The sequence below is a fragment of the Aythya marila genome, assembly GCF_965140915.1.
Source record: "Aythya marila genome assembly, chromosome: 9".
In the NCBI taxonomy this organism is placed as follows: domain Eukaryota; kingdom Metazoa; phylum Chordata; class Aves; order Anseriformes; family Anatidae; genus Aythya; species Aythya marila.
The window spans coordinates 21474868-21543993 of NC_139050.1; the positions used below are offsets into that span (position 1 = coordinate 21474868).

A 69126-nucleotide genomic window follows, 5' to 3' on the forward strand; every position below is an offset into this window, starting at 1 on the left:
AGGCCAGTCAAAACAAGGCAGCCGGGGCTTAAGCTGTTCAGTGACGGAACAGCTTACCGAAGTGAGCACTGACCTTCACCCGAGCACTCGCTCCAGTACAAGGACTAACGTGAACACAGCAGACAGGAGCCTGCTGTGATGTTCTGACGTGCTCTGGCTCTGCTGGGCATCCCTTGCACCTCTCCCGGGAAGCCTCAGCCTCCGAGGCTGCTGCTGATGGAGCTGCAGGAGGACGGGGCACTGCGGGTCTGCGGCAGAAGCCCACCCTGAGCCACCACAGCCTGACAAAAGGCGCTGTCAGGAGCTGGAGGGTGGAAAGGAAAAGCGATTCAGAATGAAGAAGAGAAAGCTTTTCAAGAACTTCACATCAACCACTTCTGAAGAGCTTGTAAGAAATAACCCTGCTTGCCAAGAGTGTATCTGTGAAAGGTACCAGCACCTCCTCCGCTTGTGATATTTCTTTGTCTCTCACAGGAGGAAAATAATGAAGCACAATTACTGTAGAAAGCAATCAGATAATGCTTGTTTCTAATTACTGCTGGCAGGGAAGCCTCATTGTGTTTGAATTTTAGCGAAGCAAATGTTAGGTGGTGAGGTTGCCCCTAACACCACACAAACCTTCCGTACCTCTTCCCTGAAAAGCTGCAATTTCAGCGAACGTCACGTGCAATGCTGAGCGTGTACATGAAATAATTAGCCAGCAGGCTGTACCTAGCTGTGCCCTTCCACTTCCTCTCCCCAGCTCATTCTTCGAAAGCCTCCTGGGACTGCATGGTCACGGCTTGCCTGGCACCAGGCAGGCACCAGAAGCAGCAGGAAAAAAAAATAAATAAAATTGAAGTGACCCCGTCAGAATGTTTTTAGCAAATTTGAAACAGGAGAGTGGTTTCATACCGGATGGGCTTGCTGCGACGGGGCTGTTTTGAGCCAGAGCAAGCAATAGAGCTAGCTGCAGCAGTATTGTACATTTTGTTTTCACCACTTTGCGATAAAGTGCCCTCTATCTACTTTTAGCACACGAAAAAAACGAACTTGTTATCCAGAGGGAGGGGAAAAAAAAAAAAAAGAAAAAAAAAAAAAAAAAAAAAAAGGAAGGCCATGAGCTGCTCGCATTTTGGTGTTTCGGTGCAGTGCCGAAGTGACGTCGGCAGCAGGAAGCGGTGCTGCGAGCCGCGGCGGCGGCGGGCGATGCCGCGTGGCTGGGCGGTGTATCTCGCCTCGCCGCCCGCCTTCACCCACTGCCCACCGGCAGCTCCAGCAGCGGCCACATCTGCCGCTCGTGTCCTGCCCCTGAGCACGGTGTATGGTGGCCTTGCTGCTGCTCGGGAGCCAGGTGAGTGCCGGCTGGCACGGGGCCAGTAGGGTGGGCGTGAGGTTTTTTTCAGGGAAGAGGCCCCGTGCTGTCAGGAGGTTGGGCGAGGCGGCACCGCATGGGTTTGGGATGGGCAGGTTGCTCGCAGCCGCCCTCAGCTCTAAAATCAACAGCACATACACACACGCAGCCTCACCCAGCTGCCTGTCTGAGTCCTGCACCGAGCCTGGCAGTGCTTGGCTACCGGGAGAACCTAAGGATTTGGGAACAAGTGTCTTCTGAAACAGCTTTTTGGTCAACGTTGATGCGAAGTAGAAGTAAGTGCTGGTCCTTCGCATAAGAATCTGCCTGGGGAGATACCAATACGGATGGGAAGACTCAAAGCAAGTACCAGCCCTTCTTGTACGAGCTCCCAAATGTTCAGTGTGCTCAGCTGGAAGTCACAGCCTCCATGTCAGGAGCTGCCTCCGACCAAACACCGTGCTCACGTTGTTCATCAGCCCGTGCTGTGTGCTCACTGCTGAGGAACCTGCTCTGCTTCGCCTTTGCGTTCCTGCTGGAAGGGTGGCAGAGGGTAAACCAGGGAAATTTGGCACTCTGCATCTGCTTTCATTTAAAGATTTAATGACTGACACCTTTAAGGCTGTATGCATCTGACTGCTCTGTTAGTGTTCTTTATATATATATATGTATATTTGTTTCATAGTTTTCAAAAATCTACAGTGGGACACTGATTGCCAGCTGAAAGAGTGCAAAAATCTGGTGAAGTGCAAAAATTTTGAACGTTTTTCCTTTAACATTTCACGCATTATAACAGGACCTGATGAATTAGCTAGGTAAACGGGCGTTGCTGCACACTTAGGCAAATACCAGGCAGTTCAGCACATTGATCCCGCCGCTCAGGTAAACACCTGTGTCCATTAGTTCCGTGAAACAGACAGCGGCTTGCTGAAGACAGCTCGCTCTGTGCTGTAGTATCTTGTTGTTGGCATCTTTGCCAGGCACGCTCTGATTTCCAGTGCTCTGGCCTTCCCAGAGGTACGGGCAGAGCTGAAGGGAGGTGAGCACACAACCCTCGGACTGCCCTGCTGGGTGAGTACAAACAGCAGTGCCTGCATGCACTCTGCTGGGGGGTTGCAGGCAGGCTTTGGTTTTTCCTTTCATTGCTTTTTGCACTTGTTCTTCCTTTTTCAGTTTTCATCCTGTGACAACGACTGTGTTTAGATCTCTTTTACTTGGGCTGTACAAAACGACTGGGACTTTCTGTCTCTCAAAAAGAAAAGAGGAATAGAGAGTCATGTTACTGTTTTTACTGGAGTGCTTGAGCAAACGGATTGCTTGAGCAAACTCGATTCTGTGGGTCTGAAACTGGAAGCAGGGCACTGGCGAGCTGGGGCTGCTGTGTGCTTTATCTTGTACTGAACTCTGGAATGGCAGCGCACTGCATTGAGCCTCTTTGCGTGTGTGCTTGCCAAAGAATAAAATAACTTCTTTGTGACCAGCTTTATGCTTCCTGATAGATATTGAGTATAACTGAGAGAAAATAACATGTGTTTACAGTGTGCCATATGTTGGGGTGGCATCTGCCCCAGCCTGGGTGTTGCTCCCTGGGGTTTCGGAGCAGCGGGTGCTTTGCAGCGCGGGAGCCAGGACGTGCCTGCTCCTCTCCTGCTCTCAGAGGTTTTCTGGTTAGCCTGGAGCCACTGCATTTGCCTGTGCTGGCTGTGCTGCTTGGCCTGCTGTGACGCTGCCCTTGGCTTGCTGCTGCACTGGGGCCACGCTTAGGGTCACCCTCATGGCCCCCATCCAGCTCCGAATTCTTGATGCAGCCAGGCTTGGGGCTCATGTATGGGTTGCGTTGCGCTGTGGCCAAGAGAGCTCTGGCCTTGCTGCTGAGCTGCCTGGCCCCAGCGTGGCTTTCAGGAGGTGCTCGCTAAATGTGTGTGCTCAGGAGCAAGGTCTGCGAGCTGCCTCCAGCTCAGCACCTCTTCCCCTCTGCCATTACAGCGCACCCTGCACTGAGTCACCCCACGATTGGGGTGAGTCAGCCCCAGGGCTGCTGGGGACACCCCATACAATAGCCCTGGCCGTGGATCTCCGTCCCCAGGAAGGTGGAGGTGAGGTGATTCACTGCGTTAGGGCAGCTTTCCAACAAGAAAAGGTTGAACGGGAAAGTTTTAGAACAGGGCTGGGGTAGGAAGGGAAGCAAAGGGCAAGGGAAAAGCAGCTTGCGAGGTGCTGCGGGAGAAGTGAGCGGCGGGGCAGCCCTGAGCACGGGTTCCGAGAGCTGGAGATGGGAAGTGACATCTGCCTCGTCTGTCTGGCCTCGCCACCACATCTGGCTGCAGTTTGCCCAGATATTTCCGAGCACACATGCTGGGATACGCCATCCTGGTCGTCTGGTCTGACCTGCTGTGAAAGGCAAGCCATGGGATTTGGAGTCTCCTCGAGCCTTCGGGAGGAAAAACTCCAGCCTTTACTAGAGGTATTTTCAGCCATGGTGATTCTCCTTCAGCTTCTGATGAACAGCTCCGCTGGCTGGATTTATTTTTTTGGCCTCTGACATTCGTGTCCTGTCCTAACAACATCCTGAGGGCTCATCTGACGTCCAGGACCAGGTTTTCACTTCACAAGAATTACTCCAATAGCATAAGCAAAGCTCTGAGGATGCAGCAAAGCAGCATATTGCGAAACTATGCAAAAAGCCTGATCTGTGTGATAATCAAAAATTCAAGTGAGGAGCTAATTTGGAGCATCTTAATATTGGGTGTGAATGAAGCCAGAGTTTAAATAAAAATATTCAGAGACACTAAACTAATGCTGCAAGGAGCTACAGGCATATGGTAATCCCGACAAAGGAGGATTTCTAAATGTAGAGCATAACTGAAAGGCACAAAGCGAGCACCAAGCAAAAGGAGAAACATTTTTTCTCCATATTAAAACAGGCATCTATAGGAAGATAAATACGCTACAGGGATTTTTGGAGTGCCTTGTCTGTGCAGGACCATACGCAGGCAGGACAGCAATACAGAGAAGATGGCCTTTACCAGAGGTAACGAGGAAAAGAAATTCATTAGGAACAGTGTGCAACCTAGGGAAAGAAGCAAATGATGGCTCAGAAGATGAGAATTTTGCATGTAATTAATTAAAGCAGAGGAAAAAAGAAAATAACTTGGGGAAATTTGGAGCAGTTCTGGGGCCGGAGGCAGGAGAGCAGCGCGGGGTGTGCACGCTGGGTCACGGAGGCTTTCTCGTGGCTATGCAAGAAAAGAGATTTTAACGTGATAAAACCAACTTACATTACGCAATGACCAGCACACTTCCTACCCCGCTTTGAAACCTACTTTACAAATAAAACATTGGTGGGAACGGAAAGAAAAAGAAAGAAAGAAACTAGCAGGAAAGGAAAAGAAACAAGCAGGAACTTCAACCGGAGACGTGTTGGTTTTAACAAAGCAGGGAAAAACGACCCGTGGAGCTGGCACATAATGACGCCAGGTGTGGAACAGACCGAGAACTGGGACTAAAACTGGACCAAATGCTTGCAGCAATTCCCCTTACAGCACGCCCGGCTGGCCCCGAGCTGGGCACAGCGCTGGGTGCAGTGCAGCTGCCCCGTGCAGAGGCTGCAGGGGAAGGAAGGTTGAGGACGAGAGCCAGGGCACGGGTGGGAAAGGGAGAAAGGGGAGGAAGGGCTGGCTGCGAGGTGGGAGCTGCTGCTGGTGAGGAAAGAGGCTGGTGAGAAGTGAAAGGGGAAGGAGGAGCCCTTTGGGGTGGGCGAGTGGTGCTGTGCCCTACACAGAGCTCGGGGCTAAGGGCAGCCCAGCAAGGGCCTTGGGGTGTTTCTTCTGCTCTGAGATGGGCTTAAACCAGCCCCAGGGGTCAGTGCTGAGGGTGCGAAGAGGTAAGAGCTCTGGGGACACCCTGATGCTGTGAGCGGGGCACTTGTGGTGCCGGCTGAGTCACAGGAATGAGGTTTTGACGTTGCAAGAAGAAGCCCACAAAAGCGCATACCGCTGCCTGTCACAGGGCAGACTCGCTCCTGTCGTGGCTTGGTGCTGCAGATCCACTTTCCACGAGACAAAGGTCTCTTCTCGGGAGGTTGAATGGCCGCTCTGAGCCACTGGCGAGCTCGGGGCCAGCAGAACAGGCTCGCCTTTATCCCGGCAAGTACAGCGAGTGTAAGTGTGCCGCGACAGAGAGCCGAGGGAATCCCAGCTGCTGGTACACTGCTAGGTCTGTCCGGTGCTGCTCCCAGGCAGCAGCAACAAAAGGGATGCTGCAGCGAATGCTCTGCAGGGAGAGAGTTCGTACAGGGGGAGGAAACTGGATCCTGCTGCTGAAAAAAGGAGAGAGCAAGGCTCTGTGGGTGAAGAACGAGGCAGAGAGGTGCTGTGCCTTGCCTAGCTTGGCTATCGATACAGAGGGTGACAGGGGGATGACAGGGGAAGCTGCAGCTGGAGAGGGCACTAGGGGTCACCCCTCTCTTACCTCTGTCGTCTGCATTTACTTGTGAAGGAAGATAACGAATGTGATAGAAACCAAAGCCTTTTTTTTTTTTTTTTTTTTTTTTTTTTTTTTTGTGGCTAGACAGCTTGCATCTCATTTCATCCTTTTCTGCTCCAGCCCGCCTGCCTTCTGCCTGGCTGTGCCGTAAAACAAGCCGCCCTGCAGGCTGGAGGCTGCAGCCATGGGGGGAGGCTCTGGAAGCCGGGGGGCTGCATCAAAATCCCCCCTGCGCTGTTCCCGCTGCCGGGTCGGGCAGAGCCACACCACGGCCCTGCGAGCACGGCCAGGCTGGCTGCTGGGGTGAAAGGCAGCCTTGTAGTCAGCACAGTAACTCCTGACACGTTTCGCTCTGCCAGGCCAACAACCCGGCCGTCTCTCCCTCCTTCCCCCCCCCAGATAAGGATCCCCGGCTTCTCACAAAGCTGCCTCTGTGTCTGCGGCAGGAGGAGGATCGGGTGCTGGGTTGTGAAGGGAAATGCAAATCCTCTTCTCCGAGTCTTTTTTTTTTTTTTGCTTTTGTGTCTGGAAGTAACCATCGGTGTGGGCTGGGTGTATTGTCTGCGGCTGGGAATCGGGCTCTGTGAGGCGCCTGGGGAGAACGAGGATTTTTTACATTTGGAGATGATTTGCCAGGTGCTCAGGCACGCCAGACCCGATGCACAGGTTGCACCCCAACAACCTGCCCTTTACCTACAGCTATATTTTGTAGTTGATTTTACAAAACACGGCCCGCTTTGTCCGCGGAGAATTACGGTGTGATAGATGGTGGCATTTCGTGGTGCTCGGTATCACAGAAGTCAGAAATCCATGTGAACTCAGAGCCTGAACGGGCAAATGACCGAAGGAAAAAGCTGCTGGGGGCTGTGGAAGTGCCACGATAGCAGCTTCGGGCTCGGAAAGCCCCTTGCATGCAAATCCCTGGGGACAGGAAGAGCACTGGAGACGCTTCCCCGTAATCGTGCCCTGTTTGCACGCTCACTAAGTGTGCCAACTCCCTCCTACCCATCAGCAACAATCCCTTTGGGTAGGCTCACCCTGCTGAACGTGGCCCCAGGGACACGCTCTCCTCCGAAGGTGGGGGAGTTCTCCCTATTTTCGGGCTTTACGTAACGCCCGGCTTATATAAGCCTTTGTCTGGAAGCTAAATGGGTGGAGCGTACCCCGCTTGGATTTGTCGCTAAAGAAACACTCGTTACTTAACTCTTACCCAAGTGCTCATTACACACTTTAAGAACAGTCGAGCTGGTTCCCTTCTCGTTGCCAATAATACTGCACCTCCTTGACAACCTGTGGTGGGTGAATGATAACGCGGGGAATTCACCCGTGTAACCGGCCGCAGCTCAGGACCCACGAGGAGCCAGGCCATGGATGCAGGCAGGGGCAAACCTGCATCCCCCAAGCCCTGGCCACGGGCTGCATCCTGCTTTTTCTCACTGCCTCCTGCCAGCACAGCTCGTGGTGTGTGTAGGGGAGGAAGGTGGGTCCCGTGGTGCTGCGTGGGAGCAGGGCGGCAGGAGGAGCTGCGCCCGGCCGGGCTGTTTTCGGATGGACTTGTTGAGCTCCCCGGAGCCTGTCATTCATGCTGCCGCGTGGCTTTAAATAGCAAGGCAGCGTGCGTCGTAGCTCACCACCATACCATACGGAGCTGATCTGCGCTCGCTTTCACTCCCTCCTGCCTCCAGACGCCGTGCCGCACACGCTGACGTGCCCGGCGTTCCCCCGCGCACACCGGGAGCGCTGCGCACCACAGCTCCGGCTTCCCAGCCCGGCCACGCCGTGCCCGTGGCTGCGTGGTGCACCCCGGGACCCCCACAGCAAGTTTCCGACTTCTTTTTTTTCCCTTTACCAATTTCATTCACGCTTCCCCCTTGAGAGAAAAAAAAAAAATTACCCAAACAGCACCAGCTTTGTTTGTGTTTCCATGGGAATTCTGCGAGAGGGGGAGGCTGTGAAAGGAAACTGAAATATCCCGGCCAAGCCTGATCATGTTGGGATGCTGAGCAGCCTCTGAGCCATCTCAGAGCAGCTAAAGCCCAGGGCTCCTGCTGTCCCCTGGTTGTCCCCTGCCACGGCCAGCACTGCAGTGTCAGAAAATGCGACTACAACTCCCAGGAGGCACCGTGGCAAGGCCGGCTGCCAGGGCTGAGTGCTCCAACTTCCTCCCCTGCCTCTTCCTCCAAAAGTTAGGATAAGAGCTGTTTTCCCTGGAGGATGGGGGAGGAGAAGAAAAAAGGACTTGGCTGTTTTCTGCTCCGTCCCGCAGCACCTCGTGGGGACACGCTGCTGTCCTTTGGGTGCACTGCTGTGAAATGGCCACTGAAAAACACAGTTTGAGTTCCCGGTTCGGCTCCTAGCGAGGCACAGTAACCCTGGTGTCCCGAAGGACTGCAGCACACATGAGGAGGCGAGCTGGCAGAGGGGAGCAGGGTGCCCCTGGCTGGCACGTGGCCCTGAGCCCTGAGTTCCTGCCCAGCTGAGCTCAGGGCCACGAGAAGGCAGACACCCGTGGCACGGCACCGGCACCAGCATCCCCCATGCTTGGTGCCTGCGAGCTCTGTGCAGCTGCGGAGGAAATGCAGGGAGGAAAAAGGCTCCTCCAGGTGGTTGGCAGCCAAGAAGGACGGGCGGAAGAGTGCTTGGCTCAAGCAACTGATGGCTTTTTCCTTTGTTTGGGTGTTTTCGCCGGCTTTGACACTTTGCTGAACCAAGAAAGTGTCGGCTGCTGTGAGCGGCTCCAGCTGAAGCGCGGCCGCTCGGCTACCCTGGGCTTTGTAACACCATAAATAACCCGGCTCTGGGGACCGTACTGGTATAGCTGTGGTCATTTCACTCGGGGAAAGCACCTGGTGAGAAGAACGAGGCAGGTGAATGCCTGTATTGGGGAGGTGTCTGTGTTCACCGAGTCACAGCAGTCCCAGGCAGGGCTACTCCGAAATGGCTGAGGAGCGGGGCACCCTCCTGTGTGCCAGTCCCTAGGGAAAAACTGCTATAGGATGAAGGGGAGACTGCATTTCCAGGTGCAAGAATATGGCCTGGGAGGCTTGAAGAAGCGGATGGCTTCTGTCTCCTGTCGCAAGCTTGCTCCCCCCTGCTCTGGGACCGGTGTTTGGCATTTTCCTAGCCTGGCGCTGCTGTCCCGCTGCTCTCCCCTCCCCTCGTTGGCCACCACGGTTGGTTGTGGTGCCAAGCAGTGAGTGAGGCTGGGGATGAGGGCCTTGTCTGAAAAAATAAATAGGAATAATCCCCGTTCCTGTTCCTGGGCAGTCTTTCAGCTGGAGGGTTGGGTTTGGTGGGCTCTAAGTGGTCCTTGAAAGCCTTTCTACAGATGTCTCTGCCTTACACATCCCCACTTCGGGCCAACTCGTTAGGCACAACAAGGAAAAAAATTAAAGAGAAGGACAGACATGAATAAAATGCAGGAAAAAAATTAAAGAAAAGGTTGCCAACACTGTCACCTTCGTTTTCCAGGACCCAGCTGCATCGCTCCCTGTGTGACCTGGCACCGGCAGCTCACGGTAGATGTGCAAAGCTGGCATCCCCTGTGACGGCAGCCAGCGTCCTCAGAGAGCTGCGGGGAAGTTTCTGGAGACCGAAAATCAGGTGGGAACAGAGTCCAAAGAAACCCCAGCCTCGCCTGTTCTGCGGTCGCCTGATGCCTTCGTTTCTTTGGGGTCTTTTAGGAGGCCCCCACCAAGGATGCGCTCCTGGCTCAGGGAAGGCGCTGGGAAGAGCAGCAAGGCGCTGCCGGGCGCAGCTCTCCTGTCCGAGGGGTGGCTGTGGGCAGGGGGCTGCTGCGTGCTGGTGCCAGGGACGGAGGAATTTTGGTGTGGAGGTGCCAAAAGGCGCACGGAGAGGGGCTGCTGTCTGCTGCTGGTCCTGCCGTGCTCACAGCGGCTGCCAGAGCAAACCTAACAGCATCGAAATTAAATGTGCATTAACTGAGCTGCCGTTTATGGATTTGCAAGGCTCGACCAGCATGCAGCCGGCCAGCTGCAGCCATGCCGGGTGCCCAAAGGAGGGCAGGCAGGCTCTGGGCTGGCGGCAGGTAGCTGCCCTCACACACAGCTCTCTGCAGGAGCTGCATCCAGCCCTGCCTGGGCTCAGCACCCTGGCAGCAGATGAGCCATCCTGCGGTGCTCTCAGGCACCCAGCTCAGATCTCAGAGTGTGATTGTAGCCAAGGGCACGCTGTTTGCAGAAAGAGCCACAGCAAACCCTGTCTGGGCAGACGGAGCAGATGTGGGGTGGGAGGGCTTGGAAATGGTGCTGGGGAACGTGGGAACGCTTCAATATCGCCCTGCCAGGGCACTGCCTGCAGCTGCAGTTGGGTTATTCATCCGCCTGGGTGCGAGGGGCACAGCTCAGTTCCTTGCTACTTCAATGAAACAAATCCTTTAAGGAAGAAAAGCATCACAACCGTGCTGGAGCCTTGCCGTAGGGACAGAAGTGGGAGCGCTGAGTTCCCTGGAAGAAGCCCCCGAGATGCCCCCCGTGCAGCTGCAGGGCTGGGAGCCAGGATTTGGGCAGCGTGTGGGGCTGCCCAGCGTACGGAGGGTTTCTGCTGCTCCGCGTGTCAGCTCGGTGCTTCTGTGAGCACAGAGATTTGCTCTCTCTTCCTACAAAATCAGTGTTTCTGTAATTACAGAGGGCTTTGTGGCTGGGAGCAGCGTGAGGAATTCAGCCCCAATGTGCACACATTTTTTGCTTGCTCCCCACACCAAACCCATTTTCTTGGCCCCCTTGACGAGCCCCCTTCCCCTGCCCAAACTGGCTGCGAAAGGGGAAGAAGGAAGGCGAGCTTTGCATCCCCGTGCTGGGGGGGAATGCCCAAGCAGCCCCCCTTCCCAATTAAGCTCTCCTTTTAATTATCCCCCCCCATGACAAGGGGTCTCCCCGCCCCGAGGTGCCCGCAGCCCCCGGCGCTGTCCCGGCGCACGGGGAGTGGTTTCCCCGCAAGTGGCCGCTATAGGCTGGGGCTGGGGCTGGGGCTGGGGCTCGCCTCGCCCCGCCCGGGGGGAGCCGGCCGTGGATTTGGGGCTGCTGGCTTTGGGGTTTTGAGGCTGCTGGGTTTGTTTTTTTTTGGGGCTGCAGCGCGGCCCCTCTCCGGGACGGGCCCCGAGTCGGGACTGGGCACCATGAGGCCACCGCTCCCCCGGGGGCACGAGGTTGGTGGGGACCGGGGGGGGACAATGAGGGGGGTTAGAGGGAGTGTTAAGGGGTAAAGGGGGTAAAGGGAGAAGGGGGTTAAGGGGTAGGGGGGGTAAAGCCGGGGGGCGCCGCCCGTGGGGGTCTCCCCGCGGCTGCAAACTTCGCTCCCGGGGCTTAGAGGGGGCTTGGTGCCGGGGGGGGGGTTGCAGCGGGGGGCGGTGGGGACACGGGGCGAGACAGGGATCGGGACACGGGTCGGGACACGGGTGGGGACACGGGTGGGGACACCGTGGCTGTGCGCTCGCTTCCAGCTCCGGTGCGTGCCCGCATCGCCGCGCTCCCCCCCGGCTCGGGGCGCATCTGGAGCCGCGAAACGCCTCGGAGCGGGCCCGGGACACGGCCGAGGCCGGTCACGGCCCCCACCCCGCGGTCACGAGTGGGTTTTGGGGCCGTCGGGGCTCGTCCCGGCCGCGGTCGGGCAGCCCGAGGCCGGGGCTGGCGCCCACCGCATCGGGGGAGCCACCGCGCCCTGCTCCCGGGCAGCCCGCAGGGGGGACGCCGATTCAAGGGGTTTTAGGCTCAAAAATCCCCCTTTCCCCACCCCGTGCAGCCGGAGGCGTTTGGTAGCTTGTGCCCACGAGGGTGGCTCGCAGGTGACCGGGTCGTTCATCCCCGGGGATGTCCAGCCCGTCCCAAAGCTGGCAGCTCCCCGGCAGCCTCCCCATCGCCCCGCAGCGCGCTTCCCCTCTGCCCAGGGTCAGCTCACGTAGGAAGGGCTGAAAGGTCTCGCTAAACCACCCCTGTGCACGTTTAATTGCAGCCATCCTCCTTTAGGGCTATTGAGTTGGTGTCAAGGTTCAGGTCTGGAAAAAAAAAAACCACCCCAGGGACTTCTCCTGGGCTCCCCGGTGCTGTTGGGGCTGCGAGGAGCCCCAGTGCCCAGCCTCGGGGGCAGGGGGACACGGGCAGCTCTCGTGGCTGGGGAAGAGTTTCCCAGGCTCAGAGCCGCCACTGTAAGCTGCTGAGGAGACGGTTTTACGTATAAATAAATGGAGAACAAATTCCTAAGGCTGAGGTAGGTGATCTCTGCTGGTGAATTCACTCTGTTGTGGAGCGGCCTGAAATCACATGCCTCAGCTGGAAATTTTTACTACTTTTGCAAACAGCAAATTGTAAAGGCTTGTGTCAACTTGACTTTGTTATCCCCTGTAATTTATGAGGTGCTCTTTAGACTGCAGGTGTGTCTGCAGGAGAGGAAGGATCTGGTGTTTTACAGTGGGTCTGTTCTCAGGACGTGATTTGAGAAATGTCTGCCTTGAAAAACTCCGCAAAGAAGTGCGGTTGTGCCCCTTTATTTGCTAAGCATGGACCGAACTTGGTTTTTTCCACTTACTCTTTCTCTGGTAATTGATTTAAAGCAAGCCAGCAAACCTTCAGGGGAAGAAATACCAGGGGAAATACACTCGCTGCCAGTACGGCCACAAATTGTATTCCCGGGAAGTGGAACGGCAGAGAAAATGCCAGTCACTGATGCTCACGCAGCCTCCTGGGTCAGGCTCCTCCAGCTCTGCCCAGCCAGCAGGCTGCAGGCAGGTGGCTTTCCAACTCCTCATCAGCACAGCTGTTCTGAAGCAAGCCATTTAAAAGAAAAGGTTGGTTTTAAAAACTGGTTAGAGTGGGAACCGGCATTGTACCGGGGACCTACATCAGTCCCCGGGAAGCAATCTGAGCTTCTCGGGGTGTTGGTTTCCTGGAGTGCCTTGTGGCAGGGGTTACCTGCTGCCTGTCGAGGCTTCTGCAGAGCGAGGAGGGCAGGAGCCAGCCCTTCACGCCATTTCCTCCTATTGTCTGACAACCCGTGGTGTGTGTTCAACTTGCTCTCGCCTGTCCTGAGCTGTGAAAACTCCTGCAGAGACAGAAAGAGACGCGGTCACGGCTGGGGCTGATGGCAGCCGCAGTTTCATTCTTTTCCCCTTCCCTTCCCCAAGCCTTGCCTGACCTTTTTGCTGAAAAGCAGGCTGTTTGGGTATTTTGGGGGGGGTGTTCAGGTGCTGTTTGCTGTGCTGTCCCTGTGGTTGGTGGGATGTGCGAGGGGCTGGCACGCAGCCCGGCGGCTCTGTGTGCGCCCAGCTGCCGGGGGGCACAAGCTGGCCCCGCCGAGCTGCAGGGTGGAGATGCACGCAGACAGAAATCACGTCCTTATATAATTTTTATGAATTATCTTACATATCTGCGCGTCGTTTGTTTTTAACTGCTACGTGGTTGGGCACCTCTGCCCTGCTGCTTGCTGCCAGGGCCCCGTGGGTGGCTGCCAGATGCCCGTACCCGCTCCCCGCGTGCGGGCACCCTGGAAAGCAGAGGGAGTGGGGGAAAAAGGCTCCGTTTCCCAGCTTGTCTCTCCAAAACACGCACCGTGCTGCGCCTGTGTCTCCCACCCACTCGAGCCATGGTGTCCAGGTGGTGGGAGGCAGCCCATGCCCTTGCGGTAGGGCACACGTGCCCAGCCCCTGCCTCCCAGGGGAGCAAGGAGGAGGGAAACGCATGGGTCTGCAGATCATACATTTTTTTTTATATGTATATTTGTGCCTTCAGGATTCAGAGTTTTGTTTCCACATGATAATAAGCTAATTGTTAGGGTCCTGGCGGGGAGATGAGCGTCACCTCCAAGGATAAAAGCGTGCGGTGCACATCCAGCTCTGGCCCATACGAGTCTGAGTTGGTGCTGATGAGGCAAAACTTCCTACAAAGAGGTGGGGAGGAGAGGGAGTCATTGACCCAAGGACCTGCTGCTGCTGTGACACCAAGCGTGCCGTGCCCATCCAGCGTGAAAACGCAGCGTGCAGCCAGGATTTATTGCCAGAAAGGGGTGCAGGTGTTTAATATCGAGATAAGATTGCTATCTCGGGGTGGCTATCGAGTTGTGCGCTGGCTGTGTTGCCAAGAAAATGTATCAAAGAGTGGGGCTGGATGGGAACACCGCGGGTCACAGACCCAGCAGCACCTCCCAGGTGCACGTCCCATGGCTGCATGGAGCCGCGTCGGGCACGTGCAGCGTTCACACCTCGCTGCTCTCCTCCTGATCTCCTCCTTCCTGCAGCCTTTCTTCCTCAGAGCTCTCCCTTTATGCTCCAGAAACACAGCGCTGACCCGGTCGAGCCCCAGCAAATAAAATTGTGCCTTCCTCTGCTAGGATCTGCCAGCAAGGTAGCCGGTTTGCTTTAGTTATCCTTGTGTAAGGGTAGCGTCTCTTCCGCCTCCTCCTTCCCTTCTTTTTGGCAGAGGAGGTGTGGATAAAATAAGAAATTGTCCGCAGCCATAAGGAGCTGACTATCTAGGGAGAAAGCATGCAACAAAAAGGAGATGTGAACAGAGCTGGGGTGGGCAGCTCGCGGAAGAGAAGGGCGTCTGCCCCTCCGTGTGCCACCCTGAGCAGGCTGCGGGTTGGTACGGAAAGCGTCTGCGAGAGGAGGTGCAGAGCGGGGAGCTGGAGAAGATGAAAAACCTCCTTGCTATCTGCAGGTTTACCCAACAGAAAGAGGCTTTTTCCTGGGGCGTGGAGGCCTGTTTGTGTGGTGCTGACAGCCCTGAATATTCCCGGAGCAGGGAGCTACTCTTCCTGTTCCCACCTTTGGTGGTGGGACACAAACCGAGCTGTGATTTCCTTGGCTGCGTTTTCCCCGAGCCAGCTGCGAGGGGGCCCGATTCCTGCCTTATCTTTTTACTTCCACCAGTGCAAAGTGAGGTGGGGGCTTTTTGGGGTGGAATGGGACCGATATGCTGCTGGAGCTTTCCCTGGGCTCCCCTGGGACCGGTGCTGCCCCTGGGGGATCCGGCACAGCGGCACCGCGTTTCTCCCGGCCGAGCCTCACGGTGCGGAGGCACAAAAGGCAGTACCAGGCAGACAATATCCCACAGATCAGCGCCGTGACGTGCTCTGTCCAAGTCCGTGCAAGTGGATGATTCACATCCAGTTGTTTCTGCCTACCCCGTGCTGTAGAAGCCTACTTTCCGGCGCTTCTCATACCGCTGGCGTGTCCCCAGGCTTCCCGTGCCTCCGGCTGCGTGGCTCACGGGTACACAGCAGTGACTTGGCACGGGGCCGCTTCCCAGAGCTCTGCCTGGCGAAATGGGCAGATTGCTTTTTAATTAGGAAGTCTTGCTTCTGATTGTTCCCCCAGCCAGGACAAGCCCTCTTGCAGACATCCATCGGCCCCTCGCAGCAGCAGCATCACCGCGTGCCGGGCTGATGCTGGCTGGCAGCCTCCAGGGATACCCATGGTAAAATTAAACCAGCAGCACTAACTAACTGCTGGGAACTTGGGGCGAGCTGGCCGTGGCAGTGGGTTGTCACCGCGCTAACTGGCAGCCTGGCTGCTGTCTTTCATTATCTTTTCAAGTTCTCTTCATACAAACTTTGAGCGTGACATAGAAAGGTAAAATAAATGGATAGTTGGGGTCTGCGCTGTCTCTTTATTCAAGTGAAACGTGCTCGTAGGACGTGCTTGGCTCTTTGGCACGCAGGATGTGCAGCTTGGTATTTCCTGGGTGCTGCCCAGCTCTCGCAGCGAGCCCAGCCTGCACCCCAGTGCAGCCGAAGGGCTGCAGAAGCGATCTGGAGAGCAGGCATGGCGTGGGCTTTGCAGAAAGAATATTTTGGTCTCATTCCTCTTTTTCTCAATGCCTATTTCTGTAGTCCCAATGAGATGTTCTGAAGTGTGTTTTTCCATGACAGAAGTTTCCTGCAGACGGACTTGTTGCAGGGGTCCCACCCAGCTGTAAGCCTCAGCAGCGCAGAGCGGCGGATGAGTCACGGTGCCTCTTGAATTTCTGTGGTTAGACCTGATCCCACGAGGTTTTGGCAGCAGTTGTGGCAAACGAGCCATTTTGTTCCCTGGCACAAAGAGCCAGCGAGATAGGAGCTGCTGTCTGAGTCCTGCTGGGCTTGGGTTTTTTTCACCCCTGAAAAAAAAAACACACACTATTGCTTTTCTTTCTGCCAAACAGCCTGTTTTGTGTGCAGGAGGAATACAACTGTCTGCAGAAACCTTCTGAAGCAATGCTGCTCTGGGAGGCAGCGAGGAAAAACCCGAGTTAAAATAACACCGAACCCGTGGCTCACTGTGCTGCCTGGCTCGGGCTGAGCTCCTGCATCCTAACCTTGGTGCTCTGACATCCCCCAGGATGGTTGGAGCAGCGCTGTCCTGCTCCACGAGGGGATGAAGGTCTGGGGCAGCTCAGGGACAGGGGACAGGGAGGAGCTGGGGCTGGGTGGGAGCTCGGCCCTCAGCAGCATCTCCCGGTGAGCGCTGCTGCTCCGTCTCGGGGGAGGAATTTTTTTGTTCCTATTTCATTCTAAGGAAGCTGTCAGGGCTGTCAATATGTGTAAATGAGCTGCTTTGCATAAATTTGCAGATGTTTAGTTGTATTTAAGCAAGAAACAGAGGAGAGCTGCTCTGCTCCTGCTGTTCTGTTTCTGCGAGTTGCTTCTTTTAAGGAACAAAAGATTGTTCCTTAAAATCTGTGGAATTCGCCTGTTTCTGATCTTGGTTCAACAGGTCCTGGCCCAAAAGTACATCGAGTTCCCTGTGTCCTGCGTGCTGGTACCACCCTGTGTGGGGTCTGGACATCTCCCAGGGATGGGTGGCTTTGTGAAGCCCCCTGCGAAGTCCGGCTGCTGCCCCTGCCCTCGGGGCTCAGCTCGCTGTCTCCTACAGCTCCCTCCGGGATTTCCCCGCCAACCTTCTTCTTCTTGTGAACTCCCAAGTTCTCAAATATTTGTTTTAGCTGTCCAGGGCGAGGGGAAATGCCGTTCTTGGGAGGCGTTAGCGTGAGCCCAGGCCTGCACATGGAGCTGTTGATGCACGGGAGGAGACGTGCGGCTGGGGAAGGGAGGCCGAGCGCTGACGTTTCCCCTGTGCCGGTGCTCGAGGCTGGCTGTGGCTTTTGGCAAGCAGCTGCTTGGGAAATGCAAACCAGGAGCAGGAGTGCCTCCATCACTGCCTCCCCGGCACCTGGCCTTGTGGGGTGTCTGGGCACGTGGTGCTGGGCTGGCATTGGGAGCTGAGGCTGCTGAGCTCTGTAGCTTCAGGGGTAATGAATGAAAGTCACTGAGGCTGGGGGCCTCAGCTTGCTCTCGGATCTGGCAGTCATGGTGCCTACAGCTTCTTCAAAAGCTTTGCTCCAAAATGCCCTGCGAGCCATGCTGCTGCTGGGGGTACCTGGTGCTGTGATGCCCGTGGAAACCTCTCGTTACTTTGGGCAAGCCACTGGAAGGGTCAAAAAAAAAAACCAACTCCCCAAACAAGCACCTTTGTGTACTTGTGTGTGCAATTTTCACTGCACCAAGCCCCAAGCTCAGGCTGCTGCGTTCTGCCCGGGTTTGGCTCGTCGCAGAGGAGCTGTGCGAAGGGCTCTGCGTGCTCGCATTTATCAGCGGTGACCCGAGCCTGCCCGGGGATGGGGGGCCGGCTCCGAGCCCCCGAAATTCCCCATGGAAACGCGCTCTGGCAGGTGGTGGTTGCTGGGCAAGGAGGCAACCAGAATAGCCGTGAGGGCTGTATGGGACGTCAGCCGCGGGGATGTAAACGTTTAGGTAATGCGAGTATGTCCTGCATGCGCGTGGCGTGCCCGGCTATATATATCGGAGCGGCAGAAATGCTCAGCGGCCCGGCTGCAGCTGTCCTCACCTCTGCTTATTGTCACTCCGAGAGGCCTCTGCGTGATGCTGCCGCCCTGGCAAGCGCCTCGGTGTCAGGATTTTTGTAAAGCTGTTCTGGTCCCGTCCTCGTGCCAGGAGCCAGCGCTCTGCATCCTTTGCCCTCCCGGTTCCGCTCTCCGGAGCAGGTATTTTATCTTCGCCCCTTTTCTCCCAGCCTGGCCGCCCTGGGAAGGAGCTGCACACTGATCCCCTCGCCCCAACCCTGTGCTGCTGGGCTTGGGGTGACAGGGACAGACCCCATGGGATGGGGCACACCTGATGGCCGGCTTCCCACGGAGGTGGCACTGCCTGAGGTGGGGCTGGGTGGGAGCCCCCGGACATGGCACAGGACACCCGTGCCCATCACCGCCAGCAAAAGTTGACCCAGCGGGACTGAAAGCCCCAGCGTGGCCCCAATGGTGAGACCAGAGGTTGCGAAACTCGCTGCGGGTTTGGGGTTGGGGTACGTGGGGTGGTGCATCAGCGTGAGCTCATCAGCTCCTGCTCCTCTGCGAGCGCTGCCCTCTCCCTTTCATGTCGCCGTGCAGCAAAGCAAATAAAAACCAGTCCTTGGGAAGGGCCGGACGCTTAGGCTGGTCCTGGGTGTGGGGAAAACTGCCGCGCAGAGGGGTTTGGGACTGCAGCAGAGGGTTAGTCACCCCGGGGATGACCACTGCCTTACCTCACTGCTGCCCTTGACCTCCCCCTGCTCTCCTGTTGCCTTTCCCCCAGCACAAGCGCCGTGGGTGCTGCAGGAGGCAGCTCGGGGCTCTCAGCCCAGGCAGCAGGGATTTATGCAGGTGCCCGTGCTCCTGATGGGCCCTCCAAACATCCCGCTCCTGCTGCCAGCCCTGCAGGTCCCCGTCACCCTGTAGTTCCTTTGTCAGGCTCGGGACTTGGCAGAAACCCTCGTGGAGAAGGCCGGCGGAGATCAATAACTCGCAGGCAGACGGCTGGGCTGCAGGCATCGAACGGGAAATGCAGACTGGCTCCTGCCTCCAGAGGGGCTGCTGGTAAACGTCGGGGCTCTGCCTGCCGAGAGGAATTGGTTTGGAAGCGGTGTTTGGAAATATTTGGGGTTTTATCAGGAATGAGCCGGAGATACGTGGTGTGGGTTGGGACCGTGCCCAAACACGCTGCTTGCTGTCGATTCCGATCCCCAGCTGAGTCCTTCTGCAGCTCCAGGAGATCTTCCCAGCAGTGCCTCAGCTCCTGTTCGGGGCTTGTCTGTGTGAGCCCAGTGGCTGGTGCTGGAGGGACCCCGAGGCCGGGGTCTGGCACCTGCCAGGGAACTGGGACAGGAGGGAAGGAACCAGCGGGATGGGGCTGGGCTGCGGCGCTGGGGTTGTGCTGGGGCTGCCGGCCAGCCTGGCTCCTCCTGGCACTATTTCACCATTAGAGCTAATTTTAGCTTTAAAATGCGAGAAATTGGGAAATGTTTACGTGGAAAACCTTTCACCACCAGGCAGGAGCTGCTGAGGGCATGGTGCGCAGGATTTCCTTGGCATCCAGCCTGGGCTCTGAGTGCCCGCACGGCACCCGGGCTCGTGGCAGGAAATGTGTGGCTCGAGTCCTTTTCCCTCATTTCCATGCCCTATGTCAGCCCAGGGCCGTCTCCCCGTTGTTCCCTTGTTGGCTCATTCTCCCCAGAGCTTTCCTTTACCCCTGTTTGCTCTGGGTTTTCCCCCAGCTTCGTGCTGCAGCCTCGGGCCGTGGGGATGCTGCAGGGCCTCCCCTCGGAGCTGCTCCGTACCAGCCTCTGCTCCATCTGTCCTGCTGGCAGCAGCCTGCTGCACGTTTGCAGCCCGCTGGCGTGTTTTTTCCAAGGTCTTTTCCTTCTTGGGTAAAGTCCCCATCCTGACACCGACATTGCACAGGTCAAGTGCTCTAACCCGGCACCGTACCTCCCCGCTGGCTGCCAGGCACTGCCTCTTGGCATGCCCCTCTGCTGCTGCGTCACACGGATGGTTCCTGACCCCCTGACACCCTCGGGCTTCCTTTTACTCCTTTTTTTTTTTTCCTTAACAAACTGCTGCCCGTTTTCTAGCCCGGCCAGCAGCAGCCAAACACGTGCATAGCCCTTGTTTCCAGGGCACCTCATCCTGTTTCTCCACCCTTCTGCAATTTTCTGCTATTCTTTGGGTTCCCTCTCTGCCCTTCGTACGATTACAGCCTCAAAGCTGGCAGGACTGGCAAATTTTAGATGTGGTTTCTCCAGCCCATCAGCAGCACAGGACGGACAGCGCTGGTTGCTGCAGCCCAGAACAGCTCTGCAGGACCCGGAGCTTTGCACCCTTCCTGTGCTGCCCTCCATGCCCAGGGGTGCCCTGTGCCACCGCCTCTGCTCCTGGGCTTTGGGCTGGGCTGCAGGCAAGTGGCATTTTTCCTCTCGAGCCCGTAACCTGGCTGTGATCCCCACGGGAGAGCCTTGCTGCTGGGGCTGACTCAGCTCCAACTGCGCTTGGACTCTGCTCTAACCCAGGGCTTATCTGACCAGCTGCGAAAACAGCCTCAGCTTAATAAAAAAAAAAATAATAATAATAATAATAAAAATCCTGAAGTTATGCAGCCCTGCTGTGGTCTTTAGCAAATAGCCACTTCACACGCTGGTTAATTGTTTACACATTAACTCCGTGGGTCAATTAATGCGGTGAGAGGAGCCCGGCCGTGCCTGGCACAGCGGGGAGGGAGGGGGAGCACCCGGCCACGTGGGCACGGCACCCACAAAGTGCTTGGGATGCTCTCCTCCTCAGGAGCACGCGTTAAGTTTCCTCAAAGCAAATTCTTTTTGTGATAATAATGTCAAATATGATCCGTTTCCAAAGGTGAGTGCAGGTGGGAGAGGTGTGAAGCAAGGCGCTGCCTGACTTGCCCTCGCCCTACAGCTAGGCACGGCCCCGCAGCCTGTGGGATGAATCCCTGCAGCACGGTCTGTCTGTGTTCGAGCCTGCATGCAGGCTTCTTCCACACAACAAGAACTTTCCTGAGCATAAATGAGTGCCCTTGACCTCGTACTGGCTTCTGCAAAGCGCTGCCACTCTGTCCCATCCATGTATTTTCAGCATCGCTGTCAGGCTGTGCCATTTATTGCTGAGCAGAGCAAAGTCCAAGGGGACTTTTTGTCACTTGGGTGCCCAGGAGCTGGAGCTTGGCCTCGTGCCGGGACCGGCAGCCAGGTCTGCAGCTCCACAGCCAGCTGCAGAGCCTGCAGGAGGAGGAGGAGGAGGAGGAAGAAGCTGCTTTGCAAATACTCACAAGCACTGCAAGCTGGCCCCAGCGTTAGTGGGCATGCTTCACGCAGGCTGTTGAGCCTCCTGAGCTGAAGAAGCTGTCAGAAAGCACGAGATGCCACAAAGATGCCAGGGGCAAGCACATAAGGTGCCTAGGGATAGAGGAAATCTGAATAATGTGAGGAGTTTGTATCAGCAGCTCAATCTCAGGAGGACAACACTTGACAAAAATTTGATTTTCTGAGTGAGCTTCCCCTCTGTGCAACTGGAAACGCAGCGTTGTGGGAATTGGGCCTGGGATGTGGCCAGACGTGAACGTGGTTTGTGCTTCTCCCCGTGTGTCGTTGTTATTAGAGATGGCTGAAACATGCAGGGGAGGTGGTGCTGAAAATTCCTCGCTTTCAGCCTGAAGTCAGCATGGGAAAGTTCTTGTCACCTCCAACCACCCCCTGCAGGTTTCTGTAGTGGGAACGGGAAATATTGTGGATTTTTCACTTTAAAATAGAAGTGAAGTGTCTGTATCCATGGTCAGTGGCACTGGAGGAAATATTTGTTGGTAGCCCAAAGATGCCTTTGCTTTTTGGCTGTGGGGCTGGGGGTGTGCAGTGGGTGGGCAGGACGCAGTGCCATGATCAGGGTGATGCTGACAGCCCTGCCCCTTCCTCCTCCCCAGCCCCCCGTGGCTCCGGCTCGTGGCGCTCTGAGATGTCCGTGAGGCCCGAAAACCATGCAGCTACTTCGGCGCTGAAGAGGATCGCCGCAGACATGAGCAACATCATCGAGAGCCTGGACACCCGGGAGCTCCACTTCGAGGGGGAGGAGGTGGACTCGGAGGTGCTGAACGACCCGAAAGGTGCTGGTGAGTTCCCAATTGTGTGGGTTTGGTATCGGAGCATCTCCGCGGTGCTGGCCGTGGGCTGCCCTCCGTCGGGGCGCTGTGCTAACGCTCTGTGCTCCTTGCAGCCTGCATCCCCTTCTCTGCCATCTACCACACCTGCGGATTCAAGGAGCCGGGCACGCAGACCTACCTGACGGGATGCCCTGTGCGGGTGCGCGTGTTGGAGGTGGAGCGCTTCACCTCCACGAAGAAGGTCAGAACTTAACCAAAAGTCTTTTTCCATGAGGCATTTCCGTGGGGCTGTACTGAAATGCTGTTTGTAGCTTAATTTTTGTGTGCGCTCGCTCAGGAGGGAAGGTTTCCCGTCTGTTTTAAAACCTAACAAGTGGTGAGACACAGTGATGCTTAGCTAAAACTTAACGAGGTCTCTTCAGACAGGCAGCTGCAGGAGGGGGACTGCATTGTGTCATTTGCCCGCGCAGGTGCCAAGCCCCAACGTGTACACCATCGAGCTGACCCACGGGGAGTTCACATGGCAGGTGAAAAGGAAGTTCAAGCACTTCCAGGAGTTTCACAGGGAGCTGCTGCGGTACAAAGCCTTCGTGCGCATCCCCATCCCTACCAGGAGGTGAGTACAAAAGAAAATGCCATTTTCTTTCTCCCAGTAGGATATTGGTGAGGCTTCATGAGACCCATTTGCTCTGCTGCAAGGGAAAGAGTGCAGAGGTTCGTGGTTAACAGCCGTAACCTCATGGTGCAAGCATCTTTTGATGACTTGGGCTCCAGCTCGTTGGCTTTTGAGCTGAATTTTTCTTGAAATTGAGGATGGGTTATGTTAATGCTGGTGGAGATTGTTGGCAGGATGTGGCTTTCTGCTGGCTTCGGATGGACACAGCAGGCATGGAGGCCCCCAGCATGGGGTGGTCAGCCCTGCATGGGCTAACCCTGGTGCTCAGGGAGGCATAAGGAGAGCTGTGGGGAGAGGTGTGGGTCAGCAAGAGCCTCCTGTTGCAGGGAAATGTGGGAGAGGAGGCAGGGGAAGCGAGAACTATGAGGGGTTGTGGGCTGGGGGAACACCACATGCTAAAAAGAGGGTTTAGGTTCCCTTTGCTAAGCAGGGCAAAAGAGGACCCTGAAAAATCAAACTCTGATTTTTCTGTGTTAGGTTTTCATTTGTGGGCCACTTGGAGCACGCTGCTGCCTTTAGCGAAACCACACTTCCTTTTTTTGCTTTCTTGACCACTCATCTCTTCATTTTTTTTGAGAGTTGCCTGGGAAAAATAAAAGCTTTGCACGGGAAGGGTTGTGTACTGTGGTGTGCGTGCAGATGCAGCACTTGGACTCGACACTGGGGCTTGTTCTTCCTTGCAGCCACACGGTGAGACGACAATCCATCAAACGGGGAGAGCCAAGGCAGATGCCGAGCCTGCCGCACACGGCGGAGAGCACGGTGCGCGAGGAGCACTTCTCCAGCCGCAGGGTAAGTGCCCACTACCCAATAAAAACACTTTTATTACCATAGAAGACTTTATTTTGACAAGCTTAGGCCTTGAGAAGCCCAGCTTTGACCCCAAATCCTCCTCCATGCCACGAGGAGGAGGATGCTCCCAGGGTTAACATGGGCGAAGGCTCCTCCACAGTTGAGGAACACCACGATGCCCACAGCGCTGGTTCCCCCGCTCCCAGCTGCTCCAATTTAAAGATAGAAGAGGCAGCTCATAGAGTCGGGTTGCATGGATGGAGGCAGCCCCTCCACCATCAAAATCCGAGTGATTTCAGTCCTGTCCCCCCCTGAAAGAGGAGATGCCGCTCAGGCTCTCGACGCTGAAATGGGTAATTTTAGCCGAGGCACACGTGTTCCGTGTAACTCCATCAGATGTTAACAGATGGGCCCCTCAGTGACGAGGGTGGATATCTTCCTACCTCCTCACTGCAGCTTCACCGCTTGCAGAGGCGAGCCTGCAGAAACGTGTTCCTTCACCCTGTGCTTATCGTTCCCTTTCCTGCTGGCGGCTCCCCCCTGGGCTTTCTGCCACTGCCATCTCCAGCCCCGAGAGGTTTTGTCTCGTGGCTGTGTGGTGCAGATAACCCTCCCTGTGCGCTGGCATCGCTGTTGGGCAGGAAGTTTTAGGAGAGAGACGCTGGTTGAAAAGAGGAAGAAAAAGGTTTTCTAGATTTTCTTTTTCATTTTTTATTTATCGTGCTTTTCCCTTTCGCCAAGGGCACGCACATCGCTCTGGCACGCCTGGGAAGGTCGCGTGCTGTGATGCTGGTGCTGTGAAGCTTGGAAACCCCACTGGTGTTTCCTTCTGGTTGGTTTCATGCCCCACAGGACTCTGCCCGGCTTCCCAGGCCCATGCAGCATAACCTCTTCTTTGTCCAGCTCCCATGAGGTCTCTCTCCTGTGATGGTTTCTCCTCTCCCCCACGTCATCCCATTTGGTTAAATAAGTGCTCTCGGTTGCAGCCGAGGCTGTGTTTTCCCATGAAGCTAATCCCTGCGGGCCAGAAACACCAGGGACTGTTTTTGTGTTCAAAATTGCTCTGAAACTTGGGCTCAGTCGAGAAAATTGACCTCTGAAATTGCTGTGCAAAGCAGCAGGTCAGCTGGTGGAAGGTATGAGCCCGTGTCTGCGAACAATAAACAACCTGTAATCAAGTTGTTTATGCTGCTGAGCCCTGATCTTCAGTGAGCACACGGTAATGCATTTATTTATCTATTCAAGCTGAAAAGTGGGTCTGATTTCCTGATAGCTTCCTGATGCCAGACAGTTGGATTCTTTTATCTCAAAAATTCCTGCATTCCACCTAATGCTTCAATGTTTGAATTGCAGAAGCAGCTGGAAGACTACTTGACAAAGATCCTGAAAATGCCAATGTACAGGAACTACCACGGAACAGTAAGTAGAAATTAGTTTCCTTCAATGGCAACACAATATTCTCCTTCTTTTCAAATGTAGCTGGTTGAAAGAACACCTGCAGCTTTATCAGAAACACTCCACAGCCATTGTGCAAGTGTTTTGGCTTGGCTGATTTCTGCCACGTGCATGCAATATGATGAAAACCAGAGGAAAAGAGTGAAAAGGTGACTGAGAGGTCACTTACAGCACAGGGAAAACCTCCTGAAGGCAGGAGGCAGTTCAGGCCAGAAAGCTGATTGCATGTGTAAAATATAGAGGGTTTCTGTTTAATTCTGGGAAGAGTTTAAGATGATAAGCTCAAGTTTTAAATAAATAATAGAAGTCCAAACTGGAGGGGTGGTTATTTCTTAAGTCTGAGCTGTGTGTGTGGCCCTGGGGGCAAGTTTCTCTCTGGTTTCTGTTCTGTGTGGTTTCAGTGGACCTGATGCTGTGGTACTGAGCGATACCCATGCACCTCCACGGGTGTTTTGTGCCTTCCAAAGAGAGATGGCAGCTGGCTTACAGCCCCAGAATGGTCGTCTTTCTGAAATGGGAGATATCAAATCCAACTCGTGGGCTATTATAAGCAAAAATACTTCATTTGAAAGTCTCATCCTCAAATGTTTCTTCAGTAGTCCTCACCTGTCAGCTGCAGCTGTAGCATTGCCCTGGGATGGCCATTTATTTCCCCTTTCTTGGCTGCACAGTGACTGTGTCACTCGTCCTTTGCATCACCAGCAAAGCCTGAGACATTTCTGAGCGAGGTGAAAACTGAGAACCCTTGGTTGTAAAACAAGACAGAAATACAGATGAGATTTAGGACACCTGAAGCAACCAGTTCTTCCCATTTCTATGTGTCTGCTGGGCAGAAATTCTGCTCTTTAAGCCTTTTTGCAGGATTTGAGTCGCGTCAGGACCTTGTGCAGCTGGGAGCTGCGCCCCAGTGTTGCATGGCTGCTGTCGCAGAGCGGAGCACCGTTGGGTACCCGGGGCAAGGAGCTCGTCCAGCACCATCCCGCGTGCTCTGTGCAGCCAGGGGAGGTCTGTGCCTGCGGGCTGAGAGGAGCTGCTGGTTCCCGAGGGGTTCCTCTGGGGACAGGCAGCAGGGTTTAAGCTCAGAGCAGCCAGGAGCTGTTCGCTCCGCACGCCGCAAATAGTCAGCCTTTGTTCTCGAGGCAACGTTGGGATAACTTGGCAATTTGGATCAGCAGCATATGCGGAGCGGGGGAGAGTTGTTCTACGCTATTTAGCCGTCTTGGCGGATGAGGCAGGCGGCGCTTGTACGGATATTTTGCAGAATTTCTGCGAATGGCTGCTCGTGTAAAAACACGGGGGAACTGCTGCCCCGGCTGGGGCTGGAGGCGGCGTGCCGCGGGGAGGATGAGCCGTGCTCGCCTGGGCAGCTGTGGAGCCGTCCCCTCTCCTGTGCTGAATCGCCCTTCTGTCCCCACCCCGGAGCCAGATGTCCCTTTGCACATCAATTCCCCGTTTATTGTTGGCTTTTGTTGGGTTTGGCTGCAGCAGAGCGCTCAGTGAGAACTTTGCTGCTAACGGCAGCGGGTCCTGCACCGGGACAAAGCGCAGGGAGCAAAATGTTTCCTTTCCAAGAGAACAAACCCCGCCGTTCTCTGCCTCGACCCTGAACTGAAGATTTCTGGCATTTTCCTTGGAACTGTGCTTGTCCTCCTTAGAACAAAATGAGCACTTTGCTCTCCCTGTGGTCAGAGGAGTCTTTTGCCTGGCCGCTGACAAATGCTGCCACTGTTTTGGTCTTGGAGCACAATTTGACTCCTGGAAGCTCGTCTTTTTTTAAAGTCCTAAATTCTTTGTAATTCAGACGTGGAGCTGCAATGGCGAGCTGTGGGCAGCATGATGTATACCTCAAGTAAAGAGCCCGCTTGGGTTAATCACATCTCCTCGGAGACGTTTTTACATCCAGCATGCACAAATTTAATTGATTCTCTTCTTGCTTCTTTTATTTTGTGTTTGTGGTTTGTTCCTCACTGCTTTATAAACTGCTTCTCCAAGGATGTGCCGTACCCTGGGGGAGTTTTGGCCTATGGGTCAGGCTCATAGGGGTTTTTCAAAAAAACGGCCTGGAGCTGCTGAATTCTGCCTGAAAAGCAGACACTTGCACGAAAGTTTAGCTTAAATAAATCAGACGTGCTTGACGTTGGTGGCTGAACGCTGTGGCTCCTGCACCTTGCAGCTGGCTCTCCACCTTTCACAGCCTATCTTTCTGCAGCTGATCACTTGTTTATTTATTGTATTACTGCAGCGATGCCATTGAAGCTGCGTTCTCTGGGCCCTCATACCTCGCATACCCTGCTGCAGCTGGCACTGAGCTGTGTGCGAGGTGAGAGCGCCTCGCTGCTCTGCCTTCCCCTCGGGGTTCTTCGGTCAGTTATGAGCACCTCAATTTAACAGTAAAAATAGCTGATGCGGTCATAAGAAATCATCTCATCAGGTATTTTCCACTGCACTGAGGAATTTTCCTTGTGACTGATGAGATTTATTTTTTTTTTTGAACCAAGCCTGACCTGCTTGATACTGCTCTGCATAGAAATAACCGTGGAGCACGGGTAACTGCACGGATAGAGGACACCAGGAGGAAGGGGGCTGTGCAGGAGGACCGTGGAAGGGGGTGCTTGGTGTTCCTCACCCAGCGTGGCACCTAAGGGTGTCCCCCTAATGGCCATTTTAAGGTCTCATGGGCTGAAGAGCAGGTTGCTGTGCTGCCAGCCCACCTTCCTTCCCTTTTCATGGGGCAGTGCTTTTGTTTCTGCAAGTCCTTTCTCCTCCTGGCTCTTCTTCTGCTCCTGCAAGGGCTGCTCTTTCAGTGCCCCTCGGGCTGCTGCCAGCTTTCTGCTCACCGCCAGTGTTTTCAAAGGGTTTTGATGTTTGTGTGCTTTGGTTTCTGTGTGCCCAGTATGAGAGAGGTGTCCAGTTTTCTGATTTGTCTCAAGGCGAGTGCCAGCGGCTTTCTGAAGAAGTGGAAATGAGATCCAGGGGAAGGAACCGGCCTGAAACTTTGCTTAAGACCTCTTGTAAGAGGCTGTGGGATGCGCTGTGTTTCCACACGCTGCCTTTCTCCTGAGTGTCGCTGCAGAAAGGGACGAGCCCTGCACAGGTCACACCTGGTGCTTTCCCAGGACATGTGGGGAGAGTGGTGACAGCGAGGTTGGTGGGGAAGCCACAGAATGACTTCTTGTAGCCACCGTCTAGAAACAGGCCTGAAGCACCAGAGGGTGAGGCGTGAATTTGGCTCTGCTGAGAAGAGATCACCTGCTGTCCTTGAGCCGCTTGGAGGAGCACAGCAGATCCTTGATCCTTCTCCGTGCCCGTGTGGATGTGGTGGGAAGGATGGGGAGGTCCGGGGGCACCAGAGGATGAGGAGAAAGAGGGATTTTCTGTCCTGCTGCTGCTTCCGTGGGGCAGCAGTGGTCGTGCAGGGAAGGGAGGCTGAGCCAGGATAGACTGGACCTGCAGGACAGGCTTTATCCCAGATTATCTGATATTCTCTGTTAGACTTAGTGTTTTCAAACCCCTCCAGGACTTGTGGGCCCACCCCGTGTCATTCCCGGGGTGTTGGTGTCTGAGCTGCTGCATGGCACGGGTGGGCACGGCCTGGAGCTGCCCTGCGGCCACCTCCCGTCCCTCTTGGGGTCAGGGCCATGGGTCGGGTGCTGGGCTTCGCTCCCGGCAGGCCTGGTCCCCAAAAAATGCGGTTAGAGGGTTCCCATGGGCTCGCTGCCTGGCGCCTGGCCAAAGGGGAGAGCAGCTCCTGCCCTCGCCCTGCCCTGCCCTTGGATGATTTTACACAGTAATGGATTAAACAAAATCCCAGGGGTGCAGGCAGGCCCCCGCCGTGCAGATTGGAGGAGGATATCGGTAAATGTGGGGTGCCTGGGGGCGACCCACCCCCCTTAGCAGGGCCAGGGCTAACAAGGGGCAGGCCGACAGGAATGTCCTGCTCTGCCAAGAAAAGCCTGCTCGGCCGAAATCGCCTGGTGTCCTATTTTTAGAGCTGAATGTAATCGTGGTGTGCTTTCTGTCCAGCTTTGCTTATCTTTACGTTCCTCTGCAAGCTCTGCTGAGGCAGGAGGAGCCGGGAGCAGACAGGCGATCCGAATCTGGGGTTGTGCTGGTGAACCTGGTGAACGCCCCCGTGGTGCCTGGTGGTGGGACATGGGACTTGAAGGGAATAGGCCTCCCACCCCCAAGATGTGTGCATGTTCCCTTTGTGGCTTTCTGTGTGGTTTGCAGGAGAAAGGAGAGGATTCAGGCCGATAGCTAAGTTCACACAGACCCCAAACAGCATCAAACTCGATTCTTTTCATCCAGAAATACCACTGGGTCCCTAGGGCAAGTGGGATCTTGCTTGTCCTGGTTGCCTTTAATGCCTTCTCCAAAGCACGTTCAAAAAACAACAAGCAAATAATTTTCTTCGTCTCCCTGAAGCTGCTTAAGTTACAGAGGGTAACTCCTGCTTGGGCTCTGCCCTGTGTTCTCTCTTGGCGATAAGGCTCTGTGATGAAGCACACTGTTTGTGGATTTTGGAGTACGAAAGATGAAGGAATCTTTTTTTCTTTCCCCAGATGGAGTTCATTGGAGTAAGTCAGCTGTCATTCATCCATGACCTGGGACCAAAGGGCATGTGAGTTGTGAGCTATTTTTTTCCAAATTACGGTTCACCAAGAGCACAGCTTTATAAATAAATAGTGTTTCACACTGATAGTTTTCCTTTCTCACTAATAACTGGGGAATATTTTACCATCTGGATATAAAAATGTATTAATGCTCAGATGGAAACGCTACAACTTTGGGAAACAGCCTTGGGAGCAGGCTGCTCTGCACAGCAGGGGCTGCAGCTCCCCAGCTGGGTCCTGGGGATTCTCTCCTGCCCTCCCGTAACCTATTGACCCCTGTGCCACCCCTCCTGACTGTGCTCCTGTCCCTGCAGGGAAGGTATGGTCATGAAGCGCTCCGGGGGCCACCGCATACCGGGCCTGAACTGCTGTGGCCAGGGAAGGATGTGCTACCGCTGGTCCAAGAGGTACTGCTGCTGCCGGGCCTGAGGGGCGCTGTGCCGCGTGCTCCTCTGGCACACGAACCCGCCTGGGGTTTTCTCCCCAAAAGACCATGAGAGAGATTCTTGCCATTTTAGAAAAGCTACAGCTTTTCCTGTGCTTTGCTTCTTGAAAACCCAAAGCGTACACACCCACCTTTTAGTGATTTGTCAGCTTCCCCACATCATCACCTACCTTTGGGTTTCAGCATTGTGGAACCGCAATGGGCTGGGGTTAGCTTATCTTAAACAACGCCAAATCTTTCCCAACAAAACCTTACTGCATTCTTGTGAAGAAAAGGTCCTTTTTATTTTTATTTTTTGGCAGTATTTCCAGTGTTTCTTCATGCAGTTTTACAGAAGTTATCTGTAGTGATTTCACAAGGAGATAAGGATTTGACCTTCTTCCAGGTCAAATCATTAAGTTGGCTCCATTTTTCTCTCCTTTACGGGGAAAAAAACAAACCTTTCCAGTTAACTCTTTGTTCTGTTATACAGAGATCACGATTCAGGGGAGCTGTAGCACATTAAATTTTGCCATGAATCTCGTTTCTCCTTTAGAGCCTACAAATGGGACGAGGGCAGTTTGGAGCAGGACTGTCCCTCGGCTGTACGCAGAGTAACACAAGAGGGCACCGAATCCTCTCCCGCAGCCTGTGGGGGATGGCAGAGCATGGGCATCAATAAATAAACAGGGGACAGTTACACTGCCAAGGCAGGGTTATTGAAGTGAAGAACTTTAGGAAAAACTTGCTTTTATGTCTGACTTCTACAAGTAATTTCCTGATTTCTCAAATAGAGAGTACACCCTCAGATACATCCTCTACGTTTTGTTGGGTAGGAGGAGGAAAGTAGTGAAAAATACCAGGGAACACAGAAAGGGAAATGCCTGAAGCTGTGCTCAGCAGGGGTTTGGGAGTGAAGTTATGGGCCACAAGGGAATAGGGAGGGAGGGCGTTTTGGCACTGGGTCTGAGGTCGTGCTGGGACAACTCAGGGCACTGAGAGAAAAGGAAAATAATGGGGTCTGGAATTAGCCGAGGAGCTGGGACTTCTCAAAGGTAGGAGCTCTCCCACGTTCTGCAGTTGGGGCTGTTGCTGTGCCTGTTTGTGAGCGCGCACAGAACTGGGTCTCCTGGTGGAGACCTGTGTGGGACAGAGGGGGCCGGTTACCCCAGCTACGCGGCAGGAAGAGAAAAATTTAGAAATGCCACTCACCGCAAAAACATGTTTTTCCCAGAGCTGCCTTCAGGCAACGGTATTTCTGTAAAAGCTGCCGGTCATCTCCCGTCACATGCTTCTAGCGGGGGGCCTGTTGCTTGGCAATAAAAGCTGTCCAAAATGCCTCGTTCACGTATTCTGATAGGAGTGAGAGCGATCCTGGCTTCATAAGTAACACTGGAAATGTCAAATAGTTCCTGCATTGCCTTGAGGGACTTACAGCCTGAATGTGAATTTGGGAAGCAAGGAGCCCTCCTTTCACCTTGCTGGGCTCCTGGCTGGGAAGTCTACCTGTGAGCAGGGAGATCTCCCTGGGTGTGTTAGCTGTGGGTTTTCAAAGGCCTCTGCACGAAGCAGTTGTGCAGTCACTAAAAATCCTTTATTGGAGCCAGACTTGTTACCTGAGTTCATAACATGAGCGCTGGGCTTTACAGCTTCCCTTAGGAGATCAGAGCCCCGATAAGAGATGTTACCCTTCACTTACATGCCTTCCTCTCCCTGCTGAATGCTTTGTGCTCGTTTGGCCAGAAATACTTTATCCCTTCATTGGGTTTTTGTGGCTGGTGCCTGACGGCCGGCAGGAGGGACCAGACGCTCACCTCCCTCCGCCCCGCAGGTGGCTGGTGGTGAAGGATTCCTTCCTGCTCTACATGAAGCCGGACTCGGGCGCCATTGCCTTCGTGCTGCTGGTGGACAAGGAGTTCAACATCAAGATAGGCCAGAAGGAAACAGAAACCAAGTACGGCTTGCAGATCGACAATCTCTCGAGGTAAGAAGTCCAGACCTTGTTTGCTTTGCTTTTGCTGTTTTAACAAAGAGTTGGTGGCACCTCTCCTGGGGTTGGCAAGGTTTGTACCTGCTGGTCGTTTCCATGCCTTAAAGAGGGAATTGGTGCCTCAGCTTCACAGCCTGTCCCCGGGTTTTGCTCAGGCCTGAGGGCATGGTGCACGTGGAGCTGCACAGTCTGGTTTTTCAGCAATTACTTAGGGTAATTTTCTAGGTCCTCTGTTCCTTTATGCTCCAAGCAAAGACGCATTGCGTTACATCCCAGCTAGAGAATTGCACAAAAGATATGTTAGGTGGGATAAAGAGCTATTTAATGTTTTAATGGTAGCATCCAGAATAAATTCATCATGGAAAAAATACATAATTAGCCATGTCCAACTTCCCCACAAGTTAAGCTGGCGCTATTCATTTAAATCTGTTTTTTTATTATTACTATTATTGTCAGCGTGATGCTGTGATATTCCCTCGGAGCAGATAAGTGCCGATGTATTTTTTTGCAAACAAAACATGAAAGCAAAGTCTCTTGCTGCTCCTTTTAGCTTGATAAAACGTGACCAATACAGGTGCGCTTAGCAGCATGCTTGGACAGCAAGAAGCTGCCCTGTTAAATGTCTGTGGCTGCAGCACCTGCCCCATATGTCGCTGGTTTTACAGGTCGCTGATTCTGAAGTGCACCAGCTACCGGCATGCCCAGTGGTGGAGGCAGGGAATAGACGAATTCATTCGGAAGCACGGCAAGGACTTCCTCACCGAGCACCGGTTCGGGTCGTACGCGGCCGTGCAGGAGAACACGCTGGCCAAGTGGTGAGACGTGGGGGCGAGCTGCTGAGGGTATCGCGGTGCCTGCTTGTGCACTGAGTGAAACCCAAGGAAAATTGTGTGGTTGGCAGAAGTACCAAGTGGCACTTAATAATCTGCTATTGTGCTGCTCCGTTAAGCTAATAGCAGCCTGAAATTCCCCCCCGCATGTTGTCTTAATTCCTGAAATCAGGTTTGTGTTTGATTTTGGGAAGAGAACGTAAGTGGCATTAGCACAGAACCCTGTTGGTCTTCAGCTGTGAACTTTCTGTTTGATTACGGTGGAGAGGAAAATAAATCCCTGTGCTTTGCATGTTTTTACAGGTATGTGAATGCCAAGTGGTACTTTGAAGATGTCGCAAATGCCATGGAAGCTGCTAAAGAAGAGATCTTCATCACAGATTGGTGGTGCGTACTTAGATATTTGGATTTTGCCCAGCTGTCTCCCTTGGGACGCTCCCGGCAGTGCTGCAGTGCTGGGAGGCCTTACAGTATGGCAGCTAGCCGTGCGGCCAGATGGTTTGGCAGCACACCCAAACATCTCGTCGGGTTGTATTCAAAGACCTTTTCAGGAGGGTTGGCAGCAAAAGCACATGCTTGAAATCAACAGCTTGGTTCTCTCTTTGCAAGGAAAGGCCTGAAATTTCATGGAGGCACCTCCAGGTGCAAGTGTTGTGGTGCCTGTGGCTTCACCAGGAATGCACGGCGCTGTACACCTGGGGGTCAAGAATGGCTTTCAGGGTGTAAGGGAACACGGACACTCAGATACCCCTGACGAGGGCAGTGTTCCTCTCATCTTATCCTGCAGAGGACCCTCCTTTCTGCTCCTTGCTGTTTTGGGCAACTTTGCACCAGGGGTGAGAGCAACTGGGCTGGGTGCAGTTTTGCTCTGCTCTTAGCTGGGCGGGTAACAGAGACGGATCTTGATAGTCCCTTCCCTGAGCTGTGCGGCTGCTGGAAGACCTGGCTCTGCCCACTTCTTCCCTAGTGATTCAGGCTGTTTATGCAGTGCTCTGGTTCCTGTTTGAGGCAGAAAAAGCGTGCTCGCACAGCCGCGGGGTAGGGCCATTTGGCCAGCACCAGTTGCTGCTGCCTGTGCCTTGCCTTTGTGGTGGGTCAGGGGATCCAGCCCGGCCCCTGGGGAGCTGCTCGGGCATCCTCCCCAGCCGTGGGCACCTCACTGTGCTCCTCCTCTAGCTGAAAGATGACCCTTTTGCCACTCATCTGCTGCCTGTGGGAAGTGGGGGATTAGTTCTGAGGTGGCAGTCATGAGAAAACCAAACACAGCGTTGGCGTTGGCTGGGCTAAACCTCCCTAACATGACCACAGATAAACCCAGTGCTCCTCTTGCTCCTGTGCAACACCGTGTAGCAAGGCAAGAGAACTGCATTTCAGACTTTTTGTCTCTTAACATTTTATTCAGCAGCAGCCAATTGTTAACGTACCGTGGAACTGCAAAACTGACCTGAAACTTGGAGGTTAAGATAAAAATGCTGTTGCCAGAGCAATGCTTTTAGGATGTAGCAACGTGCTTTAATCAAGCACAAGTTCCTGTGCTCCGCACAGAAGTGGTGAAATTTTGTTGCCTCCCTTTGCAGGAGTTAGACGGGAATGCTGAATTCTTCCTTGTAACCCTCAAAGCTATGAATCACCAAAATGTCTTGTTGCAATACCATATTGCTTTGTCTTTAGGCAGAAAGGAAAATTCAGCACAGATGTATGCTACTCAGATAGCCTAAGTTATCAGGAGAGCTGAAATCACACTTTTATTTGTTTTTTATATCTAGACATTTATTTCTAATCTCACTTCTGTGTTATTTTCTTTGTGTTTTTCTTTCATAGATAGGGTGCAAGTTTCCCTGTTGGCACATCACTGCAAAATTTGGTCCCCTGGGTTACTGAACACTAAGATGAATGTGCTGGACATGTCCCCTGTCCCTGTAATGCTCCATTATTAAAAAACAAAGAGCTTGATATTGGAGAACGCATCACTCTGGGACATGAGCTTTCACATCCCCTTAGATAAACTTTCTGATTTCTTTACTTCCCAAGCTGGTCATCTAGGCCAGGCCTTTGTTTGCAGACTACACACGCTGAGTTTTTCCACCCCTGTATTTTCTTAGGCTGAGCCCGGAGATCTTCATGAAGCGGCCCGTTGTTGAAGGGAATCACTGGCGGCTGGACTGCATCCTCAAGCGCAAAGCAGTAAGTGAGCTCCAGCCCCATTTCAGCCCCTGCACCCCCCCGGGGGAAGGTCCTGCTGGGACTGGGGCGTTTGCACCATTTGTTTGGGTTCGGAAGAGCTTGGAGGCAGGAGGGTAGATCCTCTGATTGCTCCTTCCTGCCCTCAAGCTCATGTTGCTTCAGCTTTGCATTGCGGCTGCCCCAGCTCCTGGCAGGGTTGGAGCTGTTGGTGCTCGGTGTTTTGCTTGTGGCACACGGAACTCGGAGTACGGGGAGGTCTCAGGACTCCCTGGTGGTTCTTGGTAGGTGGTTTGCACCTTGCGGAGCTGTGCAGGTCCTGTGTGTCAACACAGGGTATTTACTGAGTGTGCTGCTGCTCTCCGAGCTGAAGCTGGGAGATCCCAGCAGCCTTCCAAGAACAGGAGGGTGTCATTAGCCAAAGTCGCCCAGTAACGTCCAGAAGCTCGTGCTAGCTCCCTGCAGCCTTCTCGTCTGGTTTCCTTACTTGATATGCTGCATAGGTCCTTGCTACACCTAAACACTGAAGCACAGACATCATCACTGTTCTCCCACCGCTCCTCGCTGTAGTAAAGCACTGCTTCCTTACACTGGCTGCCATATAACCAGTGTCTCTCCTGCTTTTCTTTGTTCCTACCCACCCCTTTTGATACTCTCCTCGCTCTTGTGGCTGCTACAAAGAGGAAGATTGGCTGTGCCTGCCCTACCTGCCCCTTCTCATGTGGCAGCTCTGGCCCTGAGGGTCTTGGTGCATTGCTCTGGAGAGGGGATGTCAGGAAAGGGCTTCAGCAAAGCACATGGCTTGATTAGGATGAATGCTGTTTTACAAAGAAGTGTACAGACACAAATGGCATCACGCTCCCCAGAGCTGGACGGTGGTGTTGAGCTTCTAAGGGAGGAGGTGATAAAAATGACTCAGAGCCTGCTATTTGCACTGCTGTTATCCTACTTAATGCATGCTTGTGTACAGTAAGCAAAGGCTTGTATAAACTGGAATTCTTGATAAGACAAATAATTCTTTTTTTGTTGCTCTGCTTTTATTTGTCCTCTGCTGTTCTTCCTGGGTAGATCAGTTCAGACCTGCTGCTGACCTGGTGCCTTTCCTGGCACTCCCTCTAAGGGTTCCTGTGCAAAGCTCTGTGTGCTCACACCCCTTTTTTGTGGAGCACTTGGAGACACGGGGAGAAAAATAAAACCAGGTTTAACTGTGGTTGCTTACTTCTTTATTTTTTTTAACTCCCATTATCATCTCTTATTTGTTGTTGGCTGTGCTCTGCTTTCAAAGAGCACATCTGGATGGAGACTGCAAAGAACACGTTTTATGGAGCTGAATGAGCCAGGCAGAAAAGATCAGTGTGAGGTGTCTGTGAGCATTTCTGCTGCTCACCCAGCCCGTGGTCAGACTGCTGCTGGAGCTGGTAGTTTGCCCCACAAGAGCAGTGAGTCAGAAAGGGAGGCAGAGCCAGGAAGATTCTTGAACGTTGCTGTGTAAAAGGGCAGGAGTCCAGGTGGACGTGCTCAAATAGTCCTTGACTCCCTCCCCTCCCCACCCAGTCATCCTTCCCGGCCTCACCCACCCCCTGTTCCTAGAAAAACAGAGGGGTTTGTGCCTGACATGAGCTGATTTGGAAGTAGACTTATTTTTTGGCAAATGAAATGTGGCCACGGGGCATGCTCGCTGGAAGAATTTGGCTTTGTTCGTCGTGTCAACGTGGCTTTTCCTGTGGCTATAAATACCTTGTAAGAGTCAGGAGTGTCTCAAGCTTAGCTCCTGGAAATGCTTACCTGCTCCTTTTGATTCAGCAGGGCGGTCGGCAGGCTGCTGTCTAGGCAGGGATGGGGCTGTCTGTCTTTTATGCATATGTGGTGCTCCCTGGACAGCAGAATATCAGCCGCACTTTGGAGACTGCCCAAGCTCTCAGGAGCAGCTTTGTGGGAATAGGAACTTAAAAGGCTGTGGAAAGGTTTGACCCTTAGTTCAAACTGGCAAACTCCAAGGTTTGAAGCTCTCCTGCTTTATCGCAGGTGAAGTTGTCCCAGCGTGTGACCACCACCTGCCGAGGGCTGGGAAGTACTTGGCAGCTCTGCCCGTGCTTCAGCATAGCTGCGTCCTTAGAAACCCTCACGTGGATCCCATCAGAGTCACAAAAAGCACCAGCCTTTGAGTCCTGCTCGCTGTATTCCACGAACTTGCTCAGCCCTGCCAGCAGAAAGAGCTCAATCACTGGCATCCCCTCGGCTGCATCTCCTTTGGGAGAGCGATGTCCGTGGGATGCCCTGCTGCTGGCGCCCTGCGTGTGCTGCTAACTGCGGGCAAACCTCAGGGCAGCACGAAGCAGCGGAAAATTGGAGGTCAGTGGGTACCTGCAATACGTGGCGTGAATCACGTTTGCAAAATTTTGCCTCAAAGGGAGGTTAAAAGTAGCTGCTGTAAGCAAAAGCGATTGGGAGGCTTTGGCGTGGCTCAGCCCTGCACATGAGTCAGTGCTGAGCCCTCCTCTGGAGGCTGAGTGCCTTTCCTGAGCCGTGCAGGCCCCTGCCTGCCGTGGGCTCTCGGGGTGGATCTGCAGGAATGCAAGCAGCAGTGAGTGACCTCGGCCTGCCTTGCTGCCTGCAGGAGCAGCGTGCCTACTGCCTCTGCCTTTCCTCACCTGGGAAATGGGCTGTGCCGCTGAAATATCTACATGCCCGTGTGTCTTCTTTATTTCCGACAGCAACAGGGAGTGAAGATTTTTGTCATGCTGTACAAGGAGGTGGAGCTTGCCCTGGGGATCAACAGCGAGTACAGCAAGCGGACGCTCATGCATCTCCACCCAAACATCAAGGTAACTGCATGCCCGGCGCTGTGCGCGGGACATCAGCGTCCGACTGCGCTTCGCAGCTAGTTTGGGTGTGAATTGGACGAGCAGAGGTTCCCACTGTTACAGGCTGTCAAGACATACCCGTACCATGATTACCACGTCTGAGCATGGCAACTTCGTTTCTTTGGGTTATAATTGAACATAAAACTGCTTAGTTTACAAGTGCCAAGGCAGCTGTTCACGTAATTCGTGAGAAACTGATTTCATAGGACGGGTTTATGGGGTTACATCAAATGGAAAATGATGATGTGAGAATGTTGCCTCATCAGCACTCCTGTTTGTGCATAGATGACGAGAGTCAACACGGGGTGTTTACACTGCTGTCATAAATGCCCATCATTGCCCTGCTATGTGCTGTCACGCTGCTGCTCTGCCACCGAGCAGAAAACAAACTGGCACATGAGCCAGCAGCTAAGGCTGGGTCCCGTGCCTTTAAATTAGAGACATATACGTTGTAATAAGATATATTACGCACAAGGGTGATGAACAAACTGCTAAAATAATCGATTGATTATCACTTGGTTGGTTGTCACAGCAAAGCTTTAACTCGCCATCATCTTCCCAGCCAAACAGGAAAATGTTGCAGGGAGGGCAGTGCTGGCTGCCCGGAGCAGGCAGGTGAACCACGCAGCACCTTCCGCAGGATGTCAGTCTGATGGTTCTCTGCTGGCATTAAAAATAAAGCTACGTACGGCGTGCTTAGATAGAGAAGTGGCTTTGTCATAAACAAATGTCAAAAGAATGTCATAAACAAATGTCAAACAACGTGCTGATTTAAAAAAAAAAAAAAAGCGGCTTCTCATTTCTCTTGTGTAGCAGCAACAACCAAAGAAGTGAGTCAGATCACCAATATGTTGTTTTCTTTCCTATCAGGTTCTGTATTTGGAAGCTCAGCTCTTACGGCTGTGCCAAGAGCATTCTGTTACTTGTAGAAACACATTTCTTGACAACGATGCTTTTACGAACGCAGCGATGCTGCTGTAAATGTGACCTATCCCAACAGCACTAAGCGTTGCTGCAGGGGGATACCCCATTTAGGATTCCCAGCAGCCTGTGTGGACGCATCTCTCAAATGTCCAGTGCTCTCCTGCTGCCCTGAGCAGCCGAACACGCGGGGCAGCGCTCTGGCAGGAGGTGCAGCTGGGCAGTGGCGCTGAGCATGGGTGCTGCTCCTGTCCGCAGGTGATGAGACACCCGGACCACGTGTCCTCCTCCGTGTACCTCTGGGCCCACCACGAGAAGCTCGTCATCGTCGACCAGTCGGTGGCGTTCGTGGGTGGCATCGACCTGGCGTACGGCCGCTGGGACGACGACGAGCACCGCCTGACCGACGTGGGCAGCGTCAAGAGGATGGGGGCGGTGAAGTCGGTGTCGACGGCCAACCTGGCAGTAAGTGAGCTGCCTCCAGCCCGAGGCTGTGCTGACACCTGCCTGACAAAGGGCTGCTGGTGGGGATGAGCACGCTGCATCTGCTTCAAAGCACAGGGCTGGGTTGGGGAGGATGAAGGAGGAGTAGCCGTGGGAAGAAGGGATTCGTCTGAGCACCGAATGACTCCTCGGGGTAGGTCCTGCCCGGCCCCTGCTAGGGCATGGAGATAGGAAATGCAGCTAGGGCTGGGTTTCCTGTGGAGCTTGGAGCAGCACTCACAATTTGGAGGCTGTGCTCTTAGTAAAGCCTCGCTAAAAATGTACTGTAGGCACTCAGAGTGCTCTGAACTTTGGGACGCTGGGGCCCTCAGCATTTGCCTCACTTGCTGAGCTTTTCTGCTGACCTGGGTATTTATGTAACCAAATCTCTCCTAAAAAATACATAAATAAATAAAGAGGTCTCAGTGTGTGAGAATTACAAAGGGAGTGGTAACCTGAGTAAGTTTATGGGTAATTGATTGAGGAATACACTGCCAGTATCACTGGGTTTTCCTGCTCGGTGGCTCCTTGTACAGACCCTCTCCTCCAAAGGCATTCATAGCTCCCACCAAAGCAGATTTTGCCACAGAGCAAAATTTGGCTGATGGCTGTTTCTGAGCATTTCTATGAATGATGACCTGCAATAAAAGGGAATGTGCTTGTGCATCACCTGCAGCAACGTCCTGTGTCTTTTAAGTCCACAGCGGAGTCGTCTGAACACATCGCCCTGCAGTCCCAAGCCCCGTCCCCAGAAAGCCGTTTGTTCCCGAGGAATGCTGATGATGTCCCAGACTCGTCAAGAATGAAAGGGATAGGAAAATCCAAGAAGTTCTCAAGGTTCAGTATTTACAAGCATCTCCACAAGCATGGCATGCACCACGCTGATAGCGTCAGCAGCATAGACAGTGAATCAAGTAAGTGCTGTTTTTCATCTCAGCTTTACCCAAACGACATATATAAAGTGTGTGCGGAGGTGGGTGGGTGGGCGTACGTGCAGACTCACATAATTTCTAGGGTAATATGTGCTTTGTTAAGAAGAAAAGCTGGTGAATTCTTTAGCTATCAGAATAATAACTGTGTTTAGTCAATATGTAAATTCGTTTCACTGCAAAATATACAAAAAAAGTTTTAGGTGGGTTTGCATCTAGCAGTTGTCATGAGCTGCCAGGTGACGGGATGCGGTGTGCGTGATACCTAACGTTTGTAATGCTGGAAGATTTTTGTCCCTGCAAGGGAGAATTGAGTCTTTTGTTTTCCAGTTTGTATTTATTTTGGAAAACTGAAGCATTTTCTGAGTATGATTATCCCCTCTCATTGGCTAGGGTTACTTAGGTTTAAATCATTCACTTAAATTATTCCCAATTTACCCACTTGATAGAGATGAGAGACTATTCAACCATTGAATGTTTGAATGCAGCTTTTAATTCCCCACATAAAAAGTGGATGTCATTTCAAAGCTAAAATGAGAAGGGTCAGAGTGACGTTCATTCCCTCATGGAGTTCTTCCTGAAATCTGTTGCTGGAAGTCCTTCACTCTTGAAGCTGTAAATGCTCCAGGTGGGAACTCATCTGAGTTTTCGTCACTCCCAGCAGTGCTTTCTCCTTCCCCTGGCTGGAGGAGGCTTTGCTGGAGCCCAGTTTGGGTTGGTCACAGGGTTGTTTGGTTGCTCAGGATGTATACCGAGGTAGCAAAGTCATTGCTGTGTGTTCGGTTTAAAACCAGCTGGGTCTTGAACTTGGTTCTTTGCATGTTGTCACTTGTACTTTCAGCAAACTGACAGCTCATTTGGACTTCTGTCATGCAAGGTGTCATAAGGCAGGAGCAGGACGCAGTGTAGCAGAAGTGGATGTGCATTTTTGCCATAAATAGAGCATCTTGACTTTCTGCAGGTTACTGTAACCCCCCTAGGAGTCAACCGAATTTAATCCAGAGTTTAAAGCCCCACCTGAGAATGTTCCATCACCACACTGAGTCCAAACAGGGGCTCACTGAGCCTCAGGAGGGTAAGTGGAGGAAGGCAGAGGTGCAGCCCCCTTCAGGCTTTAGCTGCTGATGTTTCTGCATTGTAGCTACGGTGAGAGTTAGGTTGGGTGCCAGGATCAGGCTGTGCTGCTTGATGTTCTCGTCCTCATCACCCCTCCAAGGACATCCTCACAGAAATGTCTTCTCCAGGTGCTTAAAAACCTGCAGCATAATACAAAAAAAAAAAAAAAATTTAAATAAATATTTTTAAAGGTTGCAATAGTATCAGAGAACAGCTGAGAAATTAGCTCTGATTCTGGAATATGATTTTTTCAGCAGCTCTCTTCCCATAAAGGAAGGGGCTTGTTACTGGAATTGGGAACTTCTGCACTGGATATTTCCAAGTGAGCCTAATGCAGGAGGGCAAACCCAGAGAGAGGAAGCAGCAAGGTGGCAGCTGCCAGACCTATGCTTGGATGAAGAAGACTTGAGCCCCTGTTCTGGCTCTTACTGAAGCCGGTGAAAGCATCCTTGGTTGAGAAAGGAGTTGTGTAGTCAGGAACACTGACCTGTTCTGATCTCTGGTCTCTGGACTGATGACAAAAGGTGCTGTTAAAGGGCTTTCCAAATGCAGTACCCCATCCAGACACTGTTGAGTTTCAGTACAGAATGAGGAGCAGCTCTTCAACGTTTTCCTCTTAATATCTCCCTGTAAGGCCTGAGCTGCCAATTATCAAATGGTTATCACAAGGCAGCGGCACGTAGCAAGGAACAGATGCCTTTGCTTCCCCTGGAAGCGGAGTGCAGTCCCCACTGCGGTCACCTCATGCTCATTCACGAGTCGAAGAGCAGTCAGCAAAGCTCAGGACGTGAAGCACACCTTGCCTTGGCAGCATGCCCCATCCATCCCATCGGAGTGCGCAGGGGCAGCGATTCCCCAGCTCCACCTGGACTCTCACTGCACTCGTGCTTCCCGCAGTGGCCGTGGTGCTTGCCTGCTGCATGGCCTTCCTGGCATGGCTCTGCTCGGCTCGCCAGCAATTGTGACAGCGCTGGCAGGGCTCGCTTTGTGCACCCCGGGCTTGCTGCATGCCGAAAGGGGTTTGCTGTGGTTACTGGTGATGGGGGTGGGTGGGGAGAAGACTTCTGCGATGGGCATGGTACTGTGGAATTGTGGCAGCAGTGTCTGATGCATTAGGTGACGGCTACACCCCACTGTGGAGTCAAACTCATAAACCATCTAGCAGAAAAGTTGGAGTTAACGTTGTAAAACAGATTAGGTAGATGATACACATGACATTATTGTACACAGGGCCACTAAGGTCAGTCACAGCTGTGCGTGGACTCCCCCATGGTAACATTTAGGTGGAAAGACAAATAATTACGGGGTAATTTTTAGGTCCAGTGTAGAGAGAATTCAGCATTTTGGTTCCATAGCAAACTCAGATATATACAGCCTATCCTGATCGTATAACAAATATTTAAACAGAAGAAGAAACACTAAAATGCATCTCTAAAAGCAACAGAAAGGCTAGGGAGAAAATGGCCTCAGCTGACTGGGTCCCACCGGTGCTTTTCTGTGGGTCTGTCACCAGTGCTGGGTGAGGGACAGCCATGACTTTGGAGCATGTGTTTCTGTTTTGTTTGCCCGTGGCAGATAAAGGATCCATCCGCAGCTTGAAGACGGGCGTTGGCGAGCTGCTCGGGGAGACCAGGTTCTGGCATGGCAAAGACTACTGCAACTTCGTCTTTAAAGACTGGGTTCAGCTTGACAAACCTTTTGCTGGTAAGTGCCTCTGGAAGAGATGAGACCGTTTGGGTTTGGCTGCTGGGAAGCAGCAGCAAAGCTCCCATGGAAAGGGCCAGCTCTGCTCTTATGGTCCCTGGACGTGCCTGTGGGTGACTGCATGGTGAATCCAGATCAATCTGCACAGCCCCTGGTGCCCCATCCCAGAGGGCTTGAGTTTCAGGAAGGAGATGCTGCAGTTTTCCCTGTTCATGCCCTTTGTCTGAAGAGATCCCGATGCGTTTTCCTGTCCCGCAGACTTCATTGACAGATACACCACCCCCAGGATGCCCTGGCACGACATCTCCTCCGTGGTGCACGGCAAAGCGGCGCGCGACGTGGCCCGGCACTTCATCCAGCGCTGGAACTTCACCAAGGTGGGGAGGGGGCATCGCTGCTGGCAGCACGGCACGTGCCTTGTCCACCTCCACAGGCATGCTTGCTTTGTCTTGTGTGTTACTCTGCTGTGCTTCGATCTCTTCAAGGACTTTTTCTTTTCTTTTTCCCGCCCGGCAGATCATGAAGCCCAAATACCGATCCCTGTCCTACCCGTTCCTGTTGCCAAAGACTCAGCAAACTGCCAACGAGTTGAAGTACCAGGTGCCTGAGGCTGTTCATGCCACGGTCCAGGTGGGTGCTGATGGTCTCCTGCTCATCTTCCCCTAGGAGAGCTCTATCCGTCTTTCCAGAGGGAGGTGTCACCACTTAAAATTATAAAACGAACTTAAAATTATAAAATGAAAAACTCCTGCTTAATTTAGCTCGCAGCATAGGTGGTCATGTCCTCAGTTATGATAAAATAACGCGACTCTTTAAAAAGAGAGGCGTTAATTCATGCCTCTGTCTTTGGGGATAAGAGGGCCAAACAGCATGTGGTACTCAAGTTTTGGAAGCACCATGACTTTTAGAGCTGTGTAGTTTTCTGGTTTGTTTTCTGCAGCTCTTCTTCTAATGGCCACGTTTGGTTTTGTGTTCTGGGTGGGTTAGTGGGTCAGGGCTGGACACTGAGTGTTTGTCCCAGATTTTCTCAGATATATCTGCCAGGCCCCCAATGCCTTGTCCTGGTGGCTGGTGGTCAGTTAAAGCCCAGGATTAAGAGGAGTCTCATGGCCGTTGCTTTCTGTGTTGAACTTCATCTGCATTCTGTTATGTAGCCCCTAAGTCCTGTGGGTCCTCTGCACACTCAGTCCAGTCTCGTTTCTGACAGTTCCTTAGTCAGGAGCAAAGAGCTATATTTAAGAGCTATTAGCTGTGTTTTGGTGCAAATATTGAATACAAGTGTTAACCAACAGAAACTCGTTGAGGGACAGAAAGCCAAAACAGTTATGCTGAAGCAGCAAGGCAGTGGGGTGCCTCTGCATGAAATAAAATGGCTCAGACCAAAACCAGGAAAAACACATGCCTCCGCTGTTCGTAAGGAGTGGTCCACCCAGATGACAGCAGCGCTTGGGGAAGCTTGGTGGAACAAGACGCATTTTTCCGAGGCTGTGGGCTGCCAGGGCATTGTCTGTGCCTCGCCACGTGGTGTGAGGGGTGGCCAGCACGGGAGTGTGTCAGCCTTGTCTCATGCAAACGGGTTTGAGCATTTTACATCAAACGCCAAAGCAATGTTTGCAGCTTGTTGGGAAATGGTCTCGCTCCGGGCATCATCATGTGGCTGCAGTACCTCCCCAGCTGTGTCCGTGACACCGGCTTCTTTGGGAACTTGGCTCTCATGGAAGCAAGGGGGCTCGTTTCCCCGGAGCACACACTTGAACCTCAAGATAAGCCTCAACTTTTAAATGATGGGCCCCAAAGTTGGACCCTACTGATTGCAAAGCAGTTCCCAGAGGAGAACCCACCCTGAGCACAGCCCCAGGTCTGCCTTTCCTTGGGCCCCGTGCCGCAGGGCTGCTGGCTGAGTGCATCAGCCCGTGGTGGAGGAGGAGGAGACGTGCATCGAGCCCCCGGTGCTGACACAGGGACTGCTGCCTGCCCTGGGTGCTGCCTGGCACTGCACATCCTCGCCGCGACGTTTTGGGGCACGGCGAGTGACTGGCAGTTCCAGGAAATTACGGGCTGCTCTCGGTGATGCTGCAAATAGAGAAAAGAGAGCGGGTTTGTCTTGTGAATTATTAATTTGAAACTACCTTGCTCATCTCTAATTTATGCCCCGTTGCAGCTTTTAGAGGCCCCTCAGGGTCCTGATATTGAATCCTTTGTTCAGACGCCAGCCAAGCCCATGTTCTCTCTGCCTTGGTGCTGGGTAGGGGCTGTACAGGCAAGTGTCAGACCAGAAGTTACTGCCCGCAGTGTCCCTGGGTGTGGGGCGTCTGTGGAATATCTGGCTGAGGGTTTTCTTGTTTCTGAGCCTGTCTGCAAATCTGTCTTAAATTGTGGGCAGATCAGAGGCAGAGAGAACACAAAGGATCTGTGGGGATTGCACTGGTACTGCTGGGCTGCGCCACCGACCTGTCATCGACAGGCTCTGACCTCCTTGTGCCATCTGGCTTTGCTCTCCTTTGCAGAGAGGAGCAGGAAAGTGCATTTTAGGGAGGGTTTTCAGAAGGCAGGGCGAGCAGGATCGGTGCTGGCAGGGCTCCCGTGTGGGCAGAGGGGCTGAGCACCTCATCCCCTCGTGTCTGAACTTTGGGGCTTTGCTCACAATAGCGCCGTGATTGCACACGGGTTTTGCAAGACTCAAGAAGCCAGCTGCCAAAGGCAGTGCTGGTTTGTTCCCTTCTCAATTTCCATTCCAGCCCTTGCAGTTATCAGCCAAAGATAGCGCTGCAAAGACGTGGCGTGGTGAGGCAATATCCAGCTCGTGATGTAAATGCAGTGAGGATTTAGTGCTCTGTCCGTGACCAAAGCCCACCACACCTCTTTGAAGTCTTGCATTGTCCAGGATTTATGCATTAGCCCAGAGCAAGCTGAAAATTTATTGCTCTTGTGTCAGTTAGAGGAGCTGGAGATGACAAATCCAGCACAGCACTTGGCACTGCTGTGCGAGACGTCAGTGAGAGGAGAGGGAGGAGAATGGAGCTCTCGGTGGCAGGGCTGTGAGCAGCTCACGATGCTTTCTCCTGAGCAAAGCAGTGCAGGTTTAAAGCAGTTCATTTAAAGCTCTCCCTTAGGAAAGGACGGGTCTCCAGGAGTGAGAGATGCACTGACTCTGCCGTGCCCAGCCTTCCCCGCTGGGTCACTGCCCCGGCTGTTAGGGAAATGAATTACCTTCAGCTGGGCTCCAGCCTGCAGCACACCTGTGGTGGTGGAGGGAGACCACGAAGTAATAGCAGGGCTCCAGGCAAAGGTGTCAGGGATGGTAACAGAGCAAACCCAAAGCTGGAGCTGGATGTGGGGAAGGAAGAGAAATCCACCGGAGGGATTTCCAGGAAAAAATGAGGCTGAACCCCAAAAAAGGACAGTTTGTTCATATACTGACACACATTTCACAGGTCCGCACCGTTCGGATCTTGTCCGGCGTATGACTGAGCTGCTGGGCTGCCCTAATGGCTGTTCCACGGTATTTTAAGGCTATTGTTCCCATGCTTTTATCTTGACAACATTTAAAGACTGAGGTTAATCAAGACTAATTATTTTCCCTGAACACTACCGACATGTAATTAAAAACTACGCTTTCAGCTTGGAGACCGTGGCTCAGGGCATGCCCTCGCTGCTGCTGGTCGGGCTGAGCAGGAGGCAGCTGTGGGGCAGGGGCTGAACGTGGCTGAGGGCACGAGCAAACAAGCTGGCACACGTTGGGTTGGCGCTATTGCAGGAGGAGAACGTGCCCTGGGACCTTGCAGCATCCGCTTTCGAAGTGGATTTCCAGCACGAATAAATAAATGAGTTTGGGCAGCTGGACAATGAGTGGTCAGAGTCGTATCGTTGCCAAGTGTTGCAAGAATTTGGTAGGAGAAATAAATGGCCTCAGGTGCACACGACAAAGATGTGGTCGGCATGATCAGGCTGGCTGAATAATTGTGTGCAGTATTATTAGGAATTATTATGGTAGGAAAAGGCATTGACCCGGCTGGAGACCTCAGCTTTAAAACCAGCTGAAGAAGAGAGGTCACCGAGTAGATGTGCACCCCTAAACCTGGAAATTCAGATGGTTTTAAAAAGAGCTTATTGTAAGACCTTAAGCAGGAGCAGGTCTTCTGGGCTAGTTCTAATTCATGCAGAGCTGCTTTGTTGGGAGAGGGGAGTAAAGCAGCAACATGACAGGGCACCTCTGTTTCTATCAAAACATCATTAAGCATTAATTCTATTTTTAAGCTTCCTTTTCGCGTATTACAAATGCAGGAAAAATGGTCAATGTCGCACATTTTGCTTTATTTAGTGAGATCCTGAGAGGCAGCAGTGCCTGTGAAGTAATTCAGTTGCAATGCTGCCCTGTCCTGGCTGGGGCTGAGGCGAAGGTGTTGGTCTCTTGCTTTGCAGGTGATCCGCTCTGCTGCTGACTGGTCGGCTGGCATTAAATACCACGAGGAGTCCATCCACAACGCTTACATCAGCGTGATCGAGAACAGCAAGCACTACATCTACATAGAGGTGAGTGGAAATGGGGGAAAGCAGCAGCAGCCTGACGCGCTGAGCAGGGCTTGCAGGCACCAGGAGGGTGGTACTTCTTTTGAGGGTTGGTCTTCTCTGAATTGTGAGCCCTGTGGATAGTAATACAGAATGTGCTCTGAATTTTGGGGAGTGTTTCCACCAAGTTCAGACAAAGCTGATGCATACGTACCCTGGCAGCACACCTCTCCTTCACAAACCTCTTCGCAAAGCTGCCAGCAACTTCTGTGGCCTGTGCAGCAGTCGTCCTGCCTCCTCCATGGCCCCTGTGCATGCCCAAGCCCCCACGCATGGGGCTGCTCCTGCATCCCTGCAGCTGCAGAAGCCTCCTGTGCTGGAGAGACTCTCAGCCTTGGCTGACCAGAGACACTGATTGTCCTCTTTTCTTATTTTTTTATTAAGCTATCGTTAGGTTGCTCTTTATATGAACTCTCTGAACAGAGTGATCAATAAGGACCAATTCATTCCCCAAGCAAGCACAGACACACACATCATCTAATTAAAAAAAAAATCATCTGTTCAGACAACACACGGCTATCTTTGCTTGCTCTTTGTCTGAAAGTATGCAAATATTTATTTTGTGCATCACTGGCATTATCTGACAGTAGTTTTGCTTGCTTTTCCTGCAGAACCAGTTCTTTATTAGCTGTGCTGATGACAAAGTTGTCTGGAACAAGGTTGGCGATGCGATTGCTCAGAGGATTCTTAAAGCACACAGGTAACCTCTTCTTAACAACACAGTGGAAGCCTGCCGGATGCATTTCTGCAGTGTGGTTCAAAATAACATCGTAATGGACACCACACTATGATCATTTTTCCAACACACAACCCGTGTGGGCAGACATCGACTTGCTTTTGCAGCAGAGAGATTCTTCGGTGGTTTCTGTGCTACCGTGCTACCAGGAAGCTTTTGGGTTTTGCCTTACCCTGATGCACATACATGTGTTTTGAGCGATGTAACTTGTTTGAAAAGCAAGGCCTTCGTGCTCTGCAAAGGTCACACCTTGCTGCAGAGCAAACCGGCCGTGGATTGCATGGTAGGGCAAGTTAGTGGGTGAGGAGGTTGAACGGGGACGTGTGGGATGTGCCACTTCTTTAAGTTATCTGTAGAGAGGATTGCTTTTAAACTGGGGAAGCAAACACATGTCGAGGGTTTTACTGCAGGGTTCAGCTGTTGTTGGAACCTTATTTTTTGGTAAGTGCTGGAGGATATTTACAACCTGCAGCCACTGCAAGGGGACTGCAGCTTGTTCCTGGATGGACCAAACCCAGCCGCGTGTTAGGCACTCCTGGTGCATGAGAATGCCTAACCCCGTGCTGAAGTGAATACCACAGATAGCAGCTTGTCTTCGCTTTGATCCTGGGCAGCCTTGCTTAAGGTTGCTCCTCTGGAGCCTGTCTTTAAGATATGTTTATGTTGTAGTCTAAAACTGTGTCCTGGTCTTGCTGGGCTGATGCACAAAAAGCTCCCTAAACTCCTTTCTTTTACCTCTCACGTGCTGCTCTGCCGTGCAATGAGCATTTTTTCCATGTGGTAGCTGTGCAGGGCTCTGTGGGGCCTGCTTTCTCGGAGCTGCTCTCTGGAGTCTCAGAGGTTGCACTCTTTGGTGCTTGTGCTTGGAAAGTCCCACCTGGGTAAAAGATGTTTAATGCTGCAGTAAGATTTTTTTAGTCAACCTTATACTTTTCTTCCTCTTCTAGACTAAATATTTTGTAATGATGCAATTAATAACGTTCTTTTCTGGGCTTCCTCTTTTTTTTTTAATGGGTGGATCTTTAATTTCTCTAACAAACCCCGGGCTTAGACAGACTTTGTGGGGAAGGCTGCAGACAGCCACGGTCCCACAGCCGTTTGTGTGGGGAAAGCTGCCTCGCCCGGGCCCAGGAGCACCGCCGAACGAAGCCCTGCTTGTGGGACACCCAGCTGCGGGGAAGTGCTGGGGAAATGCAATAAAATTCCCCTCGTGTTGTCGGGCCGGAGGCCTGGAGGCTGCGTGAGCGCCCGGCGGGCCCTGCTCGCCACCTGGCGGCCTCCACGGGGCCTCTGTGGGTGCAGCCCCGCTGCCAGCACCCACCGGCACCCCTCTGGTGTTCCTGACACCTGACGGTGTTTCTGGCACCTAAACACCAGCATGGAGCGGGCACTTTGGGTCGGGTGTTGGCTTCCTGCTCCCTTACAGCTTCTCCAGTGGCCTCGGACAGAAACCAAGCCAGTCCACACAGAGAAAGTGAGACCAGGTGGTACCAGTTGTAGGCTAATATTTTCCCCAACCTGTCCCTTCAGGGAAAACAAGCGCTTCCGAGTGTACGTGGTCATCCCGCTGCTGCCTGGCTTTGAAGGCGACATCTCGACAGGAGGGGGCAACGCGCTGCAGGCCATCATGCACTTCAACTACAGGTACACACGCTGCCTGCGCCGCCGGGGACACCCCTGTCCCTTCCCCGTGATGTGGACAGCACGTTGCTCATCCCAGCATCGCAGGCTGCCCTCTACCCCTACAAAAAACCCCAATTCCTGACCCATTACCTGTAGCAGCCCTGCTTCAGAAGGCAGCAATGCTTCCCAGTTCCTATGCTGATGGTACCAACTCCTATAGGAAGCGAGCAGTCCTTGATACGTTACCATTTGTGTGGAAGGAGCGTGCGCTCTGTGAGCACCATGTTTCTTCTGCTTGCATGGGGTATTTTAAAAGCATCTGTGTTTGCAATTTACCTCCCTGGGTTCTGCTTCAGCATATGCCGTTGCCTCAAGGCACAGTGGCACTCACGGCTGCCTACCTTCTTTCCAGGACCATGTGCCGAGGAGAAAACTCGATCCTGGGCCAGCTGAAAGCAGAGGGTAAGAGCTGTGTTCCTCTCTGGTGTGCTCACAGGCTGCTGCTGTTGGATAGAGGCATCCAGAATCTGTAGCTGAGATCCTCCCGTTACAGAATTGGGTAACCTGCAGCAGCCGGGAGCACTGCAACCCCAAGTGACGGGGAGAGGCACACTGAAAGCCTCGCTGCCTCCTGCAAAATATAAATGGGGCAGCGAGGCCCTAGCTGCAGCTCCTGGCCGGGCACAGCTTGTTGTTTGTCCTGGTGCACGCTGGTGTAGCCGAGGGGTCAGGTTTGGGTTGAGGCATCACGCCGGTGGGCAGCACTGCACGTGATGGGCTGGTGAGTCTCAGCCTCTGCAGCACCCCAGCGCAGAGGTTCCTGAGGTCGTGTGAGCCTTGGCTGGCTTACAGACCTTGGATTTGGATGCAGCCCCGAGCCGGAGGAGGGAATGACCCCAGGGAGGAGCACGGTGCAGTTGCAGCTGCTCAGGATGCTGTTAGTTGGAAAACATCCCGAGCTGGGCCACACTGCTGGGAGCGGCGAGCCCGCAGCTGTACCCTGCCCCAGCACATCCCGGCCTGGTTTTGCTGAGGACAGAGCTGCCTGATGGCTGCTCTGCTTCCTGGCTGCTTCCTCCCCACGTGGGCACCCGCCTGGATTGTGCTCTGCTGGGAAGCAGCACCGTGAAAAATGGGGATCGCAAATGCAAGAGGCATCCGTAATGCTCGTTAGTTGTGGGGCTCTGTGTAAATCCGCACTGCAGACAATTACACCAGGACATGTTTTCCATACTGTGCGTGGGCAAAACACCTGCTTAGAACCTCCTTCCTGCAGACCCTGCAGAAAACCAGTCGCAGAGTCCAGTTATTTGAAGGTGCTCGTATCAACTGGGAGAACTTGCACGCTGCACGAGGGAGACTTGGGTTACTTCTCACCGAAGGGGTGTATCGGAGTGGGCAGCAGATCAGAGAGCCCACAGGTGTTTTTGAAAGTCTGTTTTTAAACAAACATACCTCCAATACCAGCTTACGTGCTTTTGTAACCCAAGTTGCTAAAAGTACTATGCCCTGTTCAAACAGGGCTTTACACTACGAGGATCTTTTTCTGCTCTCCTTCCCCCCCTCACGTCCCGCTGGTGTTGTTCTCTCTCGTTCTCAGTTGGAGATAAGTGGATCAACTACATTTCATTCTGTGGGCTCCGAACATACGCAGAGTTGGAAGGAAAACTGGTCACCGAGCTCATCTACGTTCACAGCAAGCTGCTTATTGCTGATGACAACACGGTCATCATCGGTGAGCGGGGCGCTTGCGGGAGGGCCTTGCACCGCTCTGTCCTCCGGGGTTTTTCCCTCAGCCACGTGCCCGGCGTGGGCTGCGATGCCGTGTGCTTTCCTGTGTTGTGAGTTCTTCCTTGTGAAACATCTAACTGTTAAAAAACAAACTCATAAATTCATCAGGAGGGTGGTAGGTAGGAGGGAGAAAAGGATTTGGAAAGCTGTCGTTTAATTTGTTTTTCTAGACTGGCTTTAAATCCCCGCGTAGCAGTTCAGAGAATCCCAGCGCAGGGAATATTGTCCATCTGTCTTGTATCAAACCCTGCTCTAGCAGGAGGACTTGTGAGACTTGTCATCTGTTCCTTAAAGAACAGAATGTGCCGTGAAATTTGGACGGTTTGGACAACATGTGTCATTTATCAGCTCCCTTTCCTAAGAATGGGGAAATAGGTTCTAGCAAGTACTAGCTATCGCCTCGTGGCTCTGTTACCATATTTATTATGAGACCATGAAGCAAAGACAGGAGACCTTGGGCTCCGAATTGCACATTGCAGTAGAAAGGCAGAATTGGAGTCTGTTTCTTTAACAGAACCCTTTCCAATCTGTTATCTCGGCACTGAGAACATGCCAGAGAACAATCCCACAGCAGACTTTGAAAGAGTTGAGATACTCCCCTCGTTCAAAGCAGCAGCTCAGCCCTTGTCTCGGATGCCCCGTGGTGAGGTTTGCTCCTCTGTTACCCTCCCAGGGGTCAGCTCACACCTCTGGTACGCCCAGCGTCCTGCGGGTGGGTTTGTTACTGGAGCAGGAGCAATGCTGCTGTCAGCGTGATGGCCCAGGGGCCTGAGACAGCTCCTTTCTTCTGTTCTCCAGGCCTGCGGGCTGAATTTTTTTACCGCACGTATATCTGTGCCATCTGGTGAGGTGATGGGGAGCCAATGCGACCGCATTTCCACCTAAAAAAGAGATGGAGGTGCAGGGAAAGAAAGCTGAGGAGAGGCTGTCGGGAGGTTAGAGCACTGAGGGAGCTTGGCTGGCGTTTCTTCTGGCAGTGTTAACTCCCCGTGAGAACACTCAGTCACAGGGAAGGCCAAATGGCTGACTGGTGTCTGGGGGTCTCTTGCGGAGTTCAAGGCCGTGTCCGGACATTTTTTGTTGTTCGGTCATTTCCGTGGGTGACTGACCTGCTGGCTCCTGCCTAGAGAGGCAGAGGGGCTTCCAGGCCCCTGACTGCCGGTGCTTTACTGCCTTGTCAGTGAGTAAGCTCTCAAATCCCCCCAAATTCCTGCCTTCCAAATGCAAATAGGAAACTTCCCCTCCTTACATCACAAAAGACCAGGGGATTTACGCAGAGAGCCCGTTGTGCATCAGTGAGCTTGTCATCCAAACCCAGGCCTTTGTAAGCTGTGATATCCTTCAGCAAAAGCATCTGGGAAGTTACAGAGAAACTCAGCTTTTGAAAACGTTGGCTTTGTCTTGGCTGTGATTTAACCTTCTTCCAAGCCTGATGCCTGCAAAAATGTGGTCTTGCCTTTCCCCACGTCCTGTTCCAGCAAGGAAGCCCTCGGGTCGGGGAGAGCTCTGGCGTCCCTTACTGCCAGAGCTCCTGCCCTGTGCAGCGAGATGCTTGTGAAGCAGTTGTGTTGATTTTCTCTCCTCTCAAAAATCAGTGGAATTAACTCAGAATTAACTCAGTCCAGCCCTCCACCTTTGCCTGGCACAGGAGGGGCTGTAACCTTGGTGCTGTCCTTGTGCTTATTGCTTACATTAGAAGTGCTGGGATGGGAAAGCAGCTAAATTAGGCAGTATTTAATGAAGCCACAGCCGTGCCCCCATGGAGACGAAGGGTGCGGGTGCTGGGGGGCGGTGGGGGGCGTGCAGGAGGGTCTCACACAGCACTGAGGCGTCACCGTCGGTTGTTCCCCACCCCCAGGTTCTGCCAACATCAACGACCGCAGCATGCTGGGCAAGCGGGACAGCGAGATGGCCATCATCGTGCAGGACACCGAGACCGTGCCCTCGGTGATGGACGGGGAGCAGTACAGCGCCGGGAAGTTCGCCCAGTCCCTGCGCCTGCGCTGCTTCAGGTGGGGCACGGGCACCAGGCAGGGCGTGCTGCAGCCTTTAAAGCCAAGGGAGCTGCTGCCTCTGCTGCAGCATTGCCAGGCCGGGATCTAGCCTGGGGTTCTGCTGCTGCGTTCTGGAGTTGGGCTTTCTCCTGCCGTTCTGTCCTCGGCTCGGCAGTTTGACTTACACATCGTTTTGCTCAGGGATTTTTCTGGGAGGGCTCATAAACAAGACAGTGATGTTTTGCCTCCAGATCCTGTTTTCACACTGCCTCGGTTTTGGGTGGTGGCGTCTCTTCCTAATGGAAGTTTGTTCGCTCAGAGCAACCATCTGGCTGACAACACGGCCGGTTTTTCATTAAGACCTTTTCCTCCTCCCCCCCTTCCCCCTGTTTCCCATCTGGACAGTTACTGCACAGAAAGAGAGGAGAAAAATCAGGCAGCGTTAAGGCTGAGAGGCCGTGGCAGCAGGAAGGTGTGCCAGGAGCACGCGGGGCTGCCTTTTGGCAAGTCCCAAGGACGCTTTTCCTTTCTGGGCATGTCTCAAGACAGAGAGTGCCCGGAGCTTTGCCTTGGGCAGGCATCAGTCCCTCCCTCTTCTCTTCTCAGGGTTGTCCTCGGCGGCTCTGATCTCAATCCAGACCACCAGGATCCCGTCTGTGAGCGATTCTTCAAGGAGGTGTGGATCTCCACGGCAGCTCGCAACGCCACCATCTTTGATAAGGTGATGCCTTGTCCCCTCGCGGCCGGGAGGGCCAGGGCAGCAGGTCCAGCTCCTGGGGTCAGTCAAATGAACAAGCAGGGTCGGTGAAATGAAATCCTGTAGCTGGGAGCAAGAAACCAGACTGCGTGCATCCTTGCATCACCCGGCTGTACTTCCTTACTTCTAGCTGGCCAGAGTGTAACAGGAGGAAAACCAAATTTTACTGCTGGTTTTTAATGATCTTTTGCAGTGATCAGAGAAAGCCCTGAGCTTTCCTCTCTGTGTGCTCCAACCATGCCACAGATGGCAGCCGTACCACAGAGGCACCTCGTCCCTCCTCGCTCTCCAGGCTGTTAATTTAGTTGCTCTCATCTGTGTGCCCTGCACTGACCTGTCCCTTCTTTCTGTTTCGCTCAGGTGTTTCGATGCCTGCCCAGTGACCAGGTGAATAATTTAGCCCAGCTGCGTGACTTCATCAACAAACCCAAACTAGCGAGTGATGATCCTGCAAAAGCAGCAGAAGAATTGAAGAAGATCCGTGGGTTTCTGGTGCAATTCCCCTTCCGCTTCCTGGAGGAGGAGTACCTGCTGCCCTCCGTCGGAACAAAGGAGTCCATGGTACCCATGGAGGTGTGGACTTAAGAAGATGCAGACTGCTTTGCGTTTTTGAGTCTGGTTCTTTAGAGACAAGCTGATGAACAATACGTGATTTCTGAAAGCTGTTCGTTGCGAAGGGCGGCAAAAAAAGACCTCCACCAAGCTCTGTGCCTTTCTGAAGGATTTTGGTGGAGGAACTGCAAGCAAATCAACACTAGCAAAGGAGAGGAGAGGAAAGACTCGGAAATTATGGCAAAAAAAAAAAAAAAGAAGTTTCTTGTCTGTAGGAGTTACTTCTAAGACACATTCTGAGCACCTTAAGGATGCAGGCCACTTCCTGGGATAGGAACCCCATCCCAACTGCTGTTGTTACCACTGCCAGCTGTGTGCTGTGGTTGCATACGTCCCATGATCGTGCTGTGGCTGCGCAGGAGTCGTGGGCTGCGTCTGCTTCCCCAGGCTGTCAGGTACCCGTGCATCGGCTCGCCGGAGCCCCGCACCTCGCCTCGTGTGCTGCCAGAGCCCTCGTGCAGCTCTCCACCAAGTGCTGCTGGTGCTGCCGTGGGCTGTCCGACCATCTCAGCTTGCCAAGCGTAGACATTTCACGTCTTAGATGGAAACTCGCGAGCAATCTTTTATCAGAATCAGTATTTTGGTCTCTCCTCCCCTCCAGGTGGGGAGGAAATACTGTTTTTAGCACCGCTAGAGCAATCAGCATGGCTTACACGTCGCGGGGCACCGTGTGGGCCTTGGCAAAGGGCAGCCTCGGTGGAGCGAGCTGAAGGTGCTGGGAGTCAGTGGCATTTTCTGGCCTTTACAGAAAGGCAACACGTCGGTGTGTTTAAACTGTGCCTGAAGGCTTTCTTCAAGAGGGAACCGAGTTTTAAAGTAAAGTTGTAGATCTCTGGAGCTGAAGGAGGACGAGGCGCTGAGTGCGGTAGGGAACAGAGACTCAGAAGCCAGCACGGGCCATGCTGAGCTCTGTGCTCTGGGCCCTTTCCTCATGCATTTGTTTGCCATTCCACAGGTAGGCTTTTCTTTCCATTCCTTTCCCTCCCCGTTCACAAGGAGGGAAAGGCCACGGAGCTAGGGGTGAAGCCTCAGGCCAGCTGTGCTCACCCTGAGCTGACACATCACTTCTAGACTGGTAAACACAAGGGGAAGGGAGAATTTGGCAAAACCTCCTTTCTGATTTACTTTGTTATTACCCCAGCCGCGATCTTGAGCCCGGTCATGCAGGATGTCTTCTCAATACAGGTGGAACTCGGTTTCCAAGCTTTTTTGCACCTCACAGTGTAGCGAAGCAGCAATTTCATTAGGCATCCCTGGGCAAAACACTACAGTCTTGGGCCAGGACGTGGCTTGGTGGGTGCCACCCTGGGCCTTGGCGCTGTCCTGGGTCCCACAGTGAGCTCTGCCTCCCAGTTTCATGTTCAGTGCTGGGAGAGGCGCTCCCCAGTGGCACCACGTCAAACACTACGAGAGCAGGCTGCTAGAAATGCCTAACGGGAGCCTGACCTGCAGAAGTGGGAGCTGAGCTCCTGTGCTGTGTGTGCAGCCAAGGACTGCCTTCGCTAGAGGGGCTCGGGTGAGGTCTGACCTGTGTTCCTCCGGGTGCCCAGCCCTCCTTAGCCAAAAGCCCAGCTGATCTGCCATTTGGTTCAGTTCATAATCAACTTTCTTTTTTTCTATTTTGATTCTGCCACCAGTCTCACCTGTTTTTAACTGGAGAAGAATCACACTGGTCATCCAGCTGTCCTCAAAAAGCAGCTGGCACCACATTTTAGCTGATTGTCTTTTCTATCTTCAGAAACCTAAATAGGCACTGAGTAATTCTGCATGCTGCATCGCCTGTGTAAGCAACAAACAGCAGTGTTCCTCCAGGCAGCCCAAGTTTTAGCCACTTCCTCCAGTTCCCACTTTTTTATGCTTGTGTTTTGTAGATGCAGTTGCGAATGATTCCTTTCTGTTTGGTGAATCTGTGGCCTGGTTAGCCTGGTGGGAGTGCATGGGCAGCAGTTTGTGTGATAATCTTTGATCCGAGGGACTGATGCTTTTGGCCGGCATGCTGCTAGCAGATAAGTACATTCCCTTGATTTTTTTCCCTTAAAAAAAAATCAACCTGGGGTTGCCCCCTGCAGAGCCAGAGCAATATGCCATGCCTGGACCATTTGCAATCAGCGGAGATCAAAGGTGTCTTGTTATTTCACATCAGCGCTTGTTCAGAGCTTTTGTCTCTTGATGTGTTTTTAGCTGGTTTAGTTTGAACAAAGCTGCTAACTTCAAACAATTATAGCCTGTCAGAAGCATTGTAAGTCACACAGGTCTGTAGTCATAGTTGAAAAGGAAGCATTCAACCCCCCCACCCGTACACGTGAACCTTGCAGTATGAGGCTCCTGTCAGCTTCTAAGTGCTCTTATTGTCCCGTCCCCATATCAGCAAAGTTCCTTATAATTGCTAAATTATACTTAGATTGTCTTTTAAGGTGGCAGCAAGCTACTGGGGCTTCGTCACTCCGGTGGTGGTACCGGAGTGCAGCTCTGCGTGCCCTGGGCAGCTGATGGCACTGCGTCCATGTCCAGCGGATGTTCAGCTCCGTGTCCTCGTGCTCAGAGCTGGCAGCGCCCCGTCTGTCCTCTGCAGCCCTCCTCGGAGAGCCAGAAGAGCTCTGTTTCTTATATTAAGAAGCCTGTGAGTTTTAACACCTTGAGAGAGTTGATTTCTGCAGCTGAACAATCACTACTTGTCAGTCCTTAATGCCAGAGGGGTTTTGCTTTTCATACCTTCCGACTGCAGAGGGTGGCTCGCAGCCACACAGTACTGTAAGGAGCGATGTGGGTTCAAGCACTAGCAAGCCTGGAAACACGACGTGTTTCTTGAGGCATTTATTCCTTAGAACTGTACGAAATGAGAGATGTTTTCCCAGGCTTCGGCTTTATTTTGTAGTTGAACCTGAGTACAACACTTCTTTTTTTTTTAATTTATTCCTTAATATATGCCACTTCAGAACTCACACTCGGTATCGTACCTTGGTTTTTAATGTTTTTAAATATTCTCATATTTTAAAATGTAGATGCTGTTGTATAAATGTTGGACTGGATAAATGTTTCACTGTGGACTTGATGCATGGTTTAAAACTGAGGGATAAATGTCATCATATGTTAAGAATTTTACTAAAAATAATTTGTCAGACAACTCGAGTGCTTCAGCTCCTGGTCTCAGCCTCAGCGTGCTGCTGCTGGACGTGCGTGGATGTCTGTGGCCCGACCTTGTTTGCAGCTGACTGATGTGCTAACAGAGTCCCCAAGCTAGCGAGCGCGTTTGTCAGCTCTTATCCCAAGCAGGTACGTTTTGGCTAGCACGAGCACAGGGCGTGCCTGGTGGCATTACAGCAGGACATCACTTTTCCCAGTGGAAGTGCTCAGCGCAACCAGAAGACGAGCAGCCCAAGCTGGCCGGTGCTGCTCAGCCACCCTGCCTCCCACCCAGGGCAGCCACCACCGAGTTCACCCGACTTGGTATCGCCTTTGCTGGATTAAACCCCAAACACTCCGTTTTCGGTTCTTCTGATCAGGTTTCACCAAACAATTTTGCAATCCTGGTGCTGTCCCCGGGGGAGACCTCAGCTTGGGTTTTGCCTAGCTAACAATGAGTTCCAGTACCTTTGTTCCTTCCAAGGAAACAGCCTCGCACAATCAAACGCTGACTTGTTTTGCTGTTACTTCAGTGTAGCAGTTGCTCTGTGCACCCATAGCTAGGACACCCTGGGTTTGCAATCCGTGCACAGCAGCCGCATTTATGGACCATGGAAAGCCGTCCGAACAGGCCCGTAGCTGAACATCTCTGCCTTCTCCTCCTGCCCAGCGGGAGGACCCAAATTTGAGGCCGCCAGCTGCCGAGCTGCTCCTCTGCCTGCCCAGCACGAGGGATGCAGTGTGCAGGATGTGCTGGAGGCCGAGGCGAGGAGAGCAAGAGCCTCCGAAGCAGGCAGGTGGTCGAGGCTGGCACCTCTTGGGTGGCTGCAGGACTTGAATGCACACACACGTTTTGGGGTGCTCAAGTGGGCAATCCCTGTTGCACAGCTGAGATCCTGCTGAAACCAGGAGCTTTGCAAAACTGGGGTTTAAACCAGGAGCGTAACATCGTGGTGGTGAATCAAGTTAAATGTGCAGAATTAAGGTAAATCCAAGTGGAACACACACTGAAACTGTGTATCAGACCACTGAATGCAACTGTCCTCTTTGGGTTTCTTTTTTTTTTTCTTTTCCTGCCTGCTCTCTTGTTGTATTTTCAAACCTTTGTGATTATTCTGGTTTTAGTCTCCAATCGTGTTTTCATAAAATGTCCTAGATGTAAATAATTAACTTGCCTGACTTTTTCCTGACACTCGGGAAAAGAGAAAAACAGTGACAGAAGTCACAGTTCTGGGATTGTTGTTTATTTTCTAAATCGTGTCTCTAGCAAAACTAATCACCGAAATGAGAGCTTCCACTTCAGGTGTGAGTGCAGGTCTCCGTGCGTCTCTGCCTTCCAATGGTGCCGTTGTGAACACTGACTATCCCTTCTGTGAAGGCTGCTGGAATTGAGTTTTGTACCCTTGTTTCTGCTGATGATTGCTTTCCTTTCCACTTGGTTTGTATTTGGTAAATGAATGTGTATCAGCGGACTGAAAATACAACAGACCATCATGTGTCAAAGCACTCGGCTGCAGTCTCGTTCCTGCTTGTTTGGGGAATGCGACCACGTCTGGCTGGGGGGGCAGGTTCTGTCCTGGTACTGGTGGTGCTGCCCCAGCTCTGGTGAGCAGCAAGAGCTGATGAGAAAAGGGCCCATAATCCCCAGAAAAATAAAATAAAATAAAATAAAATTAAAATAAAATAAAATTAAAATAAAATAAAATAAAATAAAATAAAAAGAGGGCTGGGCAAGAGTCATTGGGGTTTTTCCAGAAGAGAGAAATCGCTGAAGTAGAACAGCACGGAAATAAAATTGGACTTCTTGAAATAAGTAAATAAATAATCCTGTTTTAATAATCCAGAGGCATTATGAAAGGCCCAGACAGAAACAGTCCGTCTCCAAAATAGAATTAACTTGCCACTGTCCCTTTTAACTTTCAGTAAAGGAAATTTAACATTGAGAGAGGAAAAAGCAGATTACTGTTGACCTCCAGGGGGGAAAGAGATGAATAAAGCATCAGTGGCATTTCCAAGCTCTCCTGCAAACTGAAAACATATTCACTTCTCTGTTTCTTAGGTTTCTTCTCCCTCTTCACATGCTACAGGGCACCTGGCACGGGGCTGGGCCCGGCAGTCGCTGCTAGCAGTAGCCACCAAAAAGCCGTGTTGTCTCCGTTCTCATCTCAGCGTGAAGTTGGCATACAACCAGGTGTAGCTTTGAAGTGAGAGGGTTTAGGACCTTGTACAGCTTTATGGCAAGGATTCAGTGTGATGTTGGGGCCCCAGAGGTGTGAAGGAGAGCTGAAATTGGGCACCACTGCTGCTTTTGCTGTTTTCTCTCTCACACGCAGGCATGCCATGTTTTCACTGGGCATGACTTCACCCCCATCCATTAGCCCATTAAAAATACAGGTAAAAGGCAGCTTACGGGCTACAGCTGGCATAAATTGTGAAGGGGAGGCTCAGGTGCACTGCCTCCACCCAGGACAGTGGCAAAATTCCCTTTGACTTCCCTACAGCCACAGAGTGCGCTTGATGAAAGACTCACAAAGCCTCTAATTTGATTGCTCCTCGCTGAGCAGAAATGCAGCCCACGCATGCCTCGAACAAAAAGAGCAATCACTGCTACATTTAATAGACACACGCTTTCCAGGACAGCTTTCTCCACCCGCTTGTGCCAAGACCGTTCCTGCCTCCCCCCACAGGTAAGCCTCTGTGGCCAATGTGCCCGCAGATGTCCCGAGCCAGAGAGGGACAGGAAGAAATCCTGCCCTCTGCACCAAGCAGGTCTGCTCTTTGGGCCCTCGTTAGCCATCTGTTTGTGCACTGAGCTCTCAATAAGTCGTCAACTTTTTGATTAGTGTCAGCCTTTTGCGTGTGTGAAATCACCAGTACCTCTTACTTATTTTTGTAGAGCTGGAAGGCAGGGAAGGAAGAAATAAAAGGTCAGACAGGTCCAAAGGCACCTAAAAAAACAGGTTTCTTTTCCCTGCTAAAAATCAATCTGTTTTTGTTTCTCTGCAATTGTGCCAGCTCTTCAGGTTCTCAAGTACATCTCTGAAGCACCGGTGCGGTGGAGTGAAGGCTTTAAGAGCCCAAATCCCAACAGCAGTGTGAGTGAAATGCTCAATTTTTATTTTATTTTATTTTTTTATTGGAAAAATTAAAAGTGACAGTTTCAAAATTGGTTCCACTGCTCTGATTGATTACTCAGAATATTTAGCTCAAAATGATTATGGTAAGACTTTCTACTGAGCCTCGTGGCCGGGGTGGAAATTAAGTTGGACAGAGGAGGGGGGGGGGAAAGTTCTGAAAAAAGAAGAAATTATTCTGCAAGGGAAACAGCTTATACCCAGGATCAATGATGAGTAATCTCTCCATATTCAGCCTGATCTTGATAATTAAACATCCTGTTACCACTTGAGGACAAAGGAGGGGAAGACAGCATTATCAGGGCCTGACAGGTTTCTGTTATCTGGAGCTCAGCAGTGCCCGGAGGAAGCGAGGAGCGGGGCACGTGCTGCTGGTGGCCTTTCCCTGTGGCGTGTCCCTGCTGGGAGAGCTGCCCTGGGCCAAGCTGGGTGGCTGGATAAGGGCGAGGAGAGCCGGATCCTGCGGGGCGGATGGGCTTGGGGTCCTGGGTGAGGGTACAGCTAGGAGGGCAGTGGGGGCACAAGGGAAACTCTGGCAAGAGCTATCCCCGTCTCTTCAGCTGGAGGAACCACCAGGGCCACATCTGTGGCTGCACCAGGTCTTTGGCACCCAAGGGTGCTCTGCACCAGGTCACGGTTCCTGAACTGAGTGATCATCCAGCCAGAGACCAATCCTCCAGCCCCCTCATGCTCTGCTCCGGCTGTTCTGCCTTTGCTGTTTATCGCATTCCTCTGGTTTATCTCACCAAACAGACAGAAGAGTATTTCTGTTCTCTTTGCTGGGCATCCTGATTTTCTTTTCTACCAGCCCGGCGTACGTGGAGAGACCCCAGCAGGGCCTGGCAGGCTGGAATGTGAGTGTGGTGTGTCCCTGGCACCAATGTAAAGTGCATTGTCATGAGGGGACTCGGTGTAATCACCCAGCATCTTTTAATTTTGCCTTGAAAGATGGGTTTGAGACTTCACGTTTCGGTGTTTCTTCATGTTTTAGGACCACATGTTTTAGACGTGTTTCCCTTTGAAATAGATGGATGGCTAATGAAATCGAACACAAAGCTGTGTAACCTCAGAAATGTGAAGTAGATATGGAATTAATTTTAAGCACAGCAACGTCTGTTTTTGTGTGGAAAATCCCAATTTGGGCCAGTATCAGATGTGGAAGGGAGAAACTCTGGGAAGGACGGCAGCTATCGCCACAGGGCCGGCCCAGTGCGGCAGTGGGAGGCTGTTTGTGAAGACCACCACGTTTGTCAGCCCCCAGCCTGCCCGAGGAGGCTGTGCCGGAGCCCTGCGGAGCCCCGGGCCCTGCGGAGCGAGGCCTGCAGGGGGTGCTGCGGCCTAACGCAGCCGCGGCCTCGCGCAGCGCCGCAGCCCGGGGCCTGCCCCTGCCCCCCGGGGGCCGCAGCCCGGCGCTTCCCGGCCCTCGAGCGCTGCCTCCACCGTGCCCTAAATACACGCAAAATACACCCAAAACACATCCTCCTGCAGGGAGTGCATCTGCCTTAGGTCTCGGGCGGCTCGCTGCGATGTGTATATCTGGGTGTTTCCTTGCAGGCCGTGTCTGTGTGGTATCAGTTGTGCTTGCAGACCGATGCCCCGCTGCAGGGTGGTCGCATTGTGCACAGCCACACACCCCGGGAATGTCTCCTGGCATCCAGACGGGTACAGGCTGGGGTGGCTGAGCAGCCAGCGCCTGTGCGGAATAATGAATCGGTCACTGAAGCCTCCACGCCGGCTCCAAGCTCTTGGGTTGCACGCGAGTGTGTCAAACTGTGCTATCTGCTTATTACCCTAAGAAAGCCTGAATCACTCCAAATTTGGTTTCCACTGTGTCTGTATACTTCCTGTGTCTCACCATTTCATTATTATTATTTTTACTGTAGCAGAAAGATTTATGCAGAAATCACTTAAAATGCCTCAGCAGGAGCAGTCTCCCCGAGCCTAGCTGTGCTGCTTCAAACAGAGACTTTTTTTTCCTAGTACAATCAAAATCCAGTTGTCATTGTCCAGCTGGATCCAGTCCTGAGACAAGTCTCAGACCAGCACCTGCTCCCAGTATGTTACTGGTGAGGACAGCAGTCACAGCAGCAGAGCTGTTAGGCATTTCCTTCCCGGGTCCCAGCACGCTGCGATGCTCAGGGACCCAGAAGCACATCATTTCTCTGCACTGGAAATCTGACAGCCTTATATAGGGCAGAGCAGACTGCGAAAATGGAGGTGGTATTCATCCTCATGATGGGCAAGAATCTCACGTGCAGTTTTTATTTTATTTTATTTTTTCTACATACAAGTAAACTGATCATTTTCCTGCCCGCTGTCAAATCCCCGTAGGAAAGCCCTGTGTTGCTGTGTCACATGAAGGACATGCCTTGCATACGGAGAAGATGAAATTCTGGGAGTGGAGCAGCAGACAGAGGAGCAGAGAGCCCAGGGCCCGTGCTGACCTTCCTGGGGACGAAGAGCTGGGGCTGCAGTGCCAGGGACAGCGGTGTGGCACTCACTCTCCTGCTCCCTGAGCTGGGAGAGTGAGTGCCACCAGCACAAACCACCCTCCTGCCTGGCTCTGCTGTTTCAGGAAATTAGTCCAGTGCATGGCATGATGTCAAACACTTCCCTGAGGTCCGGATACGTTTTATTCACTGTTTGATCATTGTCTGCCGGCTCAGAAGACCGGAGCATATTTGTTAGCTAAGGATTTCCTTTTAGGGAGCTGGCGGCTGATTACACTGGCTGTGTCTGACGGCGTGTAAGCTAAGCTGTCACCCACATTTCCAATGTTTTACTGCTGGTAGGGCTACAGCAGGGCTGTAATTGAGGCGAGGTGTGGAGGCACTGGTCTCCTGCGACCATGAAGATCGCATCTGCTGCATCTCCAGGTCCTCTGAATTTACCTTTGGTTTCTTTAATCCTTCCAATAATCATATTCTCAGACTTTCTTTCCTAAGGCAAAGATCTTCAGTTGCTTATCTCTTCTTAAATAAGAACTAAAAGTCGTGTATAGATACGTGGTTCCAGGATCTGCAAAAATGCTGAATATAGTGAGATTTGTGAGATGAATGAAGTGAACCGGCTCCGTCCCCCTGCCATGGTGACACACTCTTGGAAGAACCCTGCCTCTTGCACGGGACACCATGTTCTCCTTTTGTTCCTTATAAGTCTGCAAAAATAAGTTAATGTAGGGCTTAATGGTACACAGCCTTTTCCTAGATTTCTGATTTCAGCCATTTCCCTGTCCAGGTGTGTTAGCAGGTGCCCAGCATCTTGGTGATCAAACTGAAGCAAACATTTCCAGCACTACGTGAAGTGATGCCATTTTCACCCTCTAAGCTTCTTTCTCTCTGATTAAGCAGTTGTTGCTTTTCTTGGTTTTACTGTGTTTAATCTCAATATTTGCATTAGGCTGATGTGCTCCTTATGTTCCCAGATTCCTTAGTCTGTCAGGACCTGAAACAGCATACAGGCAATGCTGGTAAAGGTGAGCACAGCTGTTTTGCATGCCTGGAAGAAGCTGTTGTCTTACAGGTTTTTTTCATTATCTTTATTAGTCAATTTTAGGTCAGCTGCATCTTGACTCTTACACTAGATCATGTTAGAGACAGAAAAGACAGAAAACAAAGGCTGAAAGAGAGCCTGTGTGTTTCAGGAGCCCAAGTGCTATTTTCCAAAAGCAATGTGTGTTTTTAGCACTCAAAGTGCCATCAGCTAGCAGGTGAACTAGCTCTCAATGCTCTGTTTTGCAGAGGAAAAGACTAATTCCCCTTCAGCAAACAGCCTGTGTCAGCTACACCACTTGCAAAACTCATACTTTGCTGGGTATGTCACTGAGGTGCTTCTGAGAGCATGATTGCTCTTAAATCACCAAATCCACCACCTGCCTATGTAGCGGATAGTGGATTTTCTGTTTGAATATGTCTACCTTGCCTCTTAATTTATTGTGTAAAGCACTGAAATCTTCTTTAGCAGCGAAGTAATCCAGAGATATTTTGCATAGAGCATGCATCTTGGCGGGGTGCTGCGGATCAGAAGGGTTTATCTCCGTGGAGGCGTACGCAGCTCACTGCTGTCTTAAGGCTTGAGGATTTCACCGGTGGGCTCACCTCACCTACTGACCACCTGCCCCGAGACCTCTGATGCTGCTGCTTGCAGCAAATCCCCATCACCATTAGCTGTGTCTCACTCTGCCTCATCCATCTCTGTATCCCCTCCCTGTGACAGCCTGGATCTGTGCTCTCAGCAGTCACCCTGCACGTCACGGTGGATTTAGTCCGTTCCCCCTTCATCAGTCAAGGCACACGCAGAGATTGCTACCTGCTTATTTTATTGATGTATCAGTTGTTTTACAGGAACACCTTTGACTTTATTTTGTGCTGGGCTGTCATTTATGCCAGGTAAGGAAAATTGCACGTTTTCAGCACTCAGGACTCTTTCTCTTCCAGATATTGCTTCCCCGTGTTCAGTGCATCGTGTATATGCTATTAAAAGTCAAGTGGTGTATAACGGATGTCAGGGAGTGAATCAGTTGGGGAAATACCCTCAGTTTCCCCCAGATGCTGCTGCAGCCTCCTCTCCAACCTTTCTTCATGGTGGCTGATTTTTACAGCCTCTTTGATGGGCACCACTTACCATCAAAACAGGCTTCATCTCATCCAACAGACAGAGGCACAAAGCTCTCTCCTGCCTTTGCCACTGCCCCAAGCCTTTCAGCTGGCTCCTCTGCAGAGGCTGGTTTGGAAAAGCCCCAGTAGCCATGCAGCATATAGACAAATGTCGTGCTAAAATCTGGTATCAAGGATATGGTCCCACCTCCAGACTGTGCTATCAGACGCAGAAATATCAGATAAAGCAGGAACTTGAGTAATGCAGATTAAATTTGACCTGACCTTTTCAGTAAACAGAGGAATGGAGAAGCTCCTGACGACTTGGTGCCTTGCTTCCCCAGAGACTTGTTCTAGGCACAGCTGGAGTAGTGCCTGGGCTGTGTGGACAAAGAAATCTCTCTCCAGTTGCTGTCATCTGTGGTGTGCTTCTCCCCACTCATCACCGCCTGCTTTCAAAGGCTGTGGTACTGCCGGTGCCAGGAGCTGCAAACCGAGAAGCACAAACTTCTGAAGCCCTGAGATTAATTAAGTATATACCATCACTTTTAAAAATCTCTCCTTTAATATGCTGTCTGCTTTGAGCCTGTAGGGGCCAGAATTTCAAAGGAAATTTTCCAGCTCTTCCTTCCCACTCCAACACTCGTGCACGGGGGAAATGGGGCCGTCCGCGTCTGTGTCGTTTGGTGTCGATCCGCCTTCCCTGGGAAGGCTTTTCTCAGTGCCCCAGTTTCCTCCTGCTATCTAGTTCTCAGCTGATGGCTTCCTTGTGGTAACACATTTGTAGGGCCCAGGCTGTGAGCTCAGATGCGTGCAAGGGATTCCCCCTGTCAGAGTGGAGACAAACCTGCTCCTTCCTGCTCTCCTAGCTGAAGATGGAGTTGTTCCACTGAGCATGCAGCACACCTTTCATACATGCTCATTTTCAAAACCACCTCATTTCCTGCCCGATGTTTTGGTACTTTTCCATTTCTCAGAAATCACGTGCTAACACTAAAATCACTTTGTTCAAAGTGGTTTTGTTCTTTTGTTCTGTATAACTCTGGGCTGACCCGAGCGTCAGCCTTGCTTTTCGCACCCTGGCTGTGGCTTCGTTTCCAGGTCTCTTCCACCTTCGTCTTGGTTTTGCTCCCTGTTATCACCTGACACCTGTATTTCAAGGACTCCTTTTCCTGCTGTCATTGTTTGGAGTCCTGTTTGTCTTTCTTTGTGGCTTTCTGGAGGTATTTCTCGGCGGGGTGGCGTAATCTTCGAGGCCCTGAGGGATCAGCCATCCTTTCATGCCATGTTTGTGGCTTCATTAACTGCGTTAGTCACTAGGCCGCATGGCGGAGGTGAGGAGATGCCATGGCCATCCTGGCCGGTCTCCTGACTGGTTCTTCACCCCTTTGGAGACTTTTCCGTCTGTAGGTGGTGTTAATGACTTCAGCCAGGGCCTGTAGGAGTGAAGGCTCTTCCATACTGCAGGCTGGGGAAGGCCTTCAGAGGGCCACAAAGCAGATGTTGAAGGCCGCCGGCAGCTTTTTTTCAGTCAGTACATCTGAACTCTGTGGGATCTCCTGGGCCTGACGGCAGCCTGAAGACACTCTCCTGTTTTGCAGAAGACGTTTGTATATAGGGGATGGACTCGGGTGGCTCCTGTCTGACAGGGCGCAGTGGTATTTGTGGGAGCCCTGACGGTGATGTTGTTTCAGCAAGTCAGAATGTCAGATGTCTTTGAAATTCTCCATCCATTTCACAAGAGCACAGCATGTCTTGCCTGTAGTGAACATTTGGGTTATCTTTTTTAAGCTTTTCCTTGTTGTGACAGGACCTAGAAACCCTTTTTTTTTTTTTTTTCTTTTTTTTAAAGCCATTTTCATCTACTTCCAGGAGGAATGCTTTCATAGACTGCCACATCTCCGTGAAAGCATGAGGAAGTAAACACTTCTGAGAGAAAACTCCACATAAAGGCAACAGCAATTGGCTCAGCCCCTGTCTTCCTACTCAGACACCACCACATTAAGCACTACTCAGATGATTACTTTAAGTTGCTTTAAGCACCTCTGGTTGTTTTCTGACTGGTTTCTGCTTTGGTTATTGACTACGAGTGGGAAGCCTGAAATATCAGACTTGGAAAGTCTGTTCTGTGGTTTAACCTTTCCTTTTTTTTTTTTTTTTTTTTTTTTTTTTTTTATATATATAAAAGACTTTTACTTTTTGTGAGGTAAAAAACTGAGTATTCAATGTGCTTGCAGAAAGGCAAAAATTGCCATCGTGGCTCTACACCCTTTGCAAAACACCTTTCACAAGCCGTGCAGAAGACACCAAGCATTAAAAAGGAATGAAAATCAGGAAAAATAAACACACCGAGGAGGATTTGGACCCAGATTGGCTCCGACCTGCAGGTGCACACGTGCTGTCAGGTCCCTGAGCACCCTGCATGCTGGGCTGCAGCTGAGGCCGTGTGGGACCTCCGCCTGTGCTGACTGCGATGTGCAGCTCCAGCTTTGTAACCCCTTCGCTGAGAGATGTCGAACCCTACCCACACCTCAGGACAGATTATCATTAAGAAAAAAACCTCACTGATCCTGAAATGTGTCTTAATTAACTCCCAGCAATTTGCATCTGACAAAAGATGGAGCCAGTTTCTCTTGTTTGACGGATCTGTGCTTAGTGCCAGATGGGGGTGGCTTCAGGTCAGGTGTTTCCCAGGCCTGGGGCTGCCTTTGGTCTGCAAGACAAGCCAAGATAGGAAAGAGAGAGCCTAAATACCGCTCGTCTTAGGGTAGCTCAGATGCAGATGGGTCAGCATAAATAACCATATCAGGAGGCTATGGCTATTTGGGTTATTTTTATCAAAATAATTTTGATAAAGGGGACTTGGAACTGGAGCAGATGTTCCACCCCGTGGGCAGGGCTGCAGTTGTGGTGCCTGAGAGCAGTGATGCTCCTGGGTTCACGGGTGGGCTCTGGAGCACGTCCCTGCTGAGCTGGGGGGCCGTGCTGCCTCGTGCTGCAGGCTGTGCATACAGATGCGATCCTTGAGATCTCGGCAAAAAAAAGGAGAAATTGCGGGACTACAGGAACATGGTTTGCTAAGGGCAAGGCTGCATTAGGTTTTTCGCAAGCAGTGCAAAAATGGGATTTCTCTTCACTTCTGCACTACCTAAAAATCGCACCTTTGTATTGAAATGTCAGTATTCTTGTAAATAACGCAGCTGGCCTGGTGGCTGGGGACTGCCAGGCTTCTGCCTCTGGGTGGGCACAGCCCTCAAGGGCCAGCAAAAGCAACTGCAAGGGAAGGGGCATAAAAATAGACTGCGCTGGTCCTCAGTGCTGCGTATTTTGGGGAAGAACAGCTTGGGTGTGCTGTGAGAGCACTGAGCTCCTGGAAGTGTACCATCTACTGCCTCTTGATCTGCAGTGCCCCAGGACTTTGCTATTTAAATGCACAGTGCTGTTCCCTGGATATGAATCTGTGGAGGTA

At 52.4% G+C, this 69126-nt stretch overlaps 1 protein-coding gene across 5 annotated transcripts; it reads left to right on the plus strand.

The window, feature by feature from the left end:
- The first annotated feature begins 1163 nt into the window (after window positions 1-1163).
- PLD1 (phospholipase D1) lies at window positions 1164-58510 on the plus strand. 5 transcript variants are annotated; one of them, XM_082766832.1, is made up of 28 exons: window positions 1164-1333; window positions 9290-9421; window positions 21569-21754; window positions 21859-21986; window positions 22216-22361; window positions 23105-23213; window positions 24567-24632; window positions 29231-29289; window positions 29596-29688; window positions 31537-31689; window positions 32361-32510; window positions 32829-32912; window positions 34628-34709; window positions 37421-37531; window positions 38750-38956; window positions 39672-39888; window positions 40865-40978; window positions 42595-42723; window positions 42982-43100; window positions 43240-43353; window positions 47146-47256; window positions 47904-47992; window positions 49559-49672; window positions 50064-50113; window positions 51252-51386; window positions 53301-53454; window positions 54043-54157; window positions 54554-58510. In XM_082766832.1, exons 3-28 carry the CDS (start codon window positions 21601-21603, stop codon window positions 54776-54778), a joined length of 3228 nt encoding a protein of 1075 aa, XP_082622958.1. In that variant the 5' UTR covers window positions 1164-1333; window positions 9290-9421; window positions 21569-21600; the 3' UTR covers window positions 54779-58510. The 5 variants fall into 5 exon arrangements, with proteins under 5 accessions (XP_082622958.1, XP_082622957.1, XP_082622959.1 ...); XM_082766831.1 differs by lacking the exons at window positions 1164-1333; window positions 9290-9421 and adding an exon at window positions 10845-10985; XM_082766833.1 differs by lacking the exons at window positions 1164-1333; window positions 9290-9421 and adding an exon at window positions 10845-10985 and having other exon boundaries at window positions 21569-21748.
- The last annotated feature ends 10616 nt before the right edge of the window (window positions 58511-69126 follow it).

Coding starts and splice junctions, on each gene's coding strand:
- PLD1 (XM_082766832.1), top strand. CDS start 21,601: ATGTCCGTGAGGCCCGAAAACCATGCAGCTACTTCGGCGCTGAAGAGG. Junction 21,755..21,858: donor GAACGACCCGAAAGGTGCTG/GTGAGTTCCCAA, acceptor TGCTCCTTGCAG/CCTGCATCCCCTTCTCTGCC. Junction 32,511..32,828: donor GAGAACACGCTGGCCAAGTG/GTGAGACGTGGG, acceptor ATGTTTTTACAG/GTATGTGAATGCCAAGTGGT.